Source organism: Ceratotherium simum, chromosome 5 (genome assembly GCF_057802395.1).
Source record: "Ceratotherium simum simum isolate JZ-2026a chromosome 5, ASM5780239v1, whole genome shotgun sequence".
Taxonomy (NCBI): Eukaryota; Metazoa; Chordata; class Mammalia; order Perissodactyla; family Rhinocerotidae; genus Ceratotherium; species Ceratotherium simum.
The window spans coordinates 48,260,923-48,333,011 of NC_141904.1; the positions used below are offsets into that span (position 1 = coordinate 48,260,923).

A 72,089-nucleotide genomic window follows, 5' to 3' on the forward strand; every position below is an offset into this window, starting at 1 on the left:
TAGACCATCGGCCCCTGCAGAAGTTTACAAAATATGCTCAGAAAGTCACAAAACATTCTAGAAGTAGGAACCCCAAGTCTTATTTTGGACCGATTCATTGCTTGCTCTTGGGTTGTAGGTGCTCCCTGGGTCAACCAGCCATAAATGAAATTAGACAGTAGTGTGGCAGCTGATGACTGAAGACTGGAGTCCTAGCCCCAGATTATGTCCCTTCCTCCCTCAAGGCCACAACTCTGCCGACGCGAGCTCAGCCTTGGGTCCTCTGTCCCCCTGGTGAATTTCACAGTCAAGGCAAGTTTATCTATTTAATGTCATATCTTCTTTGATTCAATTACCAGTGTTTGGCTGATTTCTTTCCTAAGAATTATGAGTGGTGCTCAAGCCCAACACTCAGATATAATTTGTTCCACCTGTAATTTATCTAACACTACAATAAAACAGCTTAAGCATCTCAATTTTTCGTTCTGATGATATAGCTAGATATTCTAAGGGAAGATTTTCGAGCTGCCTGTTAATATTGCAGTTTGGCACCATTTCAAGTTTTAAAGCTTAGATTTAATTTCCTAAGTTTCAGAAATAAATCAAACATACATACCATAAAATAAGCATTTAAACCTACATACGCCACAAAACAATACCTCAAAGTATCTAAGTTTCCTTCCCACTCAGAAGTAAAGAGAGGCATTGAGACAGGAAAGAACAGAAGCAGACAGAAAGGGAAAGAGAGTAACTGATTTCCCGAGCTTACTGCTTGCAGTCATCATAAGTTATCCCAAACTGGTGTTGGCAAGCATGCCCAATGGTCATTCTAGAAAGCTAGAGTCCAGAAATCTGGTGTGGATCTTGCCATTAATAAAAAATGCACTACTCAATGATTCCACCTAAGCGTCTTTGCCCCTTAACCTCCAACGTATGAAAAATGGGTATAATGATAAGCTTTTGCAACCAGAACATTTTTCTGCTAAGAATTATATTTTATTCTTTCATATTGCTTTAATGTTCATACATATATTCTGCTATGTAAACTACTTTTCCAAATTATGTATCAGTCCATATGCCACATGTAAAAATTTCAAATCTCTATATTTCCACTAAGATGCATATTCTACTTTAGAATCTCTCTGCATTTTTACATTTATATGAATAAATTAAATAGTATCTCTACAAGCATCATATTCAAACAATATATTTGTTTTGTTTATTATGTAACATGAAATAATTATATATCAATGCAGTATTTTTTTCATTTATTTATGTAACACTGAGACAAGGTTTTGCACAAAAGACTGGTTTTATTGAAATAAAATTTACAGAAGTAATAGACAGTCAATTTGTGTGACAGCCCCCATTTCCCCCCTTTTCAGATATATTTTCCATTTAACTATATATAACATATTCTTTGGCATGAAATAAAATTCCAAAATCATTCAAGTAGTACAACTAATAAATTTGAATTCTATTTTTAAAGAGTTAAAAAAGAAAAAGACAATTGTTTGAGGTTTAATTAAAGTGATTTCTCATTTTCCTACTCTTTTCGTCTCTTGACCTACTGCTCAGTTTGTTTTTAAGTTGAAGCAATCCTCTACTGAAGCATTACCATGTGGTCTTAGAATGCTCTGCCTGTTTTACATCTGTTGAGGATAAAACATTTGGAATTATGATTAAGCCTGTCAAGACAAAATATTGAGGTGTCAACAGTAACCCCTCTGGGGATAGACTGGTTCTTCAGATAAGAGGAAATAAAAGTCACCCTTCATTTCTAGCCCAGTTTAACTTCTAAAAAACCCAACTGGCTAGACCTGTGCTGTCCAATATGGTAACCATCTGTGGCTATTTAAATTTAAATTTAATTAAAAACTTAGTTCTTCAGTCCACCAGTCATTGTTCAAGTGCTCAAGAAGCACACGTGTCTGGTGGTTACTATATTGGACAGCATAGATATAGAACATTTCCATCACTGCAGAGAGTTCTATTGGACAGCAAGGGGCTAGACCAGATAGAAGTCAATTCATATAAACATATACATGAATATATGCATTTTTTTCCTTCTTAGTCACAAAAGCCACTTTTTCAAGCTTATCTTCAACACACAATTCTGTTTATTTTAGCCAAAGATAATGGTATAAAAATAGATATTTGTACAATTTCTCCAAATCACACGATGTGATGTAAGAGTCCAAAGCCCAGTAATGAATCCCATCTTTGCCAATTTAAATACAGTCTCGTGAGCTCCCTCTGGACCACAGCATCTTGGTCATAGGCAGAGTCCTCCTGTGGTAGCCATGAAGAAGCTAGGCCACTCCTCATCAATGTAGACTGGTCATCTCCACTATCCTATATGGCCAACTTAGAGGAGGGGTCCAAAAGGGCATGGCCTCTGCTCCCTGCTCTCAGGTGGGTCCCGGGACCCCCAAGGTGCCCATTCAGGGCAGGATGACCAGCCATGCAGGCCCTGCAAGGCTTCCCATGACCAGCCAGGCCCACACTTCCTCCACTAGGGCTACCAGCGCACCATCTGAGCGCCTCGTGCCCAATGCACAGGCAGACATTCCAGCCCTTCTTTCTACCTTCAAGGACCAGATTACACCTAAAGTATCTCCTGAGAGCCTATACTTGCAAAATATAATTTAAAATATATGGAACTAGCAGTTTGTATAAGCTCAAGGAAAATTATTCTTGTTAAAGGAATAATGCATTAAAACTCTTCCAAAATAACAAAATAAAATAAACTCTCATCTGACTAGTCCAATATAAATGCTCTTTTCACAACCCGTTTATCCCTTGATTCCTGAAAACAATGCAATCAACTTCAGAATTTGGTCTTTAAGTTATAATTTAAAAAAATAATATATTTTCTAAAATATAAATGTGTATTATTTGGAAAGAGTGTATACAAATGAACCTGTAAATATCAATATATAAACCCATTTATCAATTCTCCAGTCCACAGAGAGAGGTATTCATATATCTGAAATCTGAAAATCATTTTTGCTAACAACTATGACCATGGTTTCTAGACTCTGTCCTTAAGCACAAGCCATTATTTCTACATGACATGACCCACAATGTGAAGATTTACAGCTCCACAGCGTAGCGAGATTCTGCAGGCTTCTGATGGATGGTATCAAAGCTGAAGGCTAAAAGATACTTTGGTGGTATAGCTGGGAACCGAATCTGTAACAAAAGGAAAAAATACACTCAATCATTCTCCATTTCATTATGAAGTATAACCACATGCCATGGCCTACGTCAATACACAGATTATTGCCACTTCATATTTTAAGGGTAGAGATAAACGCATTTATCACCACCAAGTCTGCCATCACAAAGATGTAGTCATACTTTAGAAATATTTAGATCTACAATAGAATAAGATAAAATTATTAACTCTCGTTCTTTTGCAATCTTTCCAACCAACTCACACAGCTACATCAGGATCCTGCAAACGGTGTGTCCCTAAAATAACAAAAGTTGACAAAATAGAAATAGATGACCAAGGACTTGGGACTTTGGATACCAGGTGGAAAGGAATACAGTTTATAAGAGAAGTTTGGGCTATTTCTAAACCAAGCACAATCTTAGGAAGATCTCAGTCTTGCTCTTCCCTCTGGTTACTACCCACTCTCTCTCTCCACAGCCAAATTTTGTCAAAGGATGGTCTATACCAGTGGTTCTCGAGGTGTGCTTCTCGGACCCAGGCATCAACATCACCTGGGAACTTGTTAGAAATGCACATTCTCAGGCCTCCCCCCAGACCTGATGAGTCAAAAACTCTGAGGGTGGCGCCTGCAGGTGATTCTTATGTTCACTAACGTCTGAGGACCAGTGAGGGCTTCACTTCCTCATCATTCTTGAATCACACGAGGTTGGAGGTCCATGTGGACTCACTAAATCTACTTTTTTCCTTATAGCCACGGACTCTGTGACTGACTCAGACATTAGCCTGATGAGGAAGGAGAGAAAACAGAGAAGACACCATGATGAAGAAAAGAAAACAAACAAAAAATTCAAAGCACATGCCTGACCACGTATAGGTTGAACTATTAAGAAATCACCATTTTTGTAGGTCAAAACCAGCTGAATATTAGCAGTATCATTTGGTTCAACCTAACATGAATATATGAAGGATAGAATTATTATAATTATTTAGAAATAAGTGAATGAATTCAAAAATCTATCATCACTAACTTAATTTTTAAAAGCAAATTATTTCATTGCTGGCCACATAGATCCAAAGCTTAATACCTATTTTCTCTAATTCTTTCTTGCATTTTTACACTATAGCACTAAAATATAATTATGAATAAATTAATAAAATACAACAATAAAGTTTTTCACAAGAGGAAAATTATACAACCCAAGAGGAAAATTATACAAGATAATTTTTGACAAATAAACACTTCTGTTATTTCAGTTTCATGTTTAATATAAATTTCTAATTTATTTCATAATATTTCAGCATTCAAGATTAAGGATGGCCAAATAGATTAGAGGTAACTGTATAGAAATTTTCTTAATTTAGTTGAAAAAATTTTTAATTTGCCAAATAAATGGTATTTTAATGTCATGAAACCTCTGAATATCTGGATGTGACTAATCACCTTCAGGCATCTACTAACAGGGGAGGAGTAAGCTCACAGGCATGGCATGTTCTGAGGGTGACTTGGGGAACCTGCCCACAAGTGCTCATCTTCAAAGTCTTGGGGGCCAGGGCTACCTCCTCCCTAAATCCACATGCATGTCACCTTTCTTTCTGTCAGGTCTGCACTTAGCTTACCAAAAAAAGAGAACTGAAAAATGAAGGGATAATTCTCAGGCATCCACACCCAAAAAGCAGATGGTGATTAAAAGAACAAAGACTGACTTATGCCCTTTTCCTGTGTATGTATGCTGGTACAGGAGGCAAGGGCTCTAAGTCTTATGGAACACTCTGGAAATAACCACTGGGAAAAACACCCCACCCTTTCCTGAGGTACTATGATGGCCCATCTTCCTCCATATTATCACCACCCTATGGGAAACCAAAACTAAATGGATCTATTTACTAATCTGCCATCTTGTCTTTTTCCTTTTGTGATTTTTATATAGCTGTACCTTGATTTACATAAGAGATGACTTTTTCTCAAGTTGAATTTAAATGAATTTTGAAATGGAACCTTATTTTCCCATTAATTCGGATACTCTTCTGTCGATGTCACTTAGTTAAAAACTCATGTACAGTTAGTAATGTGACCCTCATGTTTTTTTGGGGAGTTTTTTTTGCTGAGGAAGATTCTCCCTGAGCTAACATCTGTTGCCAATCTTCCTTTTTTCTTGCTTGAGGAAGATTAACCCTGAGCTGACATCTGTGCCAGTCTTCCTCTACTTTGTATGTGGGTCACCGCCACAGCATGGCTCACAAGTGGTGTAGGTCTGCGCCCAGGATCTGAACCTGTGAACCCAGGCTGAGGCGGAGAGTGCTGAACTCTAACCACTATGCCACAGGACCCCAACCCTCACATTTAAAGTGTATGTTTCCCAGTCTCTCTGCCAAATAGTTGATGATGTATCAAGCATTCAAGTGCACTAAGAAAATTTGATATTTTAAGGAAATTACTTTTTTTTGGTAAATAGAAAAATAATTTATAAAGTAAGCTGCCTCTAACCAATTACCTTTTTGTCAATTTGACTTATATCAATAAATGTGTTACAGGAGTGAATGGAATTCTGTATATTCATTTTAAATAATTTTAAATGTGAGTAACCTACCTCTTTCTTTAATATCTTCAATATAGGCTTTCATAAATTCTTTATCAAAGTGTTGACGATCTCGTTCACTTTCCATCACTTCATCACCATCTTGACACTGGGTATTATCAATAGGATTGTCCTTAAGGCTGACAAATCTATTCAAGAAAATATGGACAATATCACATTTTCACCTGTGCATTTTTAACTGCAAAATTCCTCTCAAAGGAAGTCAACCTTTGTGGTCCTAAATCCCAAGTTCTTACTTATCCCTGAAAGTCACAGTTGACCACATAATATTAGTGTCACCAGTGGAATTCCACTGTGGAATAATCTAACAGGATTATGGAATCAGTCTTAAGGCAGAGACTGTTCAGAGGCCTGATGGGGAAATGAGAGCTACCTAGCCACAGACAGAGGACAGCAGGCAGGAGGCCATGAGGTGAACAACAGCACTTTCTCTCAGTCAGATCCTTAAAACTGTCTGATGTCTTCTTGTGTTTGATATTACTCCCCATTAGTGACATCAAACTCTAAAAGGAGGTGGCTAAATTTAAAAGGCCTCAGACAAAATCCCCACAAGAGGTATGAACTACTGTTACAAAAAAAAAAAGAAGCTAAAGAAGAGAAACTAAAATGGCATTTAATCTTCTGTCTTCACAATTTTGAAAGATGCTTTGATGTGAAAAACGATATAATTATTTCAATTCAAAATAGGAAATCCCTCAAATAGTCTTTGGTTGCAATTGCAGGCCCTGCCGTCTTGGGTATTAGCGTCTTTCTCATTGGTTTTAGAAGAGCTCTCTATATATAATGAAGATATGAGCCATATATCTGTCATATTTTAGTATATGTATTTCCTAGTTCATTTTCCTTTTAATTTTATTTATTGTCTAAATACGGAGAAAGCAAAAAAGTTTTAATTCTTATACAGACAGATTCATTCAACTTTTCCTTTGCAATCTCTTTCACCGAATTAATTTTTACCATCCTTCCCTATCCAAAAAAAGAAATATGCCTATATTTTATAATTCTTTAATTTCTTACTGTACATATTTTTAAATTTGAATAGTGCAATGATACTTTTTATTTAAAGCAGTAGTCTCTCTCTCTACCCCTTTGTTACTCTCAGATCCCAGAAGCAATCTCTTTGATTGGTCAATTCCTATTTTTACTTAATCTATTTGAAATATCTTCTACTGTAGGACAAATACTTTCATGTTATTCAATCAAGGGGAGATATTCCTTCCCTTCTCTCTACTTCCCCAACTCTCCCACCTCCCAGTTTTTGTGATCTATACTCTTACTTTTTCAACATTTTATTATGAAACTTTTCAAACATTCAGAAAAGTTGAAAAACTTCTACAGTGAACACCCCTGTCCCCACCACTTGGGTCCCACATTTAACCTTTGACCGCACTTGCTTTATCACATACCACTCATCTATCCACCCCCTGACCCATCTTAATTTTTGCTGCATTTCAAAGCACATCACAGACATCGTGAACCTTCACTGTTACATTGTTAATGTCCATGCCATTTGCATTCTGATCTGTAACCATATTTAACTTTTCTATCTCACCTGCAGTTTGATTCTAAAATGGAAAATCAATACACAGTATTTATATTTCTGTGACAATTATCTGGTAAGTCTTGGTAATGCCTTCATATTCGAGAATGAGGCAACAAAATGTTGGCAAGGCATGCGCATGTGCAGGCAGTGTTTGCCCAGGGGCCAGCCTCACTGTGGGTGACCACTCAGGCAGGGAACTAGCCAGTGCCCTGGGACTCCCCAAACACAAAACTCCAGGGTCTTCCCCCAGGGTCTTCCCCCAGGGTCACCCTAGAGGAAACCTCAGCTTTTGGGCAGGAGGCTGGACTGCTGGTGCTGATGGTCTGCTCGATGAACTTGAGGAGGAGATTGAACATGGGTTGGCCTGTTTAGATGAAATTTTCCTTTTTTTCCTTCTGTTTTTAGCACCGTGCCTCAGTCTGCATCTCCTTGTACTGGAATTTCTTACCACCAAGCTTCTTCTGAGTTCTCCAGGGCAGACGTGCCCATTGCTTGGTTTGTTCTCTGAGCTTCAGCCTATTTCATCCTGTTTTCATCAGTCATCACTGTTGTGTCTGCTCTATGTCTCCCATAAATGTGTTGAGGTCTCTCATTCACATATCGACCCATGTATTGAGTCACGTATTGACCAATACGTGGTCAATCCACCATCATTAACACAGTATATCTTATTCTTTTTATAGTTTCCTTTTAATATTTAATCTGTGGCTTAATCTAGATGTCTTTCTTTTTTTTTTTTTTTTTTTAATTTTTTATTTATTTATTTTTTCCCCCCAAAGCCCCAGTAGATAGTTGTATGTCACAGTTGCACATCCCTCCGGCTGCCGTATGTGGGACTCGGCCCCAGCATGGCCGGAGAAGCGGTGCATTGGTGCACTCCCGGGATCCGAACCCGGGCCGCCAGCAGCGGAGCGCGCACACTTAACCGCCAAGCCACGGGGCCGGCCCTAGATGTCTTTCTATATGCTAAGAATACATCATATATATAGCTATATGCTATAAAGCTTCCTTATGCTCTAAAGTGAAGAACAGGCTTTATCTTTCTCTAACTTGCCAATTTCCTCAATGGTGTATTAAGTCATTCATACTCCCCACTGGCTTATGAAAATCCCTCTATCACATATTTGGGTCAATTTCAGGACTACCTGTTCTGTTCTAATAATTTATCTACAAATCATTGCCTAGAACCACATCGTTTTGATCATTACACATTTTAAACACACTGTAATTCTCAGTAAGGCAAATTCTGTCACATTACCCTGGTTTTCCAAAATCATCATTGCTATTCTGAGCTTTTTACCTTCAGATATACTTCCAAATCAGTTTTTCAATTTACAAAAAAGAAATCCCACTGAAGTCATGATTAGAATCATATTACACTTAGTATAATTTTTGGAAGAAATCATATCTTTACAGTCTTTTTATCCAGAAAAGACACAGTATATCTTTCCAAACATTCAAGACATCTTTGATATTCTTTTGGAACACTTTTTAGTTCCCTTCATAAAGGAGAACTAGCTTTCCTAGCATTTTTCCTAGATGTTTTGTATTTTTGGTTATTACTATTACGGCCATTATGTCTTCCATTATTTTTCAATAGGTTATTTCTAAGAAATCAGTAAGCTATTGAATTTTGAATGCAAATTTGTATCTAGTCTTTTTATTTAACTGTTATTAATTCAAAGAGCTTCTATCTGATTCTCTTAGATTTCCGAGTCCTACAATTATTTGAAATGACTTTAGTTACCGGCACACAGGTCACAGTTTACCTGACCAGCGTTCCCCTCCCGCCCTTAGACGTGAGACTGCTATGCCTGCTCCCGGATGCCTGAAGGTGGAAAGGGTTGTAGGGGTGGGTCTTGCTACCCCTCTCACCAGTGGGCCTCTTCTTATCCAGACAGCATTCCTCAGACAGTCAAGGCCAGTGGAAGGCCCGTTCTAGCAGAAGGAGGAGGGTGGGGCAGGGGGAGAAGATGTCTTATACCTTTGTTAATCTCATACTTATATAGGAATAAATGCAGTCTCTCTCTTCACAATAGCTAACCTCTTTATTTCTGTTTGCTAGGCATCTTACTGCAGGGGCCAGAAGATAAGGAAAATCTATGCTGATAGTGAGCATTTGCCACTGAGAGAACTGGGAGTCCCAGGAAATATTCCTTCAAGAGGTGATTCTAACAAGCAGCTGGTGTTCAAGGCAGATGGGTCACTGGACACAGTGAAGAAGGCTGCTCTCACTGGAGCAGCCTTGTGTGAAGGATCCTGGGAAGGCTTCAAGCTACTGGGGATGGGCCAAAATGGTCTCAGGGCAGAGGTGATGGGGCCCCAGATTCTGGTAGGACTCACTAGCAGGGAGCCATGGGGATGTGCCCTAGAGTGGGCTTCAGGGAAGGGTGGAGCTGGGGCTTTTCAAGTCCACTTCCAAGGTAAGAAAGACTGTTTGATTTCTCACCCCAGATTGGAGTCTCTTTGTATCACATTTGCATGGGTGGTTTCTCTTAGTTTTGGGTGGTTTGCAGCCTCCTTTAAGGAAATCCAAAGAAAGGTGAGGCAACCAGGGAGGATTCAACAGCCACTGACCCAGTCACGCCAACAGCAATGTGAACACTGAGTGACAGATCAGGGAGCCCTGGACATATGCCCCGCTGTGCCTTCAGCCAGCAGGTAGTACTTGTCCATAAATCCTCTGAGTTCTACCTCCCCATGCCATTGGCCAAAAACTTCAAAATCCTGTAAAGAGGCATCAGAATTTCTGTGAACTGGGACCAGGTTCTCAGGGTACGAGAACCATCTACTCCAGTTCCTGAGGCAGGCATCCAGGCTCCAGATGCTCCTGGCTCCTTACCTTGAGTCTGAACGTGTCTCTACTAGGATCTCTGGGCTACTCACTTTAAAGTGGTTGACTCACAAAGGGCTGTCGGGAGCTCCACCAGATGGTCCCCGCTGACGACCAGTAAGGTGAGCTTCTTTAGGTTAAGCAAGACATAGGGAAGATAGGTCAACTTGTTCTTATACAAGAGAAAGGTCTGCAGTTCTTCTAGCCTAAGAAGACGTAGACAGAATTAGAACACAAGGATTTAGCTTCATAGCTAAGAAAACCAAAGTGAATTACAAATAAATTCTAGTAGGAAATCCCTATTTAGTTTATATTTTTATATACAACCCTTATGAGAATAAACTGACTTTAAAATTTAAATAAATAAAGTTATGTCAGGTGACACAATTTGGGCTTTGCTTTTGTTTTTGTTTTTTTTCTTTTTTACTGACTTAATTGCCAACTGAAGACACAGATATAGCAGTAGGATAAGCAAATTGCACAACATACAGCAGGACATGATGGGGCCTAAAAAATCAATGTATCCCTCCCTCTGGGTGTCTACTGCATTCCCAAGGGTTAACAGGGTGTGGGAAAGAAATCAGACTAGAGTTGGAGTGAGAATAAAGAAATTTTGGCAACATATTTCCTTTTGTATATCTTAAAAGCACAGTTACTCTTCTCTTATTTTCTAACTTTAAAGTAGGAAGAAATTTGCAGAGTGAAAAGGAAATGAGCAAAATATGCTCCAAATATGTTTTACTTTGTTTTCCATCTTGTTCTAACTCAGTGTCCCCCCTCTAGTTTTTTCTTTCTTCATTTGCAAAATCTTGACCAATCCCACAAATATTGCACAAAGTTCTCCTTGTGTTTCAAAGTCAAACAATTCCCACTTAGTCTCATAAACCTAGACAGCACCAGCACACATGCTATGTACCAGGAGGAGAGAAAGATCATATGAGACACCATTCAAGGCTGAGCCATTTTTGGCTTTTGTGTCATGACAGCTCACTTACGCTACTTTATAAAGAAGATTGTGGACTCCAGGAGGCCAGAGATTTTGTTTCATTCACCACTTCAAACCCAGCCTACTTCCTGGGCTTGCCATACAGGAGCCTAATAATACTGGTGGAACGAATGAATGAATCTTACATGATTCAGTGTAATAATTATTTTTTAAACATGAAATAGCTACAAGGATACAATTTGAAAACCTTACTATGCATATCAATTTTGTTTGAAAGATTATGTATAATAAGCAATAAATGAAATTGGTAACAATTATCCTCACTGACATTCTAAACATAGAGTGGTATGTTTCTATTCTATACATAATAAATTTACTTTTCTACTTCTATGGAGTAAAGGAAAGTTAATGGTGCCATTCTATCGAGGACTGAAGTTAAGTTCACCAAGACAATGAAGATATGTTCAAATGCACATACATATACATATATATGTATGATGCACACTGGGAATCTTCTTATTCTATAAAGAACCAAATTAATTTTCTGGAAAATTAGTTGATTTTAGAGAACGTACACGTGCTATGCATGTTTAAAACGTTAACAGTGTTTAAGACGTTAGTAACTGATTCATATACCTCACCTTCAGAATGCAAGTAGCTACCTGTCTATATCTTGTGGCAGGTCATTCAGGTTATTGTTGCTGATGTCCAGCCACTGCAAATTAGACATCCGCAGGACACAGATCGGGACACTGGAAAACTTGTTTGCTGAGATATCTACAAATGTAACTTGCTTCAAATTACTTAACTAGAAAGGAATAACAAAATATGCAAATTACTTTTTATGAGTGGGAATTAAGTTCAACTAATAATTTTTAGATTGATGTCTCTTCCCAAAGGCATTTCTATGAATATATGTAAAACAGATCAATACAGTATTATTTTGGAGCACTTATGACGTGTCATTCACTGTGCTACACGCTGGGGGCGCTAAGATAAATAGCACACGGTGGCTGCCCTTGAGGAGTTTATATTTTCACAAACAAGCAGTGCAATTTTATGTAGTAAGAACTAACATGAAGAAGTTTTCAGCTTGCAATGTTCGGTAACACAGAGAAACAAAGGACTAATCTGTCCAACATCACAGTGGGGTGAGGGTCAGGGGTCAGGAAAGATGTCACAGAGAATGGAGCATCTGAATTGGGTCCTGAGGTTCCTCAACAGGTGGAAAGGTAGGGAAGGAAACTCCAGGTGAGGAACAGCATGTACAAAGTCACAGAAGACAGAAAGCTCAAGCCTTAAAGAGTAGCATGACTTGAGGAAGACCACCTTAATGAGTTTTGGCAAATCTTAAGGAGCCTCACATTTGAATTGGTAAAGTGACATGCAAATGATCAGCAATCTCTACTGTTTACAGCTTATAGCCATAATTTTTGTTTTTAACATGGTAACTGAAATATGTAGGGAAATATCTTTTAATTTCAAATACAAATCTATGAACACTGAATAAAGTAGGAAAAGTGTCTCATGTTTGGATTTGGTGATGTAAGTTTCGTAGTGACTATGAAATACAGAAGGAGCTACCTTTTACTGACTTATTTTGAGAGTCCATAAATAAAATTTGGGCTGCCTCTCAAAATACTTTTGCAAAATTGTTATGCAGTATGAAGTCAGATGGACCAATGGGAGGGATTACTGAAATACAGCGAAAAAAGAAACAGTAGTCTTATGGCTCTCTTTACCTTAATATAATACCCAATTCCATATTGCCAAATGTGCTTTAGTGAAACACAGGTCAAATTCATCATATTAAATGGGCATATTCTAATTTTTCTCTTGTTTTGAATTTATAAAAATGAATGTGAAGATAGTAATGTGATGCTGAATAAGCAGTCAAGAAAGATGTTTTGGGTGCCCATAATTCAGTCTAAAGTTTCTGACTGTGTTGCCAGGGTTATCAGATCAGCAGAAAAATCAAGACAGAATTACCATCAGTCTCTCTTCTTTCTCCTTTTTACAATAAATGTAGAAAATACATTTTTTAGACTGTAAAATAATTTGAGGATATTTAAAGGAAATAAGACTTTTATGAAAATTAGAATAAGGAAAATCAGAGTGGCATTAAACTAGCAAGGAGAGAAATTACTTAGATATAAAAGTCATTTCCCACCAGCTACTTTCATCAAGGGCAAAGTAAACACACATAAACTCTTTTGAAAAGTAATTATATTTGTCTGAAAATTCCAATGTTATCCAGATAAAGATCTGACATTCAGTCAGAGTAAATAGAATGCTCATTTACACAGAAGTTTCACTATCTTTACCTTTGCCTCAGAATTCCTGGTTGTCCCATCCCATAACCTTCCATAGGTCATTCATTCTACTTGCTGTTTATTTGAATTTTAAATCTGGAATGTGTCAATTATTTGTGTAAGAAACATCCTCATGAAGACAGGCACAACACTGTGAATATACTTAACCCTGCTGAAATATACACTTAAAAAGTGTTAAGATGGTAAATTTAATGTTATGGGGTTATTTAATCACAATTTTTAAAAAATTGCCAGCGCTAGGTATGGCATTCAGGCTAAACAGTGCCTTCCTGGGTTTGTAGAGATTAGAACCAGGGTTACTGTGTGCTTCCTTTAGATAAATACAAGTCAGACACATGAGGCTGAGATACCCTCACAGATGATACTCCCTTTAATATAACCATGCAGTCTGTCCTCAGCCATGTAATTTTTATTTATCTTGCATAAGCCATAGTTTGAACAGGTGGTTGAAATTTATGGCCACTGAGAACCACTTAGGATTGAAGTAGTGACGTTATATATGGGAAGAGTCAGTGAACTATTGTAACAAACAGAGCCACCCGGGGAGTATAACAAATACTGTGCAACAGAATCCCATTCAAAGCAAAGAGCCTAAAAGTCTATATCCAGAGTACATGTGCTGCCACCGATGTCAATGTAGGTCAGGGGAATCAGCAGTAAATTGCTGTTTTCCAGGGAAAAAAACACCAGATTATGGCTGCCCAGTGCTGCCTTGCCTCCCACTTGTGGGGATTACCTGCAAACAGGCAAGACAGAATTTGGGGGAGTGATGGAAACATTCTACAATTTAATTATAGTAAACTGTACATTTATACTGGGTGAATTTTATGGTACACGAATTATCTCAATAAAGGGGGAAAACGTAGAAGGGACAGAGAGACCAGCCTAGGAGGTTGTCCCAGTCCAGAGGACAGACAACACGGGCTTAGACTAGGGTATTTGTGAAAAGGGGTTGGGCAGTGGTCAGACACAGACCGTATTCTGAAGGGCATGCCCAACAGGACTGACTCACAGAGTAGACAGGAGGCGTGGGAGCAAGAGAGGTCAAAGATGAGCTAGCTTGCTCCCAGCCAAACATCCAAGAGAAGACTGAGTCATTTTCTAAACTGGGGAAGACTGGGGACTGAGCAGACTTGTGCAGGGAATCATGACCCCTGGCTGTGTGCCCTCATCAGGACCACTGTCAGGCATTTCCTGGGGTGAGATGGGTGCTAATAGTAGAGGCAGCTACTTCCTCCACCCAGAAGTTTTCAGGAAAGGAGAACAACACCCCTTCTAGGACTATAATCAGTGGCCTGGGCCTTGTCAGGACCTCACCAGCAACACGATTTTCAGCCTATTCATCACCAGCAGGGTTGTGAGATCCTTATCTCTCTTCAGCACAAGAAGCTGTTGAGTTTTACTTGGCAATAAAAACTGTTCATTTTCATCTGCTCGCCGTTTTGTCAGAAAATGATTTAAAATCATTTCTCCAATGAATATAGACCAAAAGAAACTACCAAACGTTTTTAAATTAGTGGACTTCTTAAATCCTATCTATAAGACTACTTTAGTTATCCACAAGTTTTGTTATGAGTGTATAAAAATTTTTTTAAATTTTATCCCTTTTATTTATTTCCAACAGTTTCCAATTTATTTCATCATTGTGGATAAATAAATCAGGATCTGCATTATAGACAACATGAATCATATTAAATAGGCATTAAATAAAAATATCTTTCATGGAAATAGGATTTTTCTGCCTAATTTTCCTTTGATAGCATTTCTGAATTTAAATCAGGTCCTGGTCTAGTGTAAGGACATTTTAAAAGACTGTAATCACTGATATAAAGTGATTGAAATGTCAGGAAAATGTGATACAATAAAGATGCATTTCATCTTCCCTGTCTTAGAGGCCATTCCATGTCATAAACCAAATAAAAGCAAATCATAGTACAAAAATGTTTACTTTCTTACTTCAAAGGGGAGCTCTGTTAATTCTAGATTTCCAGAACAATCCAGTTTCTCTAGCTGTTCACAATCTCCCAGTTCTAGAGGAATGCTCTTCAGACGGTTGAAACTCACATTGAGTTCTTTCAGGTTCTTCAAACGACCTGTCATCAGAAAAAATTAATATCCATGGTGTAGGTCCTTTAAGGTTTTTAAGAACAAAAAACAAAACAAAGATGTAACACATTTGTATAAATGATGACGGGGAGGCAGTAAACATAAGTTCGTATTTGCTTTTTAAGCACTCTTCATATGTCTGCTCATCTTTTACCCTGAGCATTTTGTCCTTGATCAGTGCATTTTTTGCTCACTCTGTAACTCTTTAACCCTTTGTGAAACCATAGGCGAGGTGAGTGCGGGGGATTTGTCTTCCATGTAGCTTGGGTCAAGCCCCAGCATCCCAGAGTACAAACCCTTTGAAATCACATGATGAATGAAGTAACAGGCAACGGCTTTGAAGACTAGTACAGTTCCTAGAAAGCACGATGACCAGCTATGGTCCACTGGTGGGCTCTAAGGAGAAGTGAACTAGGGATGGAAATATGCACAAAGCTTTATGTACATGGTAAATGCTTTAGACAAGAAGACTGTCTACAGACAGCGTGTAATTCATTTATCTTTGCCTTCATATTGGCATTGATTCAATTATGACATCTCATGCTTCCTAAAGAATATGCTTTAAAACAGAAAGTCCCTTTCACAGGCAGGAAGTGAAGACACTAAGAAGTACAGGCAATAATTGGATTGATGGAGAAACACTGCATCCCAGTTCTGTCTTAATTGAATTAATACATAATCACTTCCAAACCAGAAACTAGCACAAGAGCAAATATATTTAATATTCCAAAACTCATGTCACACATGTTCTAAGACATTGACTACTTTAACATTCTTAACCTAATTTTTTAAATTAGAAAACCAAAATTATTGTTTACTATTGCAGAGTAGGCACTCAAAATACAAATTTCTTGCCATTTTATAAATGAGAACGGGAAACGTACAAAGACAGTATATCGGAGGTGGGGCTATTTCTGAGTCAATTTTGTTGGTCTCACTGTTTGCTGGAAGATAATGGTAATGCTGTCGAAATCAGTGGCCCCTCTAACTTACCCACCCGGTACACACTGCAAGCCTTACAGTCGGGTATTGTAGTCAAAGTAGCAGGATGGCGGGTGGCCAATATAAAATAAGGAAAGACTGTTTCTCTCCTGGGGAGGACTGGGGAGCACACGTTGTGAGAATGGAGCTCTGTGCAGCCCCCAGACCTTCACCCCTAACACCCCGAGAGAAAGAGAAGCGTGATGAGCACTACGGTCTTCATTTTCAGGTGATGCAACTGAACAACGAGACGATGGAAAATCATAAAATTTTGATCAAAATGACATAATAAGCTAAACTAAACTTATCAATGGACTGATATATGAGAACAATATACTGTATTTTATGTTTACAATAAACATATTTATTGTATGTTTGTATTTCTAAAACTAAAAGAAATGAAACAAAAGGTTCCTAAACACAGCACCGCTCGCTCAGGAGGCTGGTAGTTTCTGAGCAACGGCAAACATCTGTATGTGCTGAGTTACGCAGGTGAGGCCATGGCACCACTGCCCACAGCTGACACTGCGAACAGGCAGCTCTGGGGACACATGAAACAGCCCTGCCCAGCAGCTTCCTGGGCCGGGAGAAGGATGCTGCCCGCCCACCAGACAAGAGGCCTGAAGGCTCCTGCTGAGTAACGTACCAATTTCAGCTGGAAGACGGGATATTTGGTTTTGAGGCAGATCTAGAATTCTCATCGCTTGGAACAGCTCAATATACGTAGGAATGATTTGAATCAGGGTATTGTTTATGTGCCATTCTTTCAGGTGCGTCTGCTCCTTCAGCTCATCTGGGAGCTCCTAGAATAGAATGAATTGCGTCCATCAGAACTAGTTCTCAAGATGTCGGAGTTGAGCGGCAGTGTGCACAAAGCCAAGTTAAACCGCACATTTATTTAAAAAGCAAGAAGTGAGAGAGCATGGGTGAGAGCGTTAGACTTAATGCAGCTCTACAGCCATTTCAAAAAGAAAGCAAAGACGCTGCAGTTGTCATTAATTTCACAAAAGCAGATTAGCTCAATTTCAACCCTGCCATGAATTCACAATACTATTAAAATCAAATGCCTAGTGAACAACCAGACTCACGCCCATAGCCACAACATATATTATTTATTTACAACATACCAATTTAACATCTTCTAAAAATAAAATCTGTCCATGCATTGGATTTTAAAATTTGTGCTGCATTTCCCTTCCTCTGTAGTCACTTTTAAACATACTTGACAAACATCTAATATTTGCTGTGCCAAATTTCTAAATGTTTTTATGAGTTTGGAACAGAGAAAGAGCACCAGAGACAGTGGGGAGACCTGAATTCCAGGCCAGGCTCCCCATTTTCCAGGCATACCACCTCCCTGGGTGATGGAGAGGAACTTGGCGTATCTAAGGCCTCCCTTAGCTCAAGTGTCTGGAGTAAAACTGTAAAGGTGTTGGGGGGCCAGCCCATGGCCTGGTGGTTAAGTTTGGCATGCTCCACTTTGGTGGCCTGGGGTTCAGTTCCCAGGTGTGGACCTACACCACTCGTTGATGGTCATGCTGTGGTGGCGACCCACGTACAAAACAGAGGAAGATTGGCACAGGTGTTAGCTCAGGATGAATCTTCCTCAGCGAAAAAAAAATTAATAAAAAAAATCTAAAGGTGTTGAGAAAAGCTTAAAGACTTTTGAGGGGCTTTAGGGGGGCTATTGAAGAAATTCAGCTCACCAAGCCCCCACTGCAAGTGAGGTGTGTTCAGCCCTGAAGGGATGAAAAAAGAGGAGGAGGGCACACATGTCCCCTGACCTGACGAAGCTGACTACAGTGAGCCATCAGCCAAACGTGGCAGGAGCGCCGAGGGCAGAGTGGGCACTCCACGATGGTGAGGTCGGTGGGGTGGGGGTAGCAATCAGAAAGTCCACAGTGATCCTTTTGCTTGGTACTTGGTACTTACAATGTGCTTTATGATCACTGCTATTGGATATGCAGGTTAAGCTTTTAACTTACAAAAAGTACTTTCACTCTAAATATGATTTCATATCACAGTACCATAAGATAGGCAGAGTGGGCATTATTATTAAGGCCCATTTGAAAGAGGAAAACCAAAACCCAAAGACAATTCAATGAGTCACTTAGGGTAAGGACCTGCTCCATAGTTTCAGGAACTAGTGCAAAATGAAAATGCAGGCCCCCTTGCTAAAAATTATTAGGAATTTCAAGACAGTGACAGCAGAGCATTAAACCAAGCATGAGGCCCTTCTAAACTCAGGATCTGACGCTTAGATCAGAACTGATCTGAATGCAACCCACACCAGACCAGACGTTTCCTCCTGCAGCTGAGACAAAATGAAGAGCTGGATCATTAGGGAGCTGATGCCAGGTTATACCAACACTCTCTTTATTGAGGCACCAATTTACTGAGTGCCTCATAAACAATTTCTCTCATTTTGCTCTTTCAATAATGGCACACTTGAAAGATTATTATACCTCCTAGAATTATGTTCATTACTATTTTTAATAAAAATAGAGAAAAATCTTAAGATAGTGTGTCAAATAAAAATAAAAGGGGGGCCGGCCCGGTGGCGCAAGCGGTTAAGTGCGCGCACTCCGCTGCGGCAGCCCAGGGTTCACCAGTTCGGATCCCGGGCGCACATCGATGCACCGCTTGGCAAGCCATGCTGTGGTGGCGTCCCACATAAAGTAGAGGAAAATGGGCACGGATGTTAGCCCAGGGCCAATCTTCCTCAGCAAAAAGAGGAGCATTGGCATTAGATGTTAGCTCAGGGCTAATCTTCCTCACAAAAAAAAATAAACAAATAAATAAACAAAAATAAAAGGAATAGGGTAAAAATGGCCAATTTAACATACAGGAACGACTGAGACACAGCCTGAGCATCTCACCAGATGCCCCCTCTTCCCCAAGACTCAAGGAGTGGAAGAGTCAGCCACATCTGGAGGTGAGAGCTGAGGGCAGGGCTAAAAGAAAGAGGTCAGGTTCAAAGTCTAAGACCAGGTCCCTGACCCCCATCCACGTCACAGAGCAACTGCCCCTGTAGGAGACTGAGGCTTATTCATTGGAGGGTTAAACAGAGTCCCAGGATTGGGGACCCTCTGGCACATCTAGGGCAGGGGGGCAGCAACCAGAGGATGAATGATGAATGCTGCAACTCCCCCACCTCCAGCCCTGCTCTCTGTCCCAGAGCACTGGCTGCCAGGCCTGTCCCTGCCTGCAGGAAGGGAGAGGATCCTCCTCTGAGGCTCTCACCAGCTCCAGACAAGTCATAAATGTGCACTCCCAAGGGGAGACGGGAGGGAGCAGCGTGCCAGTGAAATGGCTGCTCTATAGCAACACCCTCAAAAAACGAAGCCCACATACTCTAAGCTTCCAATCAGCTTGTCAGTGCTTGGGACACCCAGAGTCTCCAGACCTCCCAGAGAGCCCCAACGTGCAAGATAAAGACAAACATCCTAAAAAGGAAAAGGAGACTCTGAAAGAAGAAAACTTCCCCCAAAATGCTAGGGATCCCAAGATAGGTAAGAAAAGCCATTACCCCATAGAACAAAAACTGGACAAAATGTTTAAAGGTAAAATTAAGAGATACCTATAAAAGTAGAAAAATAAAGCCACATCACAGGATTCCTTCACTCACAAAACAGCCAGCTCTTAGAAATTAAAAACTTGATAGCAGAAATGAAAAATTCTATTGAAGAGTTGTAAAATAAAATTGAGGAAATCTCCCTGAAAGAGCAGAGTCCAGGGCCTAAGGGTGTCCGGCTCACAGCAGGAATGACCAGCCCCCCACTCCAATCTGGCACCCCCAGTCACAGAGCGTGGCCCCGCAGCCAGCCCTAACGAGTCCCATCAGAGCTCTCCCACCCAGTCCCCAAGGCCTCAGAAGCTCCACAGCCCTGTCCATCCTGTGGTGACCTCTTGCAGGGCTGGGCACACTGCCTGGTGTGATGTTAGAGGCCAGAGCTCCCTCGCCGCCAGGGAGTACTCTCAGATAGTGAAAATCCCTTAATGCAGCTTCTCGCTGGTTCATCAGAGGTAAGGCTGAAACACAGATCTCTCTAGGGGAAGAAATCAGCAACTGAAACTCACACTAGTGAATGCCTGGGCCCCAGAGTCTTCCTGGGGGGGAGTTCCAATCAGGGAAGGGTAGCCACTTAGGCAACCAAGGTGGGGTACAAAAAGGCTGCAAGTAATGAAGACACCATCCACATAGTCCGCTATGGTGTCTCCCCCAGCCTGCTGAGTCATAACCCTCTTCCTATCCCACTTACCACACCAGGCACTCACTCAATGCTCTTTAAGATGATTTTCAAAAGGTATCGGAGCCGGGAGAACGCCATTCAGGTTCTCCAGGTGGGCTGGGTGACCCTACGGGGTAAGTGCTTAGCTGCGATCATGGTTGATGATGGCACATGAGAATGATCTACCAGCGGTCTTTAACCAGAAATCCAGAAAGGCCTTCTTGCCCCAGAAGAGGCAGTGTCTGTGTAGCCACTGACCTCAATGATGGGGATGCGAGAGAAAGAACACCAAAGAGCTTTTATGGTAACAATCTCTCCCAGTTTAGAGGGCAGTGTAGCTAACAAGTTGGCATCACAGAATATGCGTTCATTTAATCCTCACAACGCCCTCAGAGGGGGTCAGGGCAAGCATTAGCACCATTGTATGGAGCAGATAAAACAAATAAAAGTGGAGTAAACTGCCTCAGGACACGTGGCCAATCAAGGACAGCGCCAGGACCACCCCAAGTATTTAGTCTGCCAGTCCAGAGTCCTCTCAGCCACAAAATGGCAGGATAAAAAGAGAGGGAGGCAGGTCCCAGAGGACCCCATCCCACTGACATGGACTGTAGCCAGGGTTCATTCCCCCATGGCACCCCAGGAAACGTCAGATCGTAGGCCAGCCCTGGAGACGCCTCTCCAAGAAGGCGGCAGGTGGGAGGAGGAGAGCAGCAAGCACCAGTAAACACCAGAGGAAAGAACGAGGGGACATCTTTGTCCTGGCCTCAGAATCTCAGAGGAAAACTGGCTAAAGGGTCCGCTGAAATTCCTTTGCTGCTCTACACACTGTGACAAGTCAGAAGTAACCACCTACTGAGGGGCGCTGGATAAACGAAAGGCTCAGTTCATTTAAAAAAAAAACGGCAGAGTTATTTTAAACGTCTAGGGGAAAGGCAGCAGAATTAGGTATTTAAATGCTGTGCCGTCCTGGGGAGAGCCGCTGGGGTCCCAGCCCCTCCAGGCCTCGAAGGGATCCAAGTGGATCTCTCCGCTCTTTCCAGGACGACACTCTCACGGAGGAAGACGCGCGGGAACGCGGCTCAGAGCAGATAATCGGCTCCTCTGCCTCCGCGGAAAAGCTCTCTCAAGGCAAGAGCGCTCACCCGCCAAGGCCAAAGCCTGGAGTTCGGCTTGACCGTGCACGTCAGCCGCGGCGCTGCCCCGAGCATCCATCCGCTTTAGATACAAAAACACATCGACTCACCTTCCAGTGCTCCCCCGAAAGTTCAAACACAAACGGGCTGCTCCGTTTGTCCCTCTCCTTGGAAAGGGAACTCTGCCTCGCGAGAGAGTTCCTTTCGATCTTTTCCAGGAGCCTCACGCTGGTGTCTACGAAGCCATTCTTGCAGTACGCAGCCTGGGGGATGCCCTTCCTCCTGCACTCGGCCACGAAATTCCACTCCTCCTTTATCCTAAAGCGGGCAGCAGAGGCCGCAGTTACTCTCCTGGGGAATCGCCATCAACTGCCTAGGGAAGGCGTCAGCCACCCGGGCGCAGGCGCAGTCCTCCTCATCACCGCGACTTTCCTGCTTCAGGAGACGCGAGCCCTCCCGTCCACTTTTCTCCCTGCCCCTCCTTTCGAGTTTCCTCTGCCTGCGGAACGTAGGGGGAAATCTTAAACCCTCACAGTTGTGAATTATTAGCAACTTTGACATGTGATTAATTACAATTTCCTTTGATATTATGTGGTGCCAACCCAGGTTTTTAAATAAAACAAGGCCACAGGAATTTGCTGGTCTTTCAAGAGCATTTGGATAGAAATATATAGGCAGCCCCACTTTATAAAATACCTGACTTCAGAATGTCAGCCATCAGCCACCGTGGGAAATTTCACTCCTGTAGGTGAACTTGTTATTAATTAATAAGTATGCAAATAAAATACCCAGGAAGTGAACCCACAATCCTAGCCTAGATGGCAAACAGCCTCATTGAATGAGAAATTCCTCACATAGAGCCTAACAATAACTTCTATTTCTCCCTCTAAATGATTGAGTTTCATTCAGGTAGGGTGATATTCTGTATTTTATCTCCACCTACAACGTTTAGGTTTTGGTATATACTTCACGGAACAAATACATTATTACAAAATGAAATGCCATGAAGTGAGATAACAGAGCAAGCTAGAGGGTTTTGCCTGTTTTAGTAAATTTAAGTTAAGCACATAATTGCCTTTTATGATAAGGCATTCATCAGTTTTTCAAGATCTTAATTTCCCCACAGGAAACAGATCTTGAGAAACTAACAGTTAACATTCAAATAGTACTAATAATCACAGTATTAATCATATTGTGGAACCTCAAAAATACCTGCAAAAAAGATAAATTTACTACGTTCGTTTTTGCAGGTCCTGGGAAACTAATAAGCTTCTTCCTTGAACACCTTCCTCCCTCCACCCTCCCCAGCTCCTTCTCACCTGCCCAGCCAATTTGATGGCTGTTTTTCTTATCTTGAGCTAGAAAAGCCTAACAAGTCCCCAAGAAGTTTTCTGTCCTAGGATAAGACATAGCACAAGCCCTCTGGCACCAAGCCTAATTCAGACACGTCCCTAAAACCCCCCATGGCTTGGGTCCCCATTCAGCAAGTTGTCCTACCCTAGAGTAAACCCAGATGCTAGGAGTGGGGATGAAGCTGGAGCAGGGCAAAGAGCCACTTTGGGCTCACAGGGCCCTGGGACCTTGTGTGATTCATGCTAGTGCAGATCACTCAGACCTACTGCCACGGGTGTTGCCCAGCCTGAGGGTTCCAATTCTTAAATTCAAGAGTCACACCACATTGGATAATCTCAGATTAGTGGCAAGTGAAAAGACATTCTAACTATCTGTGATTACAGCATTACGTAGGGGAAAGGGCTTGGTCAAATCCTCCACTTACTAGCTGTGTCAACTTGGGGAAGTTACTTAGGTCCCAACTTCCTTGTCTTCAAATTGAGGATAATGATAACCAACTGGAACACTGTGACACTTAAGGTAGCAGCTTAATTATCAAGCATGATCAGAATAGGTATTTGTTCAATCCAAATAGTTCATAAAAGTGGAGAAGCAAGAATAAAGAGACAGTTGCACCTTACACATTTTGTTTTTAACTTAAAAGGCAGAAATATGTCACCATTTGCCAACCTGATGTAGGGTCATGGACTTTGTTCAAGAATGGGTCTACCAATGAGAATCCCATTCTGCCTTATAGAAACCACACCTATAATCCATCATCCAACAGTTCCAGGTTTGGTTTCTTCACAGGGAATAAAAATTACAGACATGCAAAGCCACCTAAACGTGCATCCTTTCTAGCTTGTCATACTTTTATCAGTCTCGTACAGTGCTGATTCAATTGTGTGGTTCCTGTTTATCGTAAATGTAGTTTTTCCAAAGCACTCAACTTAGTTTTCATATACATGACTCTCTTTTACTCATACTTCATGAGTTGACATGATAGTAGTCAAATTACATCATTTCAATCCAAGTAAAAATGGCATCAACACAATGAATCTTATCTAGCATTCAACTCAACAGGTGAGGGCTGAAGTGCATGACAGAGAGCAGCCATCACATGGCTTACACAGGTGTGGAGAGCACCAGACAGCCTAGTGAGGCCAGCTAAGCAGTCCTCTACAGAATTTACTGTAGAGGAATTTATCTTGTCTTCGCCGTCTTCCCCGTGCCTACCAGAGTGCCTGGAATATATGTGGGTTCTTATAGTCACGGGTGTTACTGTTATTGGAATCAAATGTTTGTTCCGGGCGACAGTGTGAGGGTTCTGAAGTCCAGTGAGTAAGTGTCACTGACAGCGAGAAATCTCAGAAGAAATGCATCCCCTGGGGCCGGCCCCGTGGCTTAGCGGTTAAGTGCGAGCGCTCCACTGCTGGCAGCCCGGGTTCGCATCCCGGGCGCGCACCGACGCACCGCTTCTCCGGCCACGCTGAGGCCGTGTCCCACATACAGCAACTAGAAGGATGTGCAACTATGACATACAACTATCTACTGGGGCTTTCGGGAAAAATAAATAAATAAATAAAATTATAAAAAAAAATGCATCCCCTTCACAATACATTGGGTGCCTGCCCGAGTCCCTGTCCTCTAAAGAAGCTACAAGGCAAGTACAGAAACCACATACTTTTCCAGTGCACTTTTCTCGAGCCTTTCTGCCTCCTTCTTCTGCCAAGCTTTGTGCTTCTTGACACGAGTTTCCCACATGGCTCTGACGACAGAAATGTCGAATACAACCACTTTATGTCCCATTTTGGGAACATGAAATTACCTATTTAAAAAAATATATTTATGTCAGCTTCATACACACACAGAAGACAACAGTTTTACCATAAACTTTAAAATGAAGTATGAATGAATCAATTATCTTAAGTAATGATGAAACACCTTGTTACCTCCAGGATGACAGTTTGCTCATGTTCTTAAGGTCCAATAGTACTCTGTGTAAGTCAAAGTTCAACACTCAACCTGGAGTCATGTCCTCCAGAACGTCACACTTGTGTCCCTACCCCTCGGCTGAACTGTGGGTTCCCAAAGCCCCCTAGGCATTCGTCAAGCCTCATAGTCCCACATGCTATTGAATTTACTAGCATCTGATCTTCCCAGCAGATTGTTACACAATCAAGGGTAAGCTTGATGAATTAATCAGAACACACACACACATACACCAGGTTATCTGAGGCTACACACTAGCCACGACTAAGTAGCAAAACCAAACATTGCACCAAGCCCCGCTGAGCACTTTCCCACTGGGACTGACCATAGACTGGGCACGTGTCCTATGAGGTTTCCCTGCAACATGAACCCTCACAAGCTGCTGATCTCCTTTAAGTGCAAGGACAGACTTGGGGACATCTTGGCCATCACATCCCAGTGAGACCTAGCACAGTGCCTGGCACATAGTAAGCCCTCCATAAATATTTATTGAATGAATAAATGAGTGAATGAATGAATGAAAAGTGAATAAAAGATTTGCATCCAGATTGCATCACTCTCAGGCCACTCAATGAACTTTCTCTCTTCTTTTTATTTTCCCACCTCATCTTTACTGTTTGTTTTGAGTGAGTTTTTGCTCACTGATAAAAAAAAAATTATCAGGACATAAAAGTGCATTTCAATGTTCATTCCACTAAGCCATACTTATCTCGTTTATCTAAGTAAAATAACTTTCTAAATATTGTTTTAAATTCCCCTACCTACAGCATCGAAATTTGGCTAAATCCATTTCCTGATTTGCACGAACACATGGAGTGTCAGTTGATAAATGGTAGGGCTGCTGAATATTCTCTGCTCCAATTCCAGACACTTCTAAATAGCAGTCAGTGGGGATACGAAACCAAATATTTAATCTGCCAACTCAAGAGCGTGCTCTCCAAAACCAAATATTTAATCTTCTGACTCAAGTGTGTGCTCTCCATAAATGGCTTGCCAATATGAGTGGAAGAACTGGCTTATGTTTGTGTAGCTGAATATTTGAGGGCCATAATTTTAGTCTGAAGAGCTGAAAATGCTACCCCCAATTTATTCCCCTCTTTCTTTTAATTTCTGACATCTGGAACTGTCTTTTGTCTCCCTTAAAATTCTTTTACCTAAAGGAGATTTTTGACAAAGGCGCAAATGGTGCAAGTTTCTGTGTGGAACACATGTTTTCAATTCTCTTGGGTAAATACGTAGGAGTGAAATTGGAGAGTCATGTGACAACTCTATGTTTAACATTTTCAGGAACTGCCAGACTATTTTCCAAAGCAGCTGGATCATTTTACATTCCTACCAGCAGTGTATGAAGGTTCCAGTTTTTCCACATCCTCTCAACACTTGTTATTATGTGTCTTTTTTATTGTCCCATTGGGTATGAAGTGGTATCTCCTTGTGGCTTCGATTTGCATTTTCCTGATGACTAATGATGTTGAGCATCTTTTCCTGTGCTTATTGGTCATTCATATACCTTCTTGGGAGAAACATCTATTCTGATCCTTTGCCCATTTTTTAATTGGGCTGTTTGTCTTTTATTGTTGAGTTGTAATAGTCCTTTACATATTCTAGATACAGTTCCTTTACCAGATATACGATTTGTAAAAAATTTCTCTCATTTTGTATTTTCACTTTCTTGATTCCATCCTTTCACTTTTACCCTAAATATACGATTATATTTGATGTGAGATTTTGTAGACAGAATCTTGTTGGATTATTTATTTAACCCATTCTGACAATCTTTGTCTTTTAATTAGTGTGTTTAAGCAATTTACATTTAGTATAATTATTGATATGTTTGGATTTAAGTCTACCATTTTATTATTCGTTTTTTCATTTTAATCCCTCTCTTGTTTTCCTCTTTTACACTTTCCTGCCTTCTTTGGTGTTATCAAAGCATTTTTTAGTATTCCATTTTATTTTCTCTACTGTGTTTTGACAGTGTTTCTTTGTGTAGTTTCTTTTTCAAGGTTGCCCTAGGGAATATAAGATAAAAACTTAACTTCTCATGGTCTACTTAGAAACAATATTTGCCCACTTCAAGTGACATGTAGAAACCTTACCACCTTATAGGTTACCTTATGCTGTCACCTTTATGTTATAGTTGTCTTATGCATTGTATCAGCCAATGTTATATTTTTGGTTTCAAATCATCAAACTTATTTTAAAGAACTCATGAGGAGAAGGCTAGCTCATTATATCTACCCTGATATGTACCATTTCTGTCGCTTTTTCTTCATTCCTGTTGTTCCAAGTTTGCCTCTGGTATTTTTTCCCTTCTGTCTAAAATAACTTTCCTTAACAACTGTTTTAGAGGAAGTCTGCTGACAATTCTGTTTCCTTCATCTGAGGATGTCTTTTTTTCTATTCCTGAAGCTTATTTTTGCTGAATATAGAATTCTGAGTTGACAATTCTTTTCTTTAAGCACTTTAAAAACTTTGTGCCCATTTCTTCTGGCATCTGTGGTTTCTGATGAGAAATCTACAGTCATTTGAATCATAATTCTCCCATAGGTGATGTATCATTTTTCTCTTGCTACTGTCAAGATTTTGTTTTTGTCTTTGGTTTTCTTCAGTTTAATTATGATGTGCCTGGGCATGGATTTCTTGGGGTTTCTCCTGTTTGGGATTTGCTTAGCTTCTCTAATCAGTAGGTTTATATCTTTTACCAAATTTGGGAATTTTCAGCCATCATTTCTTCCACTATTTTTTTCTGCACTGCACTCTTTCTCCTGTCCTTCTGGACTCTGACAACACAAATATTAGGTCTTTGACTATTGTTCCATAGATTCTTGAGGCCTGTTCATTTTGGTAAATATTTTTCCGTCTCTTTTTTTCAGGTTGGTAATATCCAGTAATCTATCTTCAAGTTTCCTAACTCTCCCCTATGTCACCTCCATTATGTTTATGAGCCTATCCAATGAGTATTTTATGTCAATTATTGTCTGTTTTATTTCTAAAATTTCCATTTAGTTCTTTCTATCTCCTATTTCTTTGCTGATACTTTCTTTCCATTCATACCCCGTGGCAGAGGGAGAGCACCCAAGAAAGGCCAAACTTGGAAGGCGTTCAGATCTCATTTTAGAAGTTGTGGTTCAGCCCACTAGATAGCAGAGAAGTCCTGTGGTTTGGTGAGGCTGGTCCAGCTTGCTGGACAACTAATAGGCCACCTCCCAGAGTACAGGTGAAAGACCAGCTGATTAGCAACTGATGGCATGGGCAGGCAGTGGGAGTCCAGGTGCTGGCAGGCTCAGGAGGTTTTCAGAGTGTGGACCACACAGGGACTTGCAGAAGGAGGGGCAGCTTGGTGTGTGCACGGATGGCTGTGTGCAGGCCACATGGAGGCTCACAGAGAGAGTCTAAGTACGAGCATGGGCAAGAGGCCTTCAGAGGACATGGGCTACACGAGGCTCTGTTTTCTGGGTCAAGAGAGCTGCAGAAAGGTTATTGCCAGCCAAGGCTGCCAGGTTGCAAGGGGACTACATTCTGGGCGTGTCGCTGGGGCACACTCCAATAGGCATCCCACACTGCTGATCCCCCCCCACCCCCCACTAGAAAAGGGAGGAAACCTCTTCCTGCTATACTGTCCTCTCAGTGCCCTCTACTGAGAAAGTTTAACATGGTGTTCATGTTAAAGGACAAATACTTAAAGGAATTCCATTGTATATCACAGAGTTTATACACTGAAGGGTGCATACAGAGCTGAGAGGAAATAAGTTAATAACTGACAAAGGAGGTGATCAATTGGTTGGGTTTAGACCTCACATTCCATGTGGGTGGTGATCCCCATGTCAGATCAGTCTTCTGACTCAGCAGTGCTACTCAGCTGTTCCATGTGCACCACCCAGTGGCTGTCTGGGACGGGGATGATGGTCTATCCATGGGTTCAGTTCTAACAGACGTTGGTAAGCTGGTTAGGGTCAGATCCACGCAAATGCAGCTCAGGGATGAGCCCAGAAGTTCATAAACAACCTCATGGGGCTGTTGTCCCAAGCTCCTCCCTCTCGGTGATCTCCCTGGTCCTCTCTGGATTCCTGGGCTCCCTTTTCACTCCTCTGGCCAGAGAGCTGGGGCTCTAGTTACCCTGCTGAGCTGTGCACTGGCTCCAACTGCACCCACGTCAGGGCCAAGCAGTGGGAAGACTGCGAGAGGAAAAAAGCAATGAGAATTTTCTCCACCCTCTGGGGACTACAGCTTCTCTGATCAGAAAGAAAGGATCCCCTCTCTCAAAGTTTTGGGTGATTGAGGGGCTCCACTATCAACCTATTCCCAAGCCCCTCACTGCTACTACTACAGAATCCTAGGGGGGCCTGAGGCACAAGAGGATGGAGAAAAGAAAAGCAGGGATGTACCCCCACTCTCTGAGCATTAGGAGTCCCCTGTTCCACTCCTGGAGCAAAACTAGGTGCTCTGGTGCCCAGTTCTGGGTGTCAGGCTGCCTTGAGTCCAGGCTGGGAAATACAGGAGGGAAAAAGTGGGAAACACACCACAGGTTCGTAGTGCTTTGAATTCGAGTGCCATTTCCTTCTTCTCTTGCAACTGTTTACTTTTCAGAGTCTTCATGTTGCTGATCCATGTATCCTGTCCAGGTTTTACGGCTGCATCTACTGGGACAGACGGGATGGAGTGGGCCTACTCCATCTCACCCAGAACCAGAAATCCCGCCTCTAATTTTTCTTTTACCACTTTCCTTACTCTGTTATCTTCAGCTCAGGAGCACCCACTGCAAAGGTCTCAGGTTTTGGCTTTTGACATAAAAGCCTCCAAAAAGGAATGGCAAGCATCAGCCTGAAAACAAGAGATTCAAGTCCATAGCCAGTAATGGAGAAATTTTTTTAAAAAATCAGGTAGCCTAGTTTCTTTGAGGAAATCTCTGCACATAATCCAAGTCAACACATAAAAGCAAACCAAAAGGCCAAAGTAAAGTGAAGTGTGTTTGAGCAGTGTGGACAGCCCAGCGGGCCAAGAGTAATTAAAGCTGGAAGGCTGGCTCGCTGTCCAGGGTGTGCGCTCTGGATCAATCAGTCGGGGCTCAGATTCTGCTGCTGAGTTTCTTTCATCTTCTTAGGCCAGTAAATCCTTGAGAAGTAACCAGATCCGTACATTAACTGCCCCTGCATTAAATAATCATTGCTCATTAATTTCTATGCATCAGCTTGGAGAAATGTAATTCAAGTTTCCATCTTAGAGGAATGGTCTCTTCTTGATGCCTTTGTGCTCTATTTTTAAATAGCAGTAAATCACTATTAGTCTCAGTATTTTGATAAGAAAGAGTATATCCTGTCTGTCATCTAACCATTTTCACTATTTCCCCCGTGTTTTACAAAGCAGAGAAAGAGGTTCTCTTCTTCAATTAAAGGTGTTTTGAATGCGCCAGGATATAAATCAGGGTCTTGCCTGTAAGATGTTCTGTTTGCAAATATGTGTAATAAAACTGGAGACTGTAAGACAGTAAGTGATGACTACATTCGCTGGAGGTCTACATGTAACATCCAGAGATTCTGGGAAGCTAAGAAATACCAGCTCCTAAATACCAGGTCCAGGCCAGCTGCTGGCGTCCTGTGTAGCACAGGGCTGAGTCTGCCTCCCTAGACAACTGGACAGGTTGGACCTTAACTCAGAAGATAGTAGCCCCATGGGTGGGCGCTGAGATTGGGAAAGTGGTTTTACAACAAGAGCCCATGAGTCATTCCAGGACAGGTAGGAGCCCCTCCATCCAGAAACAAAGCCACACTGGGGAGCAGAGAGGAGGCAGATGTCAGGGACAGATGCAGGTGCCAGTCACTTGGCAGTTAGGGGAGAGAAGGTCCCCTGGCAAATTTGCAAAGCTCATCCCTTCTTTGTAGCATGAACTCCGGTCAACACAACCTTTCAGGCAAATACATAAAATATAATTTCCTAAGCATTAACTTCCTGCAAAACTATAGAAATATCACCATGTATACTACACCAAAGCAGAAAAGAGAAAATTTAACCTCTACAGGATCCAGTCTGAAGACCCTCAATACAAATAAAGCAATAGCCTCTTAGTGAAAACTTGACAACCGAGTGACTCTCCTGAGGCACCGTGAGAACACAGAGCTTCAGCCGGGGTCCTCACTGAATTTGACAGCAAAGATCCATGATTCCAAGGTGACATCTGATTCCAGTTCCCTGCTGGAGATCTGGTTTTGCATGGTTATGCAGAATCACAAGAACAAGCCTCCAGATTTGGCCTGCTGTCCACAGCCACAGAGCATTTTCCAGAGAAGAACACACCGGGGACTAGGAGAGGGGAGAACAATGATGTCGCTCACTGCGACAGAAGGGACACTGAGTGTTGCCAGGCTCCTTCCTCTCCAGGGCTTGGTGTTCCAGGTCCTGAGAGAAAAGGTCAACTATCAGAGACTCTCAAAGGTTAGATTCACAGTGGAAAAGAAAATTCCTCTGGAAAAACCTTTTGCTTTCCTGCAGGAGTCAGCAAACGTTTCCAGTAAAGGGTAAGATAGTAAACATTTTAGGCCTCTCAGGTGGAAGATATTATTTAGGTACTTACACAACAAAAGAGAAAACTCCTGGCCTGCCCCTCCCTGCTTGCTGGGGGAGGGCCTACGGAGCAGTGAGCAGGCTTCCATGCTTGTGCCCAGCTGCCACCTGCTGGAGACATTCTCAGGACAAGAGTGACTGAAAGGCTAGCATGCTGGAGCACAGAAGGGCAGGTGGGGGGACCTGCTGCCATCAGTTTCACTCTCTGCCCCAGTGACACCCAGATGCCTGTGTGTCCTCTTCTCCCAGTCATCTCAAGTTGGGCAGCTGGCTGGACGCTTGGTGACTCACTAAGTCACAGCTCTTGAACAGAGATTCCACTGCTTGGTGCCTGGCAGTTGCCAACAGCAGACTCTCCAACATGTAGATGGCAACGAGCGCGGCCCTTGGGCCAGGTAGACAGGTTCGGAGAGTAGAAGAGGAATAAGGACAGAGCGGATACTCCAGCGTGGTCTCCACGGCTCACAGTGCCAGCCTGCTCCAGCAGCGCCCACATGCCATACAAAAACACCTGCCAGTCCTGTGGGTTATAGTTTGCTGATCCCAGCCTTAATGAGCAATAATATATAAAATATTTTGCTTTGGTTGATGTGATGGCTTTAAATTATACCCACAATTTCCTTGACATTCTTCGCTTTAAAAAGGTAGATCTTAATTCCTGTCCCCTTGAGCGTGGGCTGGACTGAGGGACTCCCTCCTAATGAACAGAATGTGGTGAAAGTGATGGTGTGTGACTTCTGAGACAAAGCCCTGTAAGGTATTTCTCTCTCTCTCTCTGGGATCACTCATTCTGGGGAAGTCAGCCACCATGTCACGAGGATGCTCAAGCAGCCCTATGGAGAAGCTTCATGAGAAGAGGAACTGAGGCCTCCTGCCAACGGCCACATGAGAGGAAGCTGTCTTAAAAGCAGATCCTCCAGCCCCAGCTGGGCCTTCAGATGCCTGTAGCCCTGGCTAACATCCTGGCTGCAACTTCCTGGGAGACCCTGCCAGGGTCAGACCCAGCCAGAACCACTCACCTAAGCCACTCCAGATTTCTGACCCTCAGCAACTGTGAGATAATAAATGTTTGTTGTTTTAAGCTGTTAAGTGTTGGGGTAATTTGTTTACAGCGGACAGTAAAATAAGAGGCACTTATAAAAATCAGCTTTATTTTATGGGGACATCTGGTGTCTATATCCAGCTGCTTCCTTGACTTATCCACTTGGACGTCTCAAACGTATCTCAAAGAAACATGATTCCCTACAGACTTACTCATTTAGAATCTATCCATCCCTGGCTGACTTAATTCTCCATCTCAAGAAAGACTCCATTATTTTATTTTATTTTTTTGGCTGAGGAAAACTCGCTCTGAGCTAACATCTGTTGCCAACCTTCCTCTTTTTTTGCTTGAGGAAGATTAGCCCTGAGCTCACATCTGTGCCAATCCTCCTCCATTTTGTATGTGGGGACACCACCACAGCATGGTTGATGAGTGGTGTGTAGGTCCACACTCGGGACCTGAAGCTGCAAACCGAGGCCACAAAAGTGGAATGCACCAAACTTAACCACTACACCACAGGGCCAGCCCCAAAAATGACTCCATATTTATCTGGCGGTCACTCCTTTATGCTTTCCGTTTCCTCACTCTGCCATCCACTAAGCAGATATGCGTGCACACACACACACACACACTCATTCACACATCCAATTTACCACCTAAGTCTTAGAGGGCATGCATTTCTCACCACCAATTAGTGTCACATCTGGCCTCGGTTGTGCAAAAGCCTCACAGCTGGTCTCCTGACTTCCCACTCACCCCCGTCTAATCCATTTGCCACACACCAGTGAGAGTCATTTTCCAACAAGAACTAGGTCATGCTGCCACCTAGCTAAAGTCCTCCAGAGACTTCCCTCTGGAATGTGAGGGAGATCCCAGCTCCTCACAGGGCCCAATGAGACCCTGGCTCCCTCTGCCCTTGGCCAGCCCCTCCCGCTCACCCTGACACACGCCTCCTCAGAGCTTGTCCACCCAGCGCTTCCTCCCACCTCAGACTCTGTGCACCAGGCTCCCTCCGCCTACACGCTCTTCCCCAATTCCCGCAGCTGCCTCCCACACCCCTGAACCCAGCTTCAGTGCTCTCTCCTCAGTGTGGCCTTCCCAGCCTCCTCATCTACGGTAAGTCCTGCTGTTCTTTCCTCTCTCTGACTCTTGCTTATTTACTTCACAGCACATAATATAAGTTGAATTATTTGATCGTTTGTTTAATTCTATGTTATCTGTCCGTGGATGAGCTGAAGAAGAGCCACAGCTTACTGACAGGAGGAGCAGCCACCTGAGAGGCCCCTGACTTAAGGCCCCCTCAAGTCAGCCCGACACTGAGCAGTCACCCAGTAGCAGACGTTAGGACCTGGAGGGGACGCGAGGGCTACAGATGCCAGGCTCCTGCTTCTGAACCTCACCACAGAAACCCTGTGTATTAAGCCAGTTTATTTGGTGTGTGTTTGTTCTTTGATTCCTGGGAACACTAAATAACTAACATTTATGGGCACTCATTAAATGCAGAAAGATGAATGTCCTTGCCTGGGAATTCTCAATCTAGAGGGGAGAACAGATTCTTAAAGGGATACATTTCAATACAGCATGTGGATTCGACAACGAGCTGCTGTGGGAGCCAGAAGAGGAGGGATGCCCTTAAGTGTGTGTGGGGTGGCGGTGGGGTCAGGGATGGTGCCTCAGGGACTGTGAGGAAGGGGAAAGGACCATCCGTGCAGGTTTGGTTGAATAATTTTCCACGCTCCCTCCCCAGCCCAGGTATATCAGAATCACTTTACAGAACCCTCTGCTATCCTGAGCCAGAGGGCATGACTGGAAGAACATGTCCCCTGGCACCAGGACACTAGTCTCCACTCCGAAGTCATGTGCCAGGGTTCCAGGCGGGAGGGAGGACTGTCTGGTCACCTAGTCCTCTGCCTTCTTGTCAAATGACAGACTGGGCTGGGGGGGGGGGGGTTGGGTACAGGGCTAACATCTCAGAGAATCTGAGGGGAAAGGATCTGGGGAAATCTTGGAGGACACCCAACAAAGTCCACAATACAGGTGCCAAGCCATCCCTGGTGCTCCCTCTACGTGCTGGGAGAGGGACAGCAGCAAGGGGGGTGGGGTGGGAAGAGTGAATGGAGCTGTTGTCAACAGGTCACCTGAACCAGCCACGGGGAGAGAGGCCGGCGTCCCCTCCTTCCCACCTGCCCCTCAGAGCCCCCAGGACCCCTCTTCCCTTCCCAGGACCAGCTCCAGGCCTTCTGCATCCTTCCAGGTGTATCCCCCACGTGAAGAAGACACCTATCATCAGCCTTGCTGGATCCAAGGGAATGACTAACCAGTGGGAATTTCTGGTAACACCAAGGTACAGTGGGAGCAATAATATGACAGACAGGGGGCTTTAGTGACACATAAATTCTGTCCTCACATAAGGTCACTGTCTGGACCCCAGAGCTGGAAGGCACAGTGAGTTTTCCGATGGAAACAGTAGGGTATATAGGGGCTAAATATTCAAGTGAGGTCAGTATAGTCACAATATTTCAGCCAAATTCTGAATTAAATTACATTTTATGTCACATGATCAGCGTTTCCCTGAAAACACGCATTATTTTCACGGTAATTGGATGACCTAGAAAATCCAGCCAGAGGAGGCAGAGGCTACAGAGAGGATCAAGAAGACAGTCTCAGAGTTTGGCCTGTCTGGGCTGGAGTTCTGCCTCCCCTGCTACTACTGCATGTCCCTGAGACCATTACCTAACCTCTCTGAACCTCCGTGTTCCCATGTGGACACAGGTGTAACCACAGAATCGAGCTCACAGGATTGGTGAGAGGGTCACACGTGATCATTTATGTCAAGTGCTTAAGACAGTACCCGGCACCTAGTAAAGCTCAAAAAAATGTCAGTTATTTAAAGAAAAAAGAAAAGAAATTAAGACAGACTCACTGTCACCAATTAAAGATAAGATAAAAACAAGAGGTACACCAGGAGCATCTGAGGACTTTTCCCCAGCAGGCACCCTTCGCAGAAGTTCTTTGGGAGAACACCCCAGCCCCTGAGTTATGGGAGAGGATTTGGTCCCGCAGAAGAGCAGCCTGCACAGCTGAGCTGCTTACAAAGCCGGACAATTCTCCTCTGGGTCTCCAATCTCCTCTCCACCCTCACCCCCAGCCAGGGAGTGTGAGACAGTCTCTGCGAGGAGAGACTTGCCCGGCCAGGTGTCAATCATCCCTCTCAGGGCACTGAAGACGACACTGAAGACGACACAAACAAAGTTGATTTACCTCCCCTGGACAGCACTTTGGACCAGTAAGTTTGAGCTCAGCCTTGGGCACCAGGGCAGTACACGGGGGAGTACCCGCTAACGAGGAGCAGGAGTCATGGGGACCCTGCCACAGCAGCAGCCCCGCTGCAGAAGCCCAGCGACCTGCCGGCCCCATTCTCTCCTTCCCCATTCAGTTCCAGTTCTTGCCCTAAAATGCAGATAAATGCGTGATCCTCAGCCCCGTGTTCCGTTGGGGATCTTCACCCCTGTCCTGCCAGGGCACAGCGGGAAAGACATCAACAAGGAGCGCACTGCCCCCATCCTCCCGCAGGTGCCACACGCCCCCACCCTCCCGCTCCCCGCAATCGCCCCCAGTTTCAGGAGCAGCGGCTCACTCTGCCCCCCGCGCCCCCTCCACGACGGCCACCTACCCGTGACTGCGCGGCAACCCCAAGCCCCTGCCTGCTGAGTGGAAACCGGGGCGGCGGAGCCTGTTTACACCCGCAGCGGCCACACGCTGGAGCCGGAAGCGCTCCAACTGCCCGAGCCTCCCGGCCTGTGCGCTAACAGGCTATATTTGTAAGCTGATAATATGATCTGCAGGCCATGTGCTGATAGACCATCTATCTATTCTATGTGACTCAGCCCGGCATGAGACAAAACAGATTTCGCAGAGGAGGGCTTGGCACAGAGCAGACGACCAGCGGGCTAATTTGAGCCCTATAACCCAGGATTATCTGCACCTTGGGTACAGATGGCCAGGCTTTTTTACGCTGGAAATCCTGAAGTGTGTTAAATAAATAGGCCAGAGAAGGGAAAGGGTTCCTGTTCTTAGCCCTCTAAGCTAAGAACCAAACAAAAAGCAGGATAAGAAAGCCATATGACCAAGGAATGTGAAATTTTTTTCAATGTTTGAAGCAACAGATGTCAAAGGTCTTGATTTCATCCTTACATTTTTTCTTTTTAACTTCCTAAAACCTATGTGAGTTTCGGTTCCCTTTAGAGATTTCACTAATGGGGCAAATATGTTTTACTGATATTCAACATTGTGACAATTTGACAATCAGTTAATAATCAGTATAGAGTCGACACAACCCCTCCATGCCCTTTCATGGCGATGGCGCCTCATACACCTTTGCCCTAAAGCAGAAAAACATCTTGTGTCTAATATATACATCATAACTCTAGTTACAAAATGGTCTGATTTTGGAAGGACCATTTTCTATACGGAACATTTTCTATTTGTTTACATTTATAATTGTTGACATTCATAATTAAATTATCACTTTAAATTGTATACCAAGTTGGTTGGGCCCAGATAAATCTTTGTGACTATATTAAATTAGACCTCTAAAGTGTTGGATGTGCTTCTTATTACTTAGCATTAAATTTTTATACTATTTTTCTTTTTTGATAAATAACATAAGTTACCTATTTAGTGATGAATGTTGACTTTGGTTCTTGTTTTGTTTTGTTTTGTTATGGTCTTCTGAACCAAAGAATATAAATTGAAAAAGCTTCAGTTTCAGTTCAGATACTATTTAAATACTATTTCAATTTATAGGAGAGCTACATATTCAGAAGCTTAATCATATTTAAGTGGAAAAAAATTTTTTTTCCCCACAATGCATTAAAAATACAAGACGCCTTTATGATGCTCGCGTTGGAGGAGCAGGGCTGGGAGTATAGCTCAGGCTCCTCAGACTATAGTGTGCTCCCAAATAGGATTGAGAAATTTAGCAAAAAAAAAATACTTTCAGCTACATTTGAATTTCAGATAAACAACAACTAATTTTTTAAATGTCTTAAATATTGCGTGAGTCATACTTATACTAAAAACTTATTTGTTGTTTATCTGAAATTTAAATATAAGTGGGTGTCCTGTATTTTATCTGGCAACCCTTCACACAAACCACCCAGGATCTTACTAAAATGCAGAGTCTAACACGAGAGGCCAGAGAGGAGCTGAGTCTGCATCTCTAACACGCTGCAGATGATGCCGAAGCTGCTGGTCCAGGGAAAGACCACAAGCGGCAAGGATCTGGAGTGAGCACAGTCTTAGTGCAGTGGTACCCAGGGCTGGCTCCTCGCTGGCATGGCCTGCGTGGACCCCTCTTCACTTAGGAGGTTCTAACTCAGTAAGTCTGGGGTGGGGTCCAGTGGTTCATATTCTTAGCATACTCCACAGTTGCTTCTGATTCACAGGCAGGGACATGAACCAGGAAGTACTTTAAAATACAAAATGCACTTTTGCTCACAAAAGGAATTGTTGTTATTGTATTAAACTCACTGTGTGCAGACTGCTGCATCTCTGGGCTAATTGTGTCCAGAAAGACCTTGCAGTTTCTGAGCTCTCAAGGGGCAGCAGGTAGAATTACGCCCTGTGGTCTTCGCTTCCCAGTGTCCCCTTGCAGCTGGAGGCAGCCCAACTCATACACAGCCTTGCTATTACCAACCCCGGCTGGACTCGCAGAGCTCAACCCTTTTCACGCAATTCAGCTCCAGCTGGGTTTGCAGCCTCTCGTGACACGCAGCCCACAGACCACAGCTTCAGCTTCTCCGCGGGGAGGCGTACGCATTTGCCTCATACCCAAGAGGGCTCCACACACAAGCACAGCCAGACGTCCATGGGGGACCGAACGCTTTCCTCACAGCCATGCTAAATCTAGGACTCTTGCTGGAACACTGAGTCACGCGCACCACAAAGCTTTCTTCCAAGTAAATTCTTGATCTCACCAGCCCGTCGCCCCCATTTCATCACATAATTATAGAAGATTGAAAAACCCAAAATCTTATAAACTGTTTCATTCTACTTCAATGATTATTACTAACTGCTTCCCACTGAAGTGGGAGCAAGCGGGGAGGGCTCCTGACTCACCACGTCACATTTGCTGGTTAACAGCTTGAGCACAGCACCCTGGGATGAGGAAGGCTGCACTGGCCCTCATATGATATTAACTTACATTAACTACAGGGTCAAATGACACTATTTGGAATATATTGGGTTAAATTAAAATATACTATGAAAGTTAATTTCACCTGATTCTGTGTACTTTGTTAAAGTGGCTACTAGAAAATTTAAACTCATACATGAGGCTGTCATGATATTTCTACTGGGCTGCACTCCCCCAAGTCAGAATCTAGACTTGGACAACCCTCCAGTGGGCAATCCTGACTGCTGCTCCCCTCACCACCAAGATGGGCCACGGGGGGCGCTAAGAACCCAGGATCAGAGCAGAATGCTGCATCCTTCTCTCTAAGACTCATATTTGTTTCTTTTTTCCCCCGGGAGGAGGCCAAGCCTCATCACAATATAATCTTATTCAACTGGGAGAGGCCAGAACTCAGATCTGTGCCAGTTCCATCACTGTGAGCAACGTCATCTGTACCCTGGAAGCTGACCACACGTCCGTCGGGTCCACAGGCAGTCCTGACATGACTCTGACCAGCACCCCCTGGAGGATGACTTTGCGGACGGATCGGATCTATTAGGAAACCCAGGGAGGCTTTGGTCATTACCTCTCAGCCAAACAGTAATTATCAAGAATGCAAATCCTAAAATTCCCATTGAAAACTCTTTGTGTGTGGTGGTACAATTGTAGATGGAAAACTATTTCTGTTTAATTTTTTCATTTTTTTTCAAATTTTGGTACAACCATTCTAAGATTAAAATGAGACATATGTACACACAAAGTCAAAACAAAACAAACAAAAAGCCACACACAAATGATAGCTACTACGTGCCAGGCACAGTTCCAGGTGCTTTATAACATTATACCTAACCTTGGAAAATATCAGAAACAAAACAGGAGGTAAAATGTACTACTGTCTTTACATAGCAGAAACTATATTCAGCACTTTCTGTTATGTCATCTCGTGCTGGCCACAGCACTGAAAGGGAGGCATTACTCCATTCATCTTACTGACCAGGCTATGAGGTCCAAGGACTCCCTGTTCTTGGGAGGACATGGGCACTGGACCCAGGCCTGTGAAGCACAAAGCCAGTGACCCTCCTGAGACACTGTGCTGTGTCCAGAAGCCTGTTTACCCTTATTTTATACATGAATCTCTTTTTTCTAAGCCCTTAGAAACCACACATTCTCCTCAAAACAAGTCACCACCACCTCTCCCACTCTGTTGAATCTTCACAGACCCTGCAGATTCTGCCTTCTCACCCTTGACCACATCTGTACATCTCTCCATCGCCACAGCCTGAGCATCACTCAAGGCCTCTGCATTTCCTGACAGCTCCATTGCAAGTCTCACCCCAGCTTCTGTCATCAGTATTATGTCTCTCTGATGCCAAAGAGATCTTTCCAAACACACAGACCTGCTCAGGTCACTCTCCTGCTTGATTCTTCATATTTCTACACTTAAAAGGCAAACTCCTGGGGCCAGCCCAGTGCCACAGTGGTTAAGTTCGGCACTCTCTGCTTCGGCAGCCCAGGTTGGCAGGTTCAGATCCTGGGCACAGACGTACACCACTCATCAAGTCATGCCATGGCAGCAACTCACATACAAAATACAGGAAGACTGGCACAGATGTTAGCTCAGGACTAATCTTCCTCACCAAAAAAAAAAAGGCAAACTCATTGGTACACAAGGTCTTCATGACCTGTCTCCTGCTGGCCTCCAGGCCTCCCCTGTCACCAGCATCACCATCCCTTGCCCCATCACACTTCTCCAGCTCATCCACACCCCTTCCTGATTCCTCCTTCAGCCAGGCCCATTCATACTTTTGCGCCTTCGCTCTGCAAATACTACTTAATTACATGTCCATTTCCTCTTGACTGTGAGGTCTTGAGGATAGGAACATTGTTTGTTTAAATCTTGCTCATCATAGCAACTAGCCCATTACCTGACACATGGTAGGAATAATGAACGAATAAATGAATGAGAGAAGTTTTCTGACCCTGCCTCAGGAGGGAGAGGTATGTAGAAAGGCAGTAACATTTGTCCAATACCTAAATGTGCCAGAAATAAAAGTTGTTTATCTTAGGGCATCTCTGTGGGGCAGGTGTTCATATTCCCATTTTATGAGAATAATGAAGGATAAGAAGCTGAGGTTATCTGTTTAAAGCAGGTGAAAAGTGCTCAGGGGTATGCACTCACCTCCCACTCTGACATTAAACATATTTGTTGAGAAACTCGAAGAAGCCTGGCCTTACGTGTTGGCATCAGACTGGCAGAGCAGCGACCCTGGAACACCGACACAAAGAACACCCACAATAAAGCTTCATACACAGAGCCCACATCAACTCTTAATCAAACTACACCTGGGCCTGTGTAGCACTCTGGGGAAAACCTAACCTAAGTGACTTATCTAGAGATTGAATAATAAAATGGATTTCAGATCTAGTGATTTTCATGAGTGGATAAGCAAAAAGGAAAATGCAAAATACATATTCAGAAATTGAGATGGAAAAAAATGCCATTTTTTCCCATTATTAAAATCTTGAATTCACTGTCGCCTTGTTCTAGCCAGAAGGATCCAGTTCTAGACCAGCTAGTCTGTTTGGTGTCACGTGCTGTCCCGATTAATTCCCCTCGTGGCCCATGTACTTATGGTGTCAGATGTACCATTAGTGTGTGTCTCTTCACATACTGTCTTAGTCAGTTCGGGATGCTGTAACAAAGTACCACAGATTGGGTGGCTTATAACAACAGAAATTTATTTCTCACAGCTCTGGAGGCTAGAAGTCCAAGATGAGGGTGCCAGCATGAGGGCCAGATGAGGCCCTCTTTCAGGTTGCAGACTTCTCATTGCAGACCTTGTATCCAATACTCTTATAAAATTTACTTATTATATTAGCTTGCTAGAGGTGCCATAACAAATACCACAGACTGAGTGGCTTAAACAACAGAAATTTACTTTCTCACAGTTCTGGAGGCTAGAAGTCGAAGATTAAGGTATCAGTAGGTTTGGTTTCTTCTGAGGCCTCTCTCCTTGGCTTGCAGACAGCCACCTTCTCCCTGGGTCCCCCCATGGCCTTTTCTCTGTGTGTGCATCCCTGGTGTCCGTCTGCGTGTCCGAATTTCCTCTTCTTCTAAGGACAACAGTCTGATTGGATTTGGGCCAACCCATATAACCTCATTCAACCTTAATTACATCTTTAAAGGCCCTATCTCCAAATCTGTCACATTCCGAGATACTGAAGGTTAGGGCTTCGACATATGAATTTGTAGAACACAGTTTAGCCCACAACACCAGCCTTCCCAGAAATTTTATAAGCTAAGAACTCTGGCCAATACAGGAAATCAGATTATCACTGACTATCCTGTTATTTTCTTTTTATAACCCCCAGTGTTTTAAATTCATAGCATTAACCACAATTTACAATTGGATATTTGATTGTTTACTTTAGAGTACACTCTTCCAACAAACTGTGAAGTTCAAAAGGGCAAGATCCTTGCCTGTTTAATTCACTCCAAATGCCTAATACCAAACATACTTCCAGGAACATAGTCAGTACTTAACAAATATTTGGTAAATTAATGAATGAATCCCTATTTAATAGATAAGGAAAATAAGTATGTCTAAGAGATTTCTTAAGATTATTTTTATGATTGTAGTTTCCACTTCCAGTAATGATAGAGTAGGTAATTCAGACCAACCTGCAGAAAACAATTAGAAACTTGGACAAAATAATTTTGAAAAACTAGTTTAAATCCTCAATAGATCACCTAAATTTAATGAGAAATTGAGATGATTCAAGACTGTGTTGGAGTTCCTCAGAGGGTTGTTTATTTCTGGTTTATCCTTATCCTTGGAGCACCTCATGGTTCAGAGTTTACCAGGAACTCCCTCCTGAGCTGATTCTCAACTCTGTTTTGTCCCCTTAGCCTCCACGAGTCTGCAGAAATCAGTTTAGACCCTCAATCTCTCAGCTACCTATTCCAGAACTAGCAGATGCCTCTAGGGCAGGGGGTTGGCAAACTACAGCCTGCAGGCTAAATCTGGTTTAATGTCTGTTTTTGTAAATAAAGTTTTTTGTTTTTTTTGTTTTTTTTAAAGATTTTATTTATTTTTATTTTTTCCCCCCAAAGCCCCAGTAGATAGTTGTATGTCATAGCTGCACATCCTTCTAGTTGCTGTATGTGGGACTCGGCCTCAGGATGGACGGAGAAGTGGTGCCTCGATGCGCACCCGGGATCCGAACCCGGGCCACCAGCATTGCAGCGCGCACACTTAACCACCAAGCCACAGGGCCGGCCCTGTAAATAAAGTTTTATTGAACCATAGCCATGCTCATTCATTTAGGTATTGTTTGTTACTTCTTTCACGCTGCAATAGCAGAGTTGAGTTGTTGCTACAGAGATTATATGGCCCACAAAGATTGAAATATTTATTATCTGGCCTTTTACAGAAAAAGTTTGCTATTCTAGGGGGACAAGGCCCCAAATACATTGATTTCATTTCTAAGATTCCTTCTTTTCTTGCATCTTGGCCTTATTGATGATTTAAACCAGTATCAGGAAGTGGTAAAGGTACCAAGTTGTTTAAGACTTTGATAAGTCAAGGACGCATAGTGAATTACACTAAATGTAATGGACTAAACACTACAATTAAAAGAAACTATTACTGCTTACAAAAAACACATCTTAAATATAAAGCTACAAAGAGGTAGAAAGTAACAAAAAAGGGAGGGGGTGCATAACAAAAAAGGAAAGTTGGCAAAACTATGTTAAGATCACACAAAGTATACTTAAAAGAAGACTTGCTAGCAATAAAGAATATTTCATAATGCTAAAGAAGACAATCCAGAAGACATCAGGAAGAAATAACAGCTCTAAATTTGTAAGCAGATAATGATATGGTCTACATTCATATAATAGAAAACTTTAAAAAATTAAAAGGAAAAATAGACAAATCTGCAGTGGAATATTTTAACATCTTCTTTCAGTAATTGAAAGAAGACAAAAAATTAGTAAAGATATAGAATAAGTTAATATGAAATTGACAAGATTAACCAAATATACATCATAGAACACTGAACTCAGGAAAGCATAGCACAATTATTTTAAAGGACCAATTATTTTTTAACTGAGTATATGTCGGGTCATAAAGCAAATCTCAACAAACTTTAAAGGACTGAAATCGTAGAGAGTATGGTCTCTGATCATGATACAATTAAGCTAAAAGTCAATAAAAATTAACTACAAAATATCCATTTATTATAAATGATAACGCATGATTCAAAGAAGAAATCACATCGGAAATGAGAAAACACTTTACAAATGATGGAAATGAAAATATAACATGTTATGCTGCTAAAAACCTTAATTGCAAATAGTAAAAAATAAGAAATCTAGAGCCATAGAAGAGTCTGAAAATTAGTGATCTGAGCTTTCATTTCAAGTAATTAAGACAAAAGACCAGAAGTGTAAATCCAAAAGAAATAGAAGGAAGAAAACAAAAGAGCAGTGAAAAACGAAGTTAAGAAATAAGCATACAGTAGAGAGGATCCACAAAGGCAAAAGCTGGTTCTTTAAAAATAAAGAGAGGGGCCGGCCAGGTGGCGTAGTGGGTAAGTTTGCGGCTCTGCTTTGGTGGCCTGGGGTTCGCAGGTTCAGATCCCGGGCGTGGACATAAGCACTGCTTATCAAGCCATGCTGTAGCAGGCATCCCACATATAAAGTAGAGGAAGATGGGCACACATGTTAGCCCAGGGCCAATCTTCCTCAGCAAAAAGAGAGAGGAGGATTGGCAACAGATGTTAGCTCAGGGCTAATCTTCCTCACCAAAAAAAAATTAAAATTAAAAATAAAAAGAGATGACAAAAGTACAAATATTAGAAATAAAAAAGGAGCCATCACTACAGATCCTGCATACATTAAAAGGTCCTAAGATAATGTTATAAACATCTTTATGCCTATAAATTTGAAAACGTTGTTGAAGTGAGCAAATTCCTAGAAAAAATAATATACTCAAACTGACAGAAGAATGAATAGAAAATCTGAACATTGTTATAATTTATGGAAAAAAATGAATTCATAATTAAAATTTATCCCACTCCTCCCAAAAAAAGCCAGATCCAGATGGCTTCACTGATGAATTCTACCAAACATTTAATGAAGAAATGACCCCAACATTATAGCAACTCTTTCATATAACAGAAAAAGGGAACAACTGCAAACTCATTTTGTGAGGCAGACATAATCTTGAAACCAAAACATGACAAAGCCATTCAAAGATATGCAAATTACAGGCCAGTCTCAATCACAAACATACATGCAAAACTCCTAAGCAAAACAGTAGAAAACTAAATCCAGCAAAACATAAAATTGATTTGTATCATGACCATGCTTGGGTTTAATCGAGAAATGCAAATTTGTTTCAACATTTGAAAAATCAATTTATGTAAATCACTACATTAACATAATAAAAATAATCATCACAACGGATACACAGAAAAATATGGCAAAATTCAATGTTCATTTATCATTTTTAAAAAATTCTTAGCAAAGCAGAAATGAATACAATTCCAGAATGGCTACTCCATAAAAGCAATGAAAACACTGGCAAAAACCTTCAAAATCAACTTTTCAGAATCCTCGGGCCAGAGTTAACCAAAGGCTTGCAACAATCTGAGAAGAGTTTGATCAAGAAAAATGAATGAATCTCAACAAGAACACTAACTTGCCCCTGTCCTTCACTCTCTAGCTCTGCAGTAGCCTTGGAAAACCACAACCTTGCAACTATAGTAGTGGTAAAAACCAGCAGCCCACCAACCACTGGAGGGGAATGAAGGGCTAGAGCTCCCTAAAAGCCCCATGCTCCAGGTATTGTCACCATTTGACATATCAAAGAGCTCACTGAAAAACTCCATTTTTAGGGCTTGCTTTACTTGACCTGACTCAGAGCTCACCCCATGTGAACAGTCCTTTCCCCAGGGTATTTGTTGGGAACAATCTCTGGCAATCATTTATCATTGCAGCTACCTGAGGCAGCATTACCAGTTAGAGCTAACAAAAGCCTGACAAGAAAATGTAAAATGAAAAATCATAATGTCCATAGGGAGCTTTGAAAAACTCTGACCTATTTCTGGGAATCTAGAGGGCCACACACATGTGCAAGGCTGCACACATGCCCAGGAAAGACCTGAGAAGGCCCTACTCTCTCCTCTCTGGCTGATTTGAGGCACCACACAGGCAGGAAGTGAAGGCAAAGACAGAGCTGTAAACTATCAGCTGGAGCATTGGAGTCATGCCCCTAAATACACAGAGCCCCTCAGCAAAGGCTGGGAGACGTGGGTTCAAGGAATTTAAGGAAATCTCTCTGCCTAATCAATAGCTGACAACCGAGCTAATCAAGCAGAGACTGCAGTGGCCACACATGACACAGAATACAGATTTTAAAGAATTAGTCCAGGAAAGTCACTAAATGAACAAATAGTAACAACACAAGCTCTAGGGAGGTGAGGAATCTGATTTTCAGAGTTGCCACATTGTATTATTTTAAATGTCTAGTTTTTAACAAAAAACTATGAGACACACAAACAAACAGAAAAGTATGGCCCATACACAGGGCAGGGGGCCTGGAGAGACAGTCAACAGAAACTGTGTCTGAGGAAGCCCAGATACTGGACTTACTAGACAAGGACTTTAAATCAGCTATTACAAAAAAATATATTTAAAGACCTAAAGGAAATTATGTCTGGGGGCCGGCCTGGTGGCACAGTGGTTAAGTTCACGCGCTCCACTTCAGTGGCCTAGGGTTCGCAGGTTCAGACCTGGGGGGTGGACTTACACACCGCTCATCAAACCACGCTGTGTCAGGCATCCCACATATAAAGTAGAGGAAGGTGGGCACAGATGTTAGCCCAGGGCCAATCTTCCTCAGCAAAAAAGAGGAGGATTGGCAATAGATGTTAGCTCAGAGCTAATCTTCCTCACCAAAAAGTAATAATAATAAAGGAAATTATGTCTAAAGAATTAAAAGCAAGTGTGAGAATGGTATCTCACCAAATAGAGAATATCAATGACAAGAGAGAAATTACGAGAAAGAACCACATAGAAATTCTGGGGTTGAAAAGTACATTAATTGAAATGAAAAATTCACTAGAGAGACTCACAGTATATGTGGACTGGCAGAAAAAAGAATAAAGTCAATTGAGATTGAGGTTAATTGAAATTATATAATCAGAGGAACAGAAAGCAAAAAGAATGAAGAAAAATTGACAGAATTGAAGGGAGAAATAGATAATCCAACAATTTGAGACTTCAATATACCACTTTCAAAAACGGATAGAACCACCAGGAAGAATATGAAGAAGGAAACAGAAGACTTGTATAACTCTATAAACCAACTAGACCTAACAGACATCTTTAGAATACTCCATTCACCAACAGCAGAATACACACTCTTTTCAAGTGCACAGGGAACATTCTTCACAAATTGTGGTACATACATACAATCATCCATAAAAGGAATGAAGTACTGATACACACTATAATGTGGATGAACCTTCAGAACATTATGCTAAGTGAAAGAAGCCAGACACAAAAGGTCACATAATGTATGATTCTATTTATATGAAATATTCTGACTAGGTAAATCCATATTGGTTGACAGGGGCTATGGGAAGGAGGAAATAGGGAGCAACTGCTTAGTGGGCATGGGTTTTTTTTGGGGGGGGTCATTAAAATGTTTTGGAATTAGAGGTGGTAGTTGCACAACCACCTAAATGCGCTAAATGCCACTGAATTATTCACTTTAAAATGGTTAATTTTATGCTGTGTGAATTTTATTTCAATTATAGACAGAATATATACATATATTATATGTAACAAATATAATTATTCACCGATAACTGATTTTATATGTAGACAATCCAAAAGAACCTAGAGATATACTATAGGACTTGATAAGTGTTATGGGCTGAATTGAGTTGCCCCAAAATTTATATGTTGAAGTCCTAACCCCTAGTACCTCAGAAATGACTGTTGGAGATAGGGTAATTAAGGTAAAGTGAGCTCACATGGGTGGGCCCTAATCCAATATGACTGGTGTGGAGAGGAGATCAGGACAGAAACATGTGCACACACAGAGGAAAGACCATGTGAGGACACAGCAAGAAGCCAAGGAGAGAGGCCACATCTGCCAGCCAAGGAGAGAGACCTTAGAAGAAACCAAATCTGGCAATATCCTGATCTTGGACTTCTACCCTCCAGAACTGCGAGAAAATAAATTTCTGATGTTTTAAGCCACTCAGTCTGTGGTATTGGTTACGGCAGCCCTGGTAAACTTATGTAATAAGTAAATTTTATAAGAGTATTGGATACAAGGTCAATATAAAAATCAGCAACCATAAAAATGGAAAAGATACCATTTACTTTAAGATTAAAAAAAAATTTAGGAATAATTTAACAAAATTGTACAATATCTCTATATAGAAAACTATAAAAAATTATTAAAAGAAATTAAACAACACCTAAACACATCTCCATGGACTAGAAGACTCAATATGATACAGATATTAATTCTAAAGAATCAATGTACTCTAATCAAAATCCCAGTGGAATTTTTTGGAAATTTAGAAAATGGTTTAAAAATTACATGGAGGGGGCCGGCCCCATGGCGTAGTGGTTAAGTACACGCGCTCCACTGCTGGCGGCCCGGGTTTGGATCCCGGGCGCCCACCGACGCACCGCTTCTCAGGCCATGCTGTGGCAGCATCCCATATAAAGTGGAAGAAGATGGGCACGGATGTTAGCCCAGGGCCAGTCTTCCTTAGCAAAAAAAGAGGAGGATAGGCATGGATGTTAGCTCAGGGCTGATCTTCCTCACACACACACACAAAAAAAATTACATGGAAATGTAAAAGGTCAAGAATAGTCAAGATAATCTTGAATACGAAGAACAAAGAGAAACGACTTACTATACCAAAAATCGAGGACTATTTTATAAAGCTACAGTAATGAAGACAGAATGGTATTGGTACAAGAAGAGACAAATAGGCCAACTTAACAGAATAAGGCATTAAAAAAAAAACCTCACAAACACATGAGCAATTGATTCCTGATGAAAATGGCACTGTAGAGCAGTAATATAAGAACGATCTTTTCAGTAAATGATGCTGAATCTTTGCATAGATTCAGTGCAATGGAGTAATATATAGCCATGAATATGAGCCAACTTCTACAAACAACATGGATGACTCTCATCAACATAATGTTGAGCAAAAAGAAGCAGACATACAAACACACTTATGATTATATAACGTTCAAAACCATGGGAAAACCAATCTATGGGATTAGAAATCGGAAAAGTAGTCAGCTTTGGGGAAGAGGGAGGAAGTGGTGATTCTGAAAAAGCATGAGTTCTGGGGTTCTAGCAATCTTCTTTTTCTTGGCCTGGGTAGTGGTTACGTGGCTCACTTTGGAATAATTCATCAACCTGTAACCCTTATTATTTGTACACTTTTATGAATGCATAATACACTTCAAAACAAAAGGTTAAAAGTGTTTGTATTCCACAGCTGGTGGGAATGCAAATTGGTGCAGCCTCTATGGAAAACGGTATGGAGATTCCTCAAAGAATTAAAAATAGAGATACCCTATGATCCAGCCATCCCACTACTGGGAATCTATCCAACGAACCTGAAATCAACAATCCAAAGAGGCTTATGCACCCCTATGTTCATTGCAGCATTATTCACCATAGCCAACAAGTGGAAGCAATCTAAGTGTCCCTCGACTGACGACTAGATTAAGAAAATGTGGTATATATATACAATGGAATACTACTCAGCCATAAAAAAAGACAAAATCGTCCCATTTGCAACAACATGGATGGGCCTGGAGCGTATTATGTTAAGTGAAATAAGCCAGAAAGAGAAAGACAAACACTGTATGATCTCACTCATATGTGGAATATAAACCAACATATGGACAGAGAAAACTGGACTGTGGTTACCAGGGGCAGTGGGGGTGGGCACAAGGGGTGAAGAGAGTCATATATATGGTGATGGACAAACAAACAAAAATGTACAACCCAAAATTTCACAATGTTAGAAACCATTAAAACATCAATAAAAAAAAAATCTAGAAGACCATGACATTGAAAAAAAATTTTTTTTTAAATTTAAAAAAAAGAAAGTGTTTGTATTCATTTTATATTGCTGTGTAACAAATTCTCACAAACTCAGTGGCTCGATACAGCATCTTTTATTATCTCACAGTTCCCGTAGGTCAGAAGTCCAGCCTGGCTCTACTGAGTTTCCAGAATGGCGCACACTTCAAAGTGCCCGGGGTCATTTGCATACAGGAAATCATCTCACTAAAGCACTTTAATCCGTTTCTGATACAGCCTAGGTTCTGCACTCAGCCCTCCTTCCCTCCACTTGCATTTAATCCATTTCAAAACCATCAAGAGCTGTGAAGAATGCCTGCACGTAATCCACTTAAGAAGCACTTTTTTTTTATAATTTATTTATTTATTTATTTTTTCCCCCAAAGCCCCAGTAGATAGTTGTATGTCATAGCCGCACATCCTTCTAGTTGCTGTATGTGGGACGCGGCCTCAGCATGGCCGGAGCAGCGGTGTGTCGGTGCGCGCCCGGGGTCCGAACCCGGGCCGCCAGCAGTGGAGCGCGGGCACTTAACGGCTAAGCCATGGGGCCGGCCCAAGAAGCACTTTTAAATGAGATTCTCCAGGTCTTTGAAACCAGCTTGCCTTCCCCACTCTGACTCCTTGGAGTCTGTCTGCTCATCTATCGGTCCCCTGGGGCCAGTGGCCTTGACCTGGTCAGTGAGACAGCAGGAAGTGACTGCTCCTTCCCCATCAGCAGTTTTTTGATAATGCTAAAGTGGCACTTGGCATGGATTACAGGGCTTGTCTTATCTGGGGGACAGGGGGAAGGGAGCAGGAGCCCAATCTTGGAGATCTCTGTCTCCCCCAGTGTGCTCAGCACAGAGTACCTGGTCAGTAATATCTGTTGAATTTGACTGGAAGGAGAAAAATTTTGATGAGAAAGAATTCTAAATCATAGCCACGTCTAAAAGTCTAAATCAGACTTTCCCTACCCTAATATGGTTTCCAGTAAGTGCATCAAGATTATCTTGTTTTATAGATGGTGAACTGTTTGAATAATTTGCCCAGAATTCAGCATTGTTTTTCATTCCTTCATTGTTGGGGGAGGAGGTATTCTTTGTTGTTTTTCCTGGCTCAAGATAGGGAAAGCAAGTTGTTTTCCTGTGGTGCTTCTCCAAGACCTTACCTTTTTAGAAACTAAGGCTGAGACTTCAAGTTTCTATCAGCCATCGACACAGCAGATGAAGATTTAGCAAAAGGAAACCAGCACAAGCAGACACTATGCTAGAGGCTGGGAAGCCGAGATTTCTGGAAGACCAGGTTTCTGGACCTCCTAGTCTGGGGGATAAGGGATAGGGGTAGTGTTGGTGAAAGATGAGAAAACAAGATAAGGTAAACTCCAGCCGTGGGTGCCAGGATGGGGCTCTCAACTGGAAGCCAGGGAAGGAGTAGGGTGTCAGGAAAGGCTTCCCAGAGCAAATGGCATCTGGGTTGAGTCTCAAGAAGCCAGTTCAAGTTCCCTCTAAGAACTACCGGCCAGGTCATAGAAAAAGAAATGCAAGCATCCCATAAACACAGGAAACAATGCAAATCCAAACAAGATACTATTTGTCACATACAGAATTAGCAAAAATTAAGATTTTTTGCTCACTTTGCTTAATAGGAGAGGAAGGAGAGAGGAGAGGAGACTGCTGCAGCCTTCTTGGAAAACAATTTGGAAATGTCCATCCTTCAACCGAGCAATGCCAGCGCTAGAAATTTAGCGGCTGGATATATTCTCAAGCATTCACCAGGGTATATGCACAAGGGAGTTCACCAAAACACAGAAACACGCTGTGTCCATTCACTGATAAAATAATTCATGATGTATCTATATAGGAATTCATATGATATAGCCCCCACCCCCCAAACGCGCGCGCGCACACACACACACACAAAATGAAGTCCTCTCCTAAGCCGTTCTCCGTCCCTCTTCCCCAGTTTACATAACAATATAGCTCTAAAATGACTCGTCTGAGCACCCCTTCCCCACTGAGATTGCAGATTTTTGAGAGCAGGAATCTATTCTAAACCCCACACAGAGATCGGTGGCAAATACAAGAAGAGGTTTCCAGTTGCTGTTTGCTAATTTCACCAGGGAAAACAGAGAGCCATTAACTTGTTAATGAACGGGCCAGGGCATCACTTCAGCCGAGAGTGTGATATCAGAAGCTGTTGGGTGCTGAGCTGGGTGGGACTACAGGCCCCGCCATTCCTCAGCTGGAGGAATTCCCCAGCCCGGCCGGCTGCTGTCTCCCATCTCTGGCCTGCCTGAATGTTCGGGGGACAATGACAGAGATAAGACACAACATGTGGTCAAGAGTCCTATGATAAAAGTAGGCTCCTACCTGAAAACCTCATCATTGCGCTACAGAAATGGCTGTTCTTTTGATTAACTCTTTAGTTAAGGTTTAATTCCATATGTTCCTGACCACCAAAATAATTGGTCAATAATATGAATTGGCTATTTAAAGCTAAAATCTATCCTATCTCCACATGTGTTTTCTCCCCTGAATTTTAGACAGACGCTGGATGTCTGTCTTTTGATTATGATGTTTTTGGTTCGACTATTCTTGGTTGGTTGGATGTTTTTAAGTCAAATGCTCATTTGTATGATTTTAAACACACAATTCTGTCTCTCTATTTTTTTGTGTGTGTGTGTGAGGAAGATTAGCCCTGAGCTAACATCCATTGCCAATCCTCCTCTTTTTGCTGAGGAAGACTGGCCCTGGGCTAACATCCGTGCCCATCCTCCTCTACTTCATATGGGACACTGCCACAGCATGGCTTGGCAGGCAAGTGGTGCATCAGTCCCGGCCCGGATCCGAACCTGTGAACTTGGGGCCACCAAAGTGGAGCACACGAACTTAACTGCTATGCCACCGGGCCGGCCCCCAATTCTGTCTCTCTTGCCCCAGTTTTTAATACACAACAGCTCAGAGAACGATACTGAAACGTCCCAAGACCAAGACCATTCGTGTTTCACTTTGAGCTATTAATGCCCTTCGTAAGGGAGGAGGCAGGATGCCCAAGACTGGGGACCCCAGGCCTGGCCCTCCATGGGTCTCTGACACACAGCACTCACTGGCCAGAGGCTGAGCGGCATCTGTGGGCTTCAGCAGTGACTGAGCAGAGGTGTCCAGTGGCAGCCCTACAGTTGCTGGTCAATTCTGCCCTCCAGAGGCAGCAGCCCCTTTCTGTGGTTATCACAATTACAACATTGATGACTGTCCTTTCTCCCCCGCTACACAGTGGAGTCACTTCTCACCACTGTGTCCCCAGAGCCCAGCCCTTGACAGCCAACATAGTAGACTCATTAAATACCTGTTGAATGAACAGCCCATGGGTCTCTAGCCCAAGAGCAAATATCTGGCCACTCCAGCACTCCAGCTCTTCCTTCCCCTAATCCTCTTCCTGCCTCAAAACCTTGCCCAGATTGTCTACCCTACATACACTTGACTTTCTCTGCCCTTGACTTTCTCTGCCCTCTCTCGACCTGTGGGGAATGCAGATCTTTTCAGTGAGTTCCCATCCTTGGATAAGAAGGAATTTTGCTTGGCAGAAAGGGTGACAGTCTTGGGTTGTCAGCCATGCTAACACAGCCAGCCTCGGGGCTATGGTTCCTTCCTCTAAAAACAGGGAGGTGATTTCCAGGGGTCCTAGTTCAAGTTCTACCAGTTCCACACCAGCCCCTTTAGATAAGGAAATCAATTCAGGGGTGACGTTCTGCTGCCAGTTCTGCCACAGACCTGCCCAGCCTGTGTGGAAAAGACTTTTTTTTTATTGAGGTCATAATAGTTTATAACATTGTGAAATTTCAGTTGTACATTATCATTTGTCAGTCACCATATAAATGTGCCCCTTTACCCCTTATGCCCACCCCCCCCTTCCCCTCTGGTAACCACTAATCTGTCCTCTTTATCCCTATGATTGTTTATCTTCCACATATGAGTGAAATCATGTGGTGTTTGTCTTTGTCTGGCTTATTTCGCTTAGCATAATACCCTCAAGGTCCACCCCTGTTGTTGCAAATGGGACGATATTGTGAAAAGACATTTTTTAAATCCACAAATGGGATTAGCTGTCTCATCCATAAAGTGAGACTAACAATGCTGACACTACTTATCTCCTTGGAGTGTCAAGGATTGTGAAGCACAAAATGCTCTACAAACGTACCCTAATTTCCTTAAGCCTCCTTGCAGCTCCTGGGGTGGAAGGTTAGCCTTCTCCTATGCTCTGCCCTCCCCCACATCCGGCTTCCAGAGCTTCAGGCCACCTTCCCCAGACCTTTCTGAATCTCAGCATGCCCCCTGGAGCATCTAACAAGTTGAAAGGCCACACAAGTTGAAGCCCAGCAGGAGTTCAATAGCCAGCTGCTGTGGAGTTGGAAATGCTGCTAGCTATAAGCAAACGGGCTGCATTCCACCATCGCTCTGATGGGTCCTACCCCCCAGTAAAAATAATTTTTAGTTTACCTCTCCCAAGAGGCAGATGTAGAAGCAAATCTCGGATCCTCTCAGCACCTGTGGACGGGTCGCGTTCGCACAGGTAGACAGCGACGCTGAAACGACCTCGGGTGCTGCCGATTGGTTCTGCCGAGGTGTAAATCCAGTGAAGATGGGTGAAATGGAACTACACAAGAGCTTCACACTTGTGTGTCTGGCAATACCAGGGCAACGCCAGGCATTTACTTGAGAAATTAGAATTAAATTATACTTAGAAACTACTCGTGCCTTTGGGCGTATTTAGTGACGAATTAAATAATCTGGAGCATCGAGATGTCACGTGGAGGACTCCGGTTCATGGAAGCGCCTCTCTCCAGCTGCGGCCTTTGGGGCTTCGCGGAACCACCAAATAAACGCTTTCAGGGTACCCTGGGACACGTCTGAAGCCGGGGTTAATTCCGGTGTCGGGGGGCGGGGCCGCGAGAGGATGGAGGAGGCCACTGTGGGCGCGGGGAGACTGATGAAAGCCAAGTGAAACCAAGTGGCAAGGCTAAAATGGCCTCCCATGCCGGACGGCCGTGTTCCTACAACGGTTTCCTGGAGCAGGCCTGGCACCTCGACTGCAGACCCCCAGCAGCTGCGCCCCCCCCGCCGTCCGCCAGGCAGGCGCAGCCCCTCCCAGCCGGCCCGCCCCTCGCCAGGGCGCCTGGCGCCGGCTCCCGCTTCCTTCCTGCCTCCGCTTGCAACTCAGGTCCGTCTGAAATTGACACTCACAGGAGGTCAGGGACCCCTCCTGACCCTGAACTTCTATCTCTATTGCAAGCTTCCTGAGCTTTCTCCCCACACACCCAACTTCCCACCGGCGGAGAGCATAACCTTCTTGGCCACCTGAGTATGCCCAGGACCGAGCCCGGGGCTCAACACACCTTTCTCAGAAAAACAAAGATGAAAGCAAATTTCAAGCAGTAAAACTTGATAATAAAATATCAAACGCCTTGAGAGACCCATGCATGGTGTATAGGTTTTCCTGATTAAAGCAATTTCTTTCCACCACTCCTCCAACCTGGAATCAGCAACTAGATAGAGTAATTGATTTGCCTTTTTTTTTTTCTTTCCAAAAGAGTAAATGGATATTTTTAACCCACAACTGATGTTAGAGACGTTAGGGCTAGTTAACCAAGGGTTTACAAGTCTTCGCCTTTTCCCTTCTCTCTTGTTTTGACCCTTCTCACCTCCACCCCTGGAATGCTGAAGCCTTGCAAGGAGCATGGGTCTGCCGCCTCCCCGCCCACCTGAGGGCCCTCCCAGGCACCCCAGGGGCTTGTTGAGGGAGGAGAATCCCCAGGAAGACTGAGTTTCTGGCTCAGGTCAAAGCCTTCATTAGGACCCAACACTGGGATGAGTCCCCCTGTTTCCCGGGGAAGAGGGGGGAACATCCTAGCTCTGTCTTCTCCTAAGAGCTTCTGGGGAAAGCATATTCCTCATCAGGGAGACTTTTCTTTTTAAATCCCCATTTTCTCTTCAGGAAATTAATGTTTTCCTTTGGATATTTTGGCAGTGACTGTGAATTAAAGCCATGCTAACGTTCGTTTCCCCATAAATTGTTAGGCGCTCTGGGCCGCAGGAAGATGGAGTGCTTCTCTTCCAGGTATGAACCAATCTTGAATGTGAACTTCTGATTACTAGAGCTTGCCAGCTTAGGAAGTAATGTTCTACACCTCTGTGTTGTCTGATTTCATCTTGCTCAAACCTTAAAAGAGCTGCCAACAGTGCTTTTTCCTGAAAGACCTGGAACTTCACCCTTGTATCCAGCTTTGCCATTGGCTTATAACATCTTTACTCGGGTTGATGGCTCTGCCTATGAAATGACTAATGTTTTCCTACTCTTGTGTAAGAAAGGGTCAAAATCACAATGAAATTAAAAATCTGCTTCTGAGAATGTTAAAGATATAGACAGATTCAACATTTGCAAAACTAGTAAGAATAATAGGGAGACATTTTTTTAACCTCGAAATCTTTTAAATGACTGTTTTAAATGAAGTAGTTTGTAAAATGTGATTTGTCATTTACATAAAATATCATGCAGCCGTTTTAAAATTCTTATATGAAGACCATGTGCAGGAGAAAAATGTATGTTATGTGACTAGAAGATAAAAGATTTATACCTACTTAAAATTATGTGCATGAGGACAGAGCCTAAGAAGTAATGATCCATATTGAGGCAAGTTGGATGTTAGGTGGCTTTTATTCTCATCATTTTTCTTTATGTTGGTACATGAATTAGTCAGCCATTTACAAAGCCAGGGAAAAGAAGAAAAGAAAGGTGGTACTCCTAATTTCTGCTTGGTGGGCTGTGGTCTTGTCCTTGTGATGAAAAGACCCAGGTGTTAACTCAAAGTGTTTTATTCACTTTGTTTTGCTAACGGATGTCTGATCTCCCCTTCCTAGTGTGATTATGATCATGGCCATTTCCACAGCGTTTGAACTGGGCTTAGTCGCTGGTGAGAGACTTTTCATTCTTTTGATCACTAGCAATTTTCATGTGACCTGAAATGCAGACTCCATGAGTTGATTTTGTTGTTAAGGATTGGGCCACCATGAACTTGCACGTCCGTCCCAGGGAGACTTGGCCTTCAGAGCTGACAGCATTCGGTCCCAGGAGGAGCCTGCAGTTGGTCATCGGCCTTTCCAGTTTGTGCCATCCACAGGAATCCAGGACAGTAAGACTGCCTGCCTTAGTTAGATCTGCAGTGTGGTGTCTCTGACCTAGTCCTTCATGTGTCTCCCAAGGATCTTCTTGACACTCTTTCACCTAAGAGAGTGGGCTCCCGATTCTGGAGATGGGTGGATGGTTGGACTGGTCTTGGTTATGGAGGTGAGACAGGCATTGTGTCTGTCACCTCCCCGGAATGCACACAGATTTCCTCATCTGATTTCTACTTCATGCTGGGGATCCCGGGAACCACCACTGGCGTAGGCATGAAAAAGGTTTCTCTGCCCAAAGGCACAGGTAGCAAAAGGAACACTGAAAAGCAGAGTCTTGTTGTGTGAGGTTGACAGTGTTTAGACATCTGCAGACACTTTGGGGAGACTAAGTCATTAGCCTTTGCTTACAGGAACTCAGCTTTTCAATCTCTCCACCCCCTCAGCCACCTCTTCTTACATTTCAGGTAAAGAGCTAAACAAAACCTGCTGTCTGAATGGGGGGACCTGCATGCTGGGGTCCTTTTGTGCCTGTCCCCCCTCCTTCTACGGCCGGAACTGTGAGCATGACGTGCGCAAAGAGTAAGCCATTAAAAGGGCTGGGATGGAGAGGACTGGGAAAGAGAAGTGAGGATTTAAAATACATAAGTATCGTCTTATCCGTTCATCCCCAGAAACTGTGGGTCTGTGGCCCATGGCGCCTGGCTGCCCAGGAAGTGTTCCATGTGTAAATGCTGGCACGGCAGGCTTCGCTGCTTTCCTCAGGCATTTCTGCCAGGTTGTGGTAAGCGGATATTCCCCTCTTTTGCCCTTTGAGCTGAGTTACTTTCCTGTAGGCTCTAAGTTAATGGGGTCTCTCCTCTTTCTTACCTCATGGCTTGCTAGAGCCTGACAGCCAAAGTTCTGCTTGTAAAAGCATCAAGGACTCCCGAAGGGATGGTCACCTTGGCGTGCTTGATATTTACTCCCTCAAAATGTGGCCAGTCGTGCTGCCTTTCAGATGGAGAGTGATTTCAATCTATTTGACAGTTTATTGTATGTGAACTTCTAGTGAGGGAAATACACAAGAAAACAGTTGGCCTCTTAAACACCGAGAGATGGCCTTTGGTGTTCCTTTCCTTTGGGCAGAGAGACCTAGACAATCTCCATGGGTCAGCTCAGTTAGTGCCCACCTGAACAGCAGGATTGGGGGCACCCAATTCCAATTAATGCCCTTAATTCCTACCAGAGGCTTGACCCCACTCTCATTCCTTAGGGACTTCTTCTTGGATCCTAAAAGGACCCCCCTGGTGATTGGTCTCAGAACCCTTTCACCGTATTGATTTTTATTGATTTGAGGAGAACAATGACAAGAAGGGTGGAGGCTGAGAGGAGAGGGTTCTCTCCCCACCCAGACCTGAACCAGATTTCCAGGTCCACCAAAGTTCACAGGACTCTCATAGTTCTGACTCTGTAATTGTTAGAAATTGAAAATGTTCAAGTCCAGAAAGTAAATGAAAACAAATACTTCACTTGAGTACAAGATGGGACAGGGATTGTGTCTTTTCCATTCGCACCCTGGGTGTCAGGCCCAGGATAGGTATTTGGTAAGTGGCGATTGAATGATTGGATGGGTGGGGACCATACTTTTTTTCTGGAACTTGGGGCCCAAAACGTGGTGTCTCCCTGTCATCAGAGCCTAACCAACTTCTGCTGCACCCCTGCAATTGAAGGCGTCACCAGCTGGGGTAGGTTACCAGGTGTGAGAGCACGTGTCCAAGGAAGAGCAAGTTAACCACAGGCCCATGGCAACTTTTATAGATTTTTTTCAGGAGAGTCTGAATTCCATGTTGTCAGTACTGTTGATCCCATAAGCACACTGTACTCATCAAATGTTGGGCCCCAAGTAATTCTTGGCTCACAGAGATATGCCACATGCGTGGGCAGCAGGATAGACTGCTGGAGAGATTTCCTTTAATAACCAAGTGTCTCCCCCTTCCAGATGGCCACGTGTTGGATGAGCACCTCACGGCTTCCGGGACTTCAGTATTAACACTGTCTGCACGCACCACTCTTACGCTAGCTGGCATCTGCCTTGCTATACAAAGTTACTATTAATCAACATTTGCATGCAACATTTGTCACTAAATGTCATGACCTATAAAGGCTGTCTCTCCATTGTCCTAACTGAGAGATGATCATTTGTCTGTTGCCTTGAAATAGTGAATAGATTTAAAGAGTCAGCCATGTCTACATTGTGCCCAAGTCTTATATAACTCTACCAAGGGCTTCTTATTAATATTTTCCTTTAAACAATTGAATTCTATCTCCAGATTATTAAAGGCTAATCCTGATGTGGAACAGGATAAAGTTTTGAATACAGTTGATCAAAATCAATTAAGACAATATCTTTAAGAGAAAAGGAAAGGAAGCATCAGTAAGGGACCAAATGAGGGGAGGGGGCATATAATAGAGGTGAGGGACAGGATGCTGGAGTAATGGAAGTGCCTGTGTACCAGGGAGACTAGGCAGAGAAGAGGAAGCGAATGGAAGAGACAGACTGGAAAAAAGAAAATGGATTGGTTGACTGATGATTAGATGGGCACAGAGAAGCAAGTTAAAAGCTAAGCTGAAGGGCAAGTTTCTCTCATCTATAGAAAGCTACATAAGACAAGGACACCTCTTTTTTCTCAAGACAGAAAGAGAATGAAGTCTCCTTGGAAAAAATGGCTCAATTTCCCCAAAAAGAGTGCTTAATAAATTATGTTTCCTCCATACTACGCAATTTTAATTGTTGTAAAAGAGAAAATTTTCACAATATATTTAGTTGTAAACCAGATGATAAAACTATATATTGTAAAGCCCATTTTTAAAATACTTTGTATATATGCGTATGTCCAGTAAAAATGGGAAATATTTGGACCAAAATGTGAACTGTGGTTATTTCTAGGCGGTACCATGACTGCTGCTTTATGGTGGTTGGTTTTTTCCTCTGCACTTTTGTGTTTCCCAGGGTGAGGGTGTATTACACCTGTTTTCATACGTTCATTTGGGACGAGATGAGGATATCGGGCTTGAACCTGAGGGAACTGGAAGAGACCGGAGCTCAGGGCGGTGCCGTTTGGTCTCTGGTGTGTGTGCTCTGCTGTGAGGGACAAGATTTGCTTCCATCATGCAGGTACAGCTTGGTCTACAATTCGTGTTTTTCCAAATTAATGCCCTGTAGATGCAAACTTCCAAATGAGTGGAATTTTTTGCAGCTCCCGGTGGACCGAGGTGAGATGGGATAAGCAGGAAGCAGTAAAGGGCACCACGAGGAGCTCAGAGTGTGGAGGTGGGCGGCCCAGTGTGGAGGGCTGGTCTGGCCACTTCCTGGCGGTGGGGCCCAGTTTTCCAGTCTGTTAACCTGGGTTAGTCCCAGTGTTGTTAGAATTAAGTGGAATAATATAGAACACTGGTACAAAAAAGGTTCTCAACAAATGTCACGTTTCTTCTCTTTCTACCTGCCTATTTACCACAGAGTGTTACAAAACATTTTTTTGCCCAGAAATGGAAATTAAAAAAAAAAAACAGGAAAACAACTTTGTATTGAAAGAAGGCTTCTTCTCATTTTCATGTAAGTAATCCGTAAGCACACTGTAGGTGAAGCTGTGACAGTATTTTCCAAACTTGGGCGTTCACATATCACCTTGATTTGGGCCACAGGAGCTGGGAGCAGCATGTGGCAGAGGGAGAAGTGAACTGGAGTGTTGCAATGCAGCAGCCACACTGGGGTGCGACAGAGGCCTCAGCTGATGCCACCAGGAGCTCTGGAGTTGGCCTGGCCCTTCAGAGTTGTCCCCAACTGAGGCAAGAGGCCACGCCTTTGGACTCCTGAATCAACCAGTCATTGAGCACAGTCTGCACCTGGGAGGGGATGTGACCTGGGGTGAGTGGGCTCCCTTGAGATGAGGGCAGTTCCAGGCAATGTGCCCCGCATCTGGGGGAATAAGTGCCGTGGTCCTGAGGGAGGAATCCAGGAGTCCATCACAGACAGCCTTAGTGCTGTTGATTCCACTTCCTCCAGGATTCTGATAGGTCCTGGGGGAACTTAAGAAGAGGATTAGTGGGACAGAGTTCGGTCCCCAACACTGCAGCTGATCTCAGGACACAGCTGATAAGTGATATTCCTCTCTTTCCTCCTCTACCCCCTCTACATTCCACTACCCTGGGCTGGCACCTCTGCTGCTTCATGTGACTCACCTGGCGGAGCAACAAGGCCCTCATCCCTGAGGGTCTGTGCCCCCAATCACTGTGCCCGTCTCAGGCTGTGGCCGCAGTGTTTGCACACTGACCATCCAGTTGGGCAGGGAAGACAAAGATAAGCCCCACTGAATCACCCGGGCTTAGGAGCCCCCCAGGCAACCACCCCTTAGGGGTTCTGTCCTGAGGAGAAAGCATCTCCTTGGCCTAGGTGGCTCCATTACGCTAAGGACTATTCCCAGAGAGACATAGCTATGAGCCATCAACAGCCAACACTCCCTTCTGACTTATCTCCCGGGGCATCAGGCCTCGAGGTGGGTCCCCACTCTGCACTGCCTTCTCCCACACACACAGCCTGGCTCATGCTGCTTCAATGACAATGAATAATTGGCTTCCCTACTGGTAACTCTTGCAATCCATAATTACTTACCCTTCTACCTTATGTTATTTTATGAAACCGTATGTACCGTTTCACACTTCACCTCAGGACTTAGCTGGCAGTGGTCAGCAAATAATCATGCTACAATTGATGGCTAATTGCTTCCTTCTTTTTTTAAAGCCTCACTTTAAAAAATTTCCAAAACCAACAAAATCATTTGGCTCTGCGTTGTCTCTACCAACATTGGAAGAGTATTCAGCTGTGCTGATTTTGTAAAGTAGCTACATGTACACCTTTGATTAGGAAAAAAAAAAAACAACAATAAAAAAGAAGACTAACCCTGCTTATTAAAGAAGCCGGCAGGGTGGGAAGAGCCAGAGGGTGGGAAGGCCCTGGGGAGGGCAGCACTGGAGCCAGTGGAGGGCCAGGCCGGGCAGGGCAGCTCAGGGATGAGGTCAGGCCTGCCACCAGCTCTTTGCTAACAAAAGGAAAGGGCCAAGGGCCAGCCCTGATGAGTATCCAAGGACCAGGTGGAGGAAGAAGGAACAACCTATGAGAAGGTGGAGGAAGCTTCCAGAAGGGCGCCAGCCATACTAAGTGTGACAGAGAAGTCAAGAGGGTACTGAATTGAACCCACATTTAATCAGTAGAGGTGGCCCACGACACACATCCTGGGTCCCACTGGCCATGAACTGGCCACCCAGGACTGACAACCTGGCAGGCTGGTCAAGGAGCACAGCAAGGACAAACCCCACACTTTAAAAGCTGGCATAGATTTCCATAGGCCTTAAGAAGTGGCCATGAACCTTGAAAATGTAATGCCCGCCTTGGCAGAGGTACGGCTGGCCCTGTATAAAACAAGCTTCTTGCATCTGGGAGGGTGAAACACAATCTATGCTTCTCTGCACCCCCCTCCCATTTTTCCTATCTCCCCCACCCCCACCTGACCACCAGGCGGGAAGGACCACTCTATGAGCTGAATCCCCCCACAGGTCTCTCACAGATTCCATCACACCGATTGGTCTGTCTCCCCCATTGGTCTATAAGCATCCTCAGCACCTGTGTGCCAATGCTGGGGACCTAGAGCTGCTGCATCAATGCTTGGTAGATGCAGGAAGGAAAGACAAAAGGGGGGGGGGGGGAGAAAGGCAGGCAGGGAGCTTTCCTTATCTTCTTTCTCATTAACAACTATAGTTATAAGACAATTAGCACTCCTTGAGACCATCTCCTACATCCCCACACAGAGCGAAGATGACAAAGAAGGAAGAACAAGGCAAAGTACCGTTTGACCAAAGGCGGTCCTTAACATAGCCTGCGGCTCCTTCAGGGAGAGGCCCTTCCCAGTCCTGGTCGCCTCCAGGAGTCTCCACTTCCCTGCAGATTTGGCCCGCTTCACTGCTAGGTCAACCCTGATCTGAAAAAAAAAAAAGAGAGAAATGAAAGCAGAAGAGGGAGCTCACAGTCTTCTCCTGAGCGATACAGCACTTCCAAGCTACACAATTATTTCTTATGCTGACTGTATGTTGTGAATTAACCCTTCACAGAGTCGCCCCAGTACTGGAGGGAGCCCTCCATGGCAGTGCCAACACGAGGAGTCAAAGACAAGCGAGAAATTATCTAATTTCAAATCCTTCAGGTTTCTTTTTAACTGGAAAAAAAAGAGAAAAGGAAGGCAAGGACTACAAACTAGGTAAATCAGCACATAATCAACGTCAATCAGAAAAATTAACATTGATTATTATAGGATTTCATTCTCAAAAAAGTCAAAACTGACTTTTTGGATTTACCAGACTAGCCCATCAAAATAAAACCCGTGTGCTGTAAAAAGAAAACCAAACCTCATTTCATATTGTAAAAAGTGAGACATTGCTTTTTCTGTAGTACTTGGAGATATTTGGATAAAAGGTGTTTCGGCCTCTAAAAGGCGTCCTTGGACCACCAGTTGTACAGAATCATCAGTTATAGATAGAAATGTTGACAGCCCCACTGGACAAAAGCCGGCCTCAGCTCCTTGGCATAAGACCCTTCCCTTGAAGCTTAAGGCCCTCTCTCCACGCAGTCGCTGACAGTGAACCCCAGCTACTCCTGGACTGGCTCCCTCTCAGTCAGCCGGGGCACAGCCTAGGCAAGGGCCTCTGTCGCCCCAAGTCCAAGACCCCTCCCTCTCTGGGCAGGGGAAGGAGGAGGGAGGTCCACAAAGGGACATAAGACCAATTGCTTTGCAACTCCATGAGCCCCTGAAAGCCGGCGTGGGAAGCATCGAGTGATAGCAGCTGGCGATGTGGCCTCATCCCGTACCTTCCTGCCTGATCCCTGCCTTTGCCTCCAACTTGGGAAACACATGGAAGCTCATCCTTTTTGGGCCAGAGTCACTCAGAGCAGCTCTTTGGAGCTAGTTCTGAATTCAGCTATGCCTCATCTCACTTCTTAGGAGAGGGAATAACAGCTGCCTGGTGCGCGCTGTTATTCCACCTAGTAACCAGTAACCACACCTAGAGCACAGATTTGGAAAGCTTTGACCCTCCCCTGAGATGGCCAGTCCCCAGTCCCCAGTCCCCAACCTCCTTCCAACTTGAAACTGCTGGGTGGGTAGAGCTGACTGATGTTCTTTGAAATGGATGTGGGTGGCTCTTCCCCTGGCTTCTGTCAATCACTGGGGCAAGTGCTCTCCCTGGGAAGTGAGTTGTCCTAACTACCCACTCAAAAATGGCCAAAAAGAGGCTCAGAGCCATAAACAGATAGAGCAATATATGCACACATGCATATACACATACATATACCCATTTATACGTGCACCTGGAGATCATGGATCAGCTCAGACAATTTCTGCCTCCTTTTTGAGGGGCCAGTTTCCCCCTTAGAGGAAGCCAAGCAAGCCCTTTCCTGGCACACAGGGAGAAAACCCTCCTTTTTGGGTTGGGCCTCTGTTGGAAAGAGGAGGAGCGGTAAGAAAGAAGGTGGTTGTAGGAGAGCAGGAAACCACAGACACACCTTCTTAGGCTACCAGGAGCTGGCCCAGTCCAAATCTGGGTCTTTTTCCCAAAACACTGGGTTTGGACTCCAACAGCCTGGAAGCAAATCTCAGCCCCGCCCATTACTAGCAAGTCGCTTAACAGCCTGTGCCTCCGTTTGCTCCTTGGCAGAGTGAGGGCACGGGCAGGCTGTTCGTTGTTGTCTCCCAGCCAGTGCAGGGCATGTAAGTGGCGCTCAATAAATGTTTTGAAGGGAGTTGGGGGAAGGTCCTACCGCTGTGCCTCCCTGTAATCCTCCGCTCTCTTCCTGGAAGCCTCTTCCAACCATTTCCTGCTGGGCCGTCTTTCTAAGCGGCTATGCTAACCACACCTTGCCAAAAACTGGGCAGTGTTGAGCATGTGCCCTGTGCCGTGGCTTTAGAAAATAGGCAGATTAGGTTCTCGTTTTAATTGGATTATTAAGAGGGATGTATTCTTTTCTTTTTTTCCTTCTCTGTATTTATTTTTTTGCAGTTGTTTTGGTAAAACGTTTCAGAGTCCAGCACACACACATTGGTGTTCAATAACTTGAGTTTGGCTCTTCAGGGCAGCTCATTCAGTTCCCAGCGCTCTCCAGCCCCACCCCTGGAACAGGACATCTGGCCAGGGGTGGCCAGTCTAACCCCAGGCTGCAGCCGACCCATGAGCTTTCTGTGCCCGGCCTCTACCTCGGTAGGCATTTGACTAAAAACCGGTAGATGATTTCCCTGAATGTTGCAGGAGTGTCTCACTCTTTGTTGCTCTTGCCTGGAAACAATGTTTGCACTTCCCCAAGCCGGCAGCCCCAGCAGGTAGAGGGGTTTGTTCTTCTCCAAGGTGAGGGTCATCTCCTGGCTCCTGTCGTCCAGGCTGGTCCCTGGGATGGCGCAGTGGGCCTCTCCTTGCGGCTGGAGGCAGGAGGAGCAGCTGGCTGTCTGAGACTCTGCTCTCTGACTCCAGCTGGCCTCTTCCCACCTGCCCGGAGAGGAGTCCTGTGTCCAAGTGTCTGAAAGCCCAGCTGTTCCTTCCCTGAACTCAGCACCCTGACTGTGGGCTCCCCCACTTTTATGTGTGTGGGGATCCTCTCGATGAGGGCTCTTCCTCACCATTTGGGGCCCCACTGAGATGTCATTTTCTCAGAGACCCCTGACTACTCTCAGGTCACCCCTCCCAGACACCTTTCATCACAAGGTCTTGTTTTTGTCCCAGCGTGAAATCATCACACTTACTTGTGTGTTGTCTGTGTCCCCCCACCGGGATTTAAGCTCCATGAGGTCTGTGTGCCTTGTTCACTGCTCTATCTAGAGGATGACATGAGAGCATGCAGGGGCCCTGCTGGGCTGAGTCCCGCACCTAGTAAGTGCCAGCCACGCCAGACCTGCCCATTGTTTAGTTGGCCAAAATATTTCCATGGGAGCAGCGTTGGGCACTGCTTGTGTATTGGGCAGTTATTCTGGCTCCTGGCCAAGTCTAAGATGAGGCTCACAATGCCTTATTCAGAGCTGGGCCTCGGGACAGTGCTCGGTGTGGATGCATGCTCTGCAGTGCCCAGGATCATGCCTACAATGGCAAGAAACATGGGGCTGGGAGGAAGCCCTGATTCCAATTTAAAAAAACAGGTCCATGTCCCCTCTGTCCCTCCCTGGCCATAAGGCCCAGGGCATGTCACGTCACTTCTTGGTTTCTTACCAATGAACTGAGACTGGCTGACATACTGGCTCCAATATCTCTGTGGCTCTGACTTTTCACATTTCTCCGTTTTGGAACTAAGTGCAAGACAGTTTCCAGATTTCCAGTCTAAGACCACAAAGCCGATGCCGTCCTGAATACCCGCCTCAAACCTTTCTCCCTCCTCTCCCCAAGGTCCTGAGCCCGCCAGTGTTTTCTTACTGCTTCTCAAGGCCTTTTCTCTTACTGTTTCCCTCCTGATTTCTCAGGCTGCTTACTTTTTCTACTTCGTGTGCTTTTCTGAAACTCTCATATTATCACCTTCCCAGGCACAACTTCTCTCACTGGAATTTTCCATGTATATCACACTTTCTCCCTTCTTCTTCAGAGGAAGATCGAGATGCTGTTCTCACTCCCAAAACACAGTGTCTAAGCTCTCTGATTGCCCCTCACTCAAATACCTGGTGTTTCGACCAATTTAGGACCACATTTTGGCTTCTCTGTCTCCGTGCAGACTCCTTTAAGACACGTCGTAAAACATGAACTAGAAAGGTGTCTGCTGGCAGGTGGGTTTTACCGTTTCCTTGTCCTCTGTGGTCTATAGTTCTCCCAGTCAGTTTCTGTACCTGTAGGTTTGCTGAAAATGTGACCCTTTGCTGAGGGGATGGAAGGAGCGCCCTGGTGTGAGGACCAGGGACTGCTGGTCTGGTGGTGAGGTCCCGGAGCAACTCAGTCCACCAGTGAGGCCCGTCCGGGTCCCCCAAGGTCAGCAAGGCCCCTGGGCAATGAGTGGTCTGTCTCCTTACGGGGAGAGACCAGGTCTGGCCAGCTTGGACTTCACCTCACGCCTAGAGGAGACGCAACCTTCTCCTTGGCTTCTGGTCACTGCCTTCACCTGGGACCTTGGAGAATGAAGCCCGTATCCACTCCATCCCCCGCTTTAGAGAACGTGATACTTCAGACAGGCTTCAAGGTAGCAGTATTACTCCAAAAACGTATAGGGAGGGCAAGGAAGGCAGGAGAACACATCCGTGTCACCATCTTCCCAGAATCCAGTGCTGCCTTTTGTATTCTTTGGGACAAACTGACCAACCCACCCACCTCGCCACCCTGCTGTCTTTCCCGGGCTGCATGGCATGACTGGCCTTCTCGTTATTCTTTGGGACAGGTGAGGCCCAGGCCCCTGCTGGCATCTTGGTTTGCTCCTACTTACCTCCCCTAGGCCTTGCAATGTTTGGGAAATAAAGACAAATTATTTAAGTTCCTAACACCATCTCTCCTCTCCACATATTTCAAGTTAGAACTTCACAGGGGCCGCCCCATGGCTTAGCAGTTAAGTGCGCACGCTCCACTGCTGGCGGCCAGGGTTCAGATCCTGGCCACACACTGACGCACCACTTCTCCGGCCATGCTGAGGCGGCGTCCCACATACAGCAACTAGCAGGATGTGCAACTATGACATACAACTATCTACTGGGGCTTTGAGGAGAAAAAGGAGGAGGACTGGCAATAGATGTTAGCTCAGGGCCAGTCTTCCTCCGCAAAAGAAGGAGGATGGGCATGGAGGTTAGCTCAGGGCTGATCTTCCTCACAAAAAAAAAAAAAAAAACTTCACAAACTCACTAATGTGAGTGGTTCTCATTTATTTGTTCTTAGGATCAGGGCTTTCATTATATGCCCAACTGCATTTTTTTCTACTTCTCTTCTTTTTTAAAATTATGAAAGTAATTTGTGCCTTACCTGAAACTATTTGTAGTATCCAGTAAAGTACGAGGCAGAAGGCGAGCCATCGTGTTGGAGGCGTCCGCAAGCGCACAGCCTCCTCTCTCATGGTGGATCTGGGCTGCAGACCCCTCTCCTCACTTCCCCCACCGTGTATTGCAGCAGAGCCCACGGAAGGCCAGCAGGAATAGGACAGGTGTTTCTCCCGCTGCAGGTGAGTCTGATGCTCAGCTTGTTCGCACACCACAGGGCCTTTGCAGCTATTCATCTCCCCAGGCCTGAGCCCACCATATCCAGTCACCAAAGGTGGCCCCTGATGGTGTGGGATCCATACTGTGTCTCAGCACAGGGGGTCCTGGGAGGTGCAGGGAGAGACCCGGAGGCGCTGGGATTCTGTGAAGCTGAGTGCACCTGAGGGTGAGGGGGTATGAGCTTTAATCACCTCCTCCCACACTGAGGCTCTCCTGACAGATCTGACCATCCTCACCCCCACACAGGAGGGAGACCCGAGGAATCTTTAACCAATTACCTTTTGCTGGGAATTTGGTTGGTTTCTAGCTCTTTACTGTCTCTGCAATGATTATCCTCATGCCTCTATATTTGTACACTTGTGTGATTGCTTTGGTGGGATTGTAAAATTTTGATACAAACTACCAAATTGTACAAATTCAATTTTTTGAATTATAAAAGTGGGCTCTCTTATAAGTTCGTGGTGGGAAGGTAAGTTCCTAGAGCCGTTGTCAGGACAACCTGGCAGGATTGCCCCTAATTTTAATGGGTTACACTTTGAATTTATTCCACCAAAAAAACCGCACACGTGCATAAAGATGTACATATGAGAGTGACATATTCATAAGAGCAAAATTCAACCTAATGCTTATAAATAAAGGAGCAATTAAACAAGGTATGGTATATCCATGATAAGGTATATGGTCCACCTTAACACGTACCTGTTAAAAAGAGAGCATAAGTCTATATGTACAGACATGGAAAGAAAACTTAGAGTTGACGCACGCGTGTATAACATTTCATTTATATCTGAAAAGCCACATATCTTATTTCTACATATATTTGTATCTGTGCCTAGAAAAATGCCTAGGAGATGCACCAGACTTGGGAGTGGTTGTCCCTGAAAAGAAAGCAGGATCAGGTTGGGGTGGGAGGATATGGTGTTGAACTGGAGCATTCATGTCCAATTCTACGTATCTGTGTTGTCTCAACTTTTCATCCAAAAAAAAAAGCATTCGCATATTATTTATTACAAAAATAAAGCAACTCATTAACCCCAATAGATTAGTATAATAGTATAAGTTCTTAAATTTACATTGCCACCAATAGACTCTGAGAGTACCTGTTTTCTTACATCATCTCAACATTGGGTATTAGCCCCTTTTTAACCTTCAGCAAATATATTAACTTAATATTTCATTGTTATTGTCATTAGCATTATTTGAAAATGAGATTGAGCATCTTTCTGTATGTTTATTGACCATCTGTATTTCTCTTTCTAAGGGTGGCCTCTTCACATCTTTTGCCTAATTTTGTTTTAGATTGTTATCTTTTAAGGATTTACATTAACCTTCTGTGTGTGTATATGTTACCTGCAGACCTGCATTGCTTTTCTATTGGCTTTTTTACCCCACAATGTGATCTAATAGAACAAATACTACTCATTGTATGAATTGGGGCAATTCATTTAACCCCTCTGTTCTCAACGTTCCCACAATAGCTTCCAAAAGGCACCCATCTATGTGGGCTTACTCTGCCAGGAACTTTGCTAGAAAACTCTTCTATACATGATCCCATTTGATGCTTTCAACCACAGTGTTGGGTAACTGTTGTCACCTCCATTTCCCAGAAAAAGAAACTGAGACTCAGAGAGGGTAATTAACCTGCCCAAGGCCACACAGCTGGTAGGTGAAGACAGATTCGAATGCTGACTCCACACTCCAGGCCCTTAAATCTCACTCTACATAGTAACTCCCCAGCCGCCAGCCTCATCTCATCCTAAAAATGTGGATTTGGATCAAATTAAACCTAATGTTATTGATTTTCTTTAAGCTAACAAACATTTAGTAGGAAAAAAACACGCTTGCTATATGCAAAGCATTGTCCTAGGTGCCCGGGGTGAACACACCAGGATACACATGGTGTATCCCATCGCCTGGGGTGTGAAGACACAACTACACGAAGCGAGAAAGCACAGAGCGGGAGATGCTGAGTACAGAGCAATCTGGAAATAGTCAAGTTCACTGTTCAAATCTGAAACGATAGTGTTATCACTCCGTGGGGTTTAAATCCCCATTTTATGCATCAAGCTGCATCTCATCACTAGAGTGAGCCACTGACAGGCAATCCTTCCGTACCTGGGGCAGGAGAGCAGGTGCCCCACTGATCCGGAGTCTGTGGGTCTCCAGGTAGCACAGATGGGAATGGGCCTTGTGATCCTGCCGTTAGCTTTGCAGATGCAGGGAGCAGAGGTGGAATCCATACCCATGGCTGCCCCACAGTCTCTCCCCCTGAGTGACTTCCTTTCCCCACCTCACTGCCTTTCATTTGGGAAATGCGTTTCTTCCTGAATTTCGAAGGCAGTCACAGGAAGAGGTGAAAGGGGCTTTCTCAGTGAAAGTTCAGGCTCACTCCATTCAGAATGACCGCAGCAGACGGTCTTAGACACTATGAAGAGAGAGAAATACATTTTCTTTGATTTGGGCAGTTTTTCTCAAATTTGGACTCTCAAATGATGCCGATTGATTCTTTGACTCAGCCACACTTCAGGTGGCTTCCACGTGCCACACATCGCTGGCCCTCACAGGTGGGTTCTCAGTGGAGGCGCCACGTCATCTTGAGGGGCCTTGGAAACCTCGGGCTCAGGTCTGTCAACGAGAACAGGGAGGCTGAGGCCTGGCAGCTCAGGCAGCTTCGTCGCTGGGCAACAGGAGGCCCCCTAGGCCTGCACCATCTTCAGGACCATCGGCTTTCCACTCATTCAACCCCACTAAGCCCCTCTCCTCACTGGGCTCACCGACAGCCACTCCACCTGCTCTTAACTTAGGACACATGTGAGCGCGTTTTCAGAGCAATTATTATGTAGCAGAAAGGTAGAATTTAACTGTGACATAGAGACATAACACCTCTGGCTAGAGGTGAGGATCCTGGGCCAGTTGCATCAAGGTTTTCCAGAAAAAGATAATTCTTACAGCCCACAACTATTACAGCATTCCATTTGAATACAACGTTTGGATGGTTTCCCTGCTTCCTACAGAACAATCAGTTAGTGTGTTCTTGACAGCCTCATTCCAACATTTGCTCTCTTCTCACAGACAGTCCCACAGTTTTTAATGACCACGTGTGGAGGAGGTAAATGTACGACATCTGGTACCATTGTACACACGGACACCCTCCAAGTCACACATGCTGCCTGAGTCCAAGGATCTAAGCAAAGTCATCTGACATAAGCTTTGCTTCAAGACCTCTTGGTCTCCAGAATAAATATATAAAAATGTAAAGTTAAGAGAGGCTGTCAAGCTTGACTATAATAAAATAATTTTTCTATGTTGGGTGTGCTACAGAAAAACACTTTACAAGTAATGAGTGATCTTTTATGTTTCCCTTATCTTTTTATTCTTTTTTGTTGTTGTTATTGACATATGTTTGGGTAACAATAGACCATAGGCTAGTGTATTGTTACCACAGAAAAACTAATTGGCCAGTGCAAGACCTGGGAATACCTTTAGCCATCTTTGTGAAGAATAATACAGATTGGTTTACATGCGACATTACTGGACAATCACAGGGATCCCCGAAAATAGTGATTAGCTGAGATGAGTCACTTCCTATGAAACGCAAATTGT

At 43.7% G+C, this 72,089-nt stretch overlaps 2 protein-coding genes across 2 annotated transcripts; one reads left to right on the forward strand and one right to left on the reverse strand.

Moving 5' to 3' along the window:
• Positions 1-1,272: 1,272 nt before the first annotated feature.
• LRRC2 (leucine rich repeat containing 2) lies at positions 1,273-55,141 on the reverse strand. The gene is made up of 9 exons (XM_004419614.3): positions 54,583-55,141; positions 24,881-25,024; positions 21,975-22,182; positions 17,146-17,302; positions 15,369-15,505; positions 11,742-11,887; positions 10,187-10,339; positions 5,749-5,885; positions 1,273-3,174 (listed from the first exon to the last, which is right to left on the reverse strand). The coding sequence occupies exons 2-9, from the start codon at positions 25,003-25,005 to the stop codon at positions 3,125-3,127; spliced, it is 1,113 nt and encodes a 370-aa protein (XP_004419671.1). The 5' UTR covers positions 25,006-25,024; positions 54,583-55,141; the 3' UTR covers positions 1,273-3,124.
• A 778-nt stretch (positions 55,142-55,919) lies between these two features.
• CRIPTO (cripto, EGF-CFC family member) lies at positions 55,920-60,180 on the forward strand. Its single transcript, XM_004419615.3, has 6 exons — positions 55,920-56,200; positions 57,001-57,053; positions 57,138-57,272; positions 57,723-57,837; positions 57,930-58,039; positions 59,237-60,180. The coding sequence occupies exons 1-6, from the start codon at positions 56,181-56,183 to the stop codon at positions 59,350-59,352; spliced, it is 549 nt and encodes a 182-aa protein (XP_004419672.1). The 5' UTR covers positions 55,920-56,180; the 3' UTR covers positions 59,353-60,180.
• The last annotated feature ends 11,909 nt before the right edge of the window (positions 60,181-72,089 follow it).

Excerpts from the sequence above, each read along its gene's own strand:
- LRRC2 (XM_004419614.3), bottom strand. The coding sequence starts at position 25,005 with ATGGGACATAAAGTGGTTGTATTCGACATTTCTGTCGTCAGAGCCATG. Across the intron at positions 17,303-21,974 it reads TTTCGGGGGAGCACTGGAAG|GAGCTCCCAGATGAGCTGAA; the intron begins GTGAGTCGATGT and ends ATTCTATTCTAG. Across the intron at positions 10,340-11,741 it reads CTGCCACAAGATATAGACAG|GCTAGAAGAACTGCAGACCT; the intron begins GTAGCTACTTGC and ends ACGTCTTCTTAG.
- CRIPTO (XM_004419615.3), top strand. The coding sequence starts at position 56,181 with ATGGAGTGCTTCTCTTCCAG. Across the intron at positions 56,201-57,000 it reads ATGGAGTGCTTCTCTTCCAG|TGTGATTATGATCATGGCCA; the intron begins GTATGAACCAAT and ends TCCCCTTCCTAG. Across the intron at positions 57,838-57,929 it reads GAGCATGACGTGCGCAAAGA|AAACTGTGGGTCTGTGGCCC; the intron begins GTAAGCCATTAA and ends GTTCATCCCCAG.